The 65,975-nt window shown below is 65.1% G+C and overlaps 4 protein-coding genes across 8 annotated transcripts in view; 1 reads left to right on the forward strand and 3 right to left on the reverse strand.

Annotated features, from left to right (window-relative positions):
• Positions 1 to 2,601: 2,601 nt before the first annotated feature.
• Positions 2,602 to 31,907, reverse strand: LOC136099095 (SCO-spondin-like). Its single transcript, XM_065833053.2, has 92 exons — positions 31,837 to 31,907; positions 31,530 to 31,736; positions 31,348 to 31,430; positions 31,078 to 31,248; positions 30,779 to 30,990; positions 30,426 to 30,528; positions 30,153 to 30,311; positions 29,937 to 30,022; positions 29,707 to 29,829; positions 29,462 to 29,624; positions 28,718 to 28,958; positions 28,360 to 28,498; positions 28,130 to 28,256; positions 27,864 to 28,036; positions 27,520 to 27,741; positions 27,265 to 27,430; positions 26,357 to 26,609; positions 25,677 to 25,857; positions 25,327 to 25,421; positions 25,006 to 25,262; positions 24,783 to 24,917; positions 24,486 to 24,688; positions 24,226 to 24,353; positions 24,016 to 24,125; positions 23,615 to 23,764; positions 23,436 to 23,529; positions 22,931 to 23,331; positions 22,536 to 22,766; positions 22,280 to 22,453; positions 21,819 to 22,055; positions 21,580 to 21,702; positions 21,394 to 21,485; positions 21,068 to 21,293; positions 20,020 to 20,172; positions 19,811 to 19,951; positions 19,521 to 19,706; positions 19,286 to 19,436; positions 19,059 to 19,218; positions 18,919 to 18,973; positions 18,726 to 18,836; positions 18,403 to 18,621; positions 18,201 to 18,298; positions 17,841 to 17,982; positions 17,554 to 17,763; positions 17,301 to 17,466; positions 17,145 to 17,214; positions 17,010 to 17,067; positions 16,429 to 16,557; positions 16,145 to 16,315; positions 15,689 to 15,853; positions 15,242 to 15,421; positions 14,966 to 15,088; positions 14,719 to 14,845; positions 14,441 to 14,566; positions 14,267 to 14,358; positions 13,979 to 14,149; positions 13,650 to 13,902; positions 13,514 to 13,560; positions 12,642 to 12,806; positions 12,387 to 12,553; positions 11,719 to 11,876; positions 11,432 to 11,652; positions 11,183 to 11,224; positions 10,895 to 11,068; positions 10,610 to 10,819; positions 10,213 to 10,380; positions 9,838 to 9,969; positions 9,368 to 9,608; positions 8,729 to 8,881; positions 8,608 to 8,654; positions 8,236 to 8,412; positions 8,012 to 8,158; positions 7,502 to 7,632; positions 7,170 to 7,294; positions 7,035 to 7,081; positions 6,770 to 6,831; positions 6,535 to 6,706; positions 6,292 to 6,453; positions 6,078 to 6,194; positions 5,709 to 5,847; positions 5,405 to 5,607; positions 5,158 to 5,331; positions 4,908 to 5,035; positions 4,593 to 4,738; positions 4,414 to 4,460; positions 4,173 to 4,337; positions 3,798 to 4,006; positions 3,617 to 3,712; positions 3,320 to 3,380; positions 3,048 to 3,178; positions 2,794 to 2,944; positions 2,602 to 2,715 (listed from the first exon to the last, which is right to left on the reverse strand). The coding sequence occupies exons 1-92, from the start codon at positions 31,905 to 31,907 to the stop codon at positions 2,693 to 2,695; spliced, it is 13,731 nt and encodes a 4,576-aa protein (XP_065689125.1). The 3' UTR covers positions 2,602 to 2,692.
• A 3,515-nt stretch (positions 31,908 to 35,422) lies between these two features.
• On the forward strand, positions 35,423 to 51,329 carry LOC136099093 (uncharacterized). The gene is made up of 16 exons (XM_071805524.1): positions 35,423 to 35,896; positions 36,235 to 36,361; positions 36,662 to 36,769; positions 37,014 to 38,232; positions 40,454 to 40,557; positions 45,116 to 45,309; positions 45,779 to 45,969; positions 46,620 to 46,772; positions 47,047 to 47,152; positions 47,552 to 47,626; positions 47,769 to 48,080; positions 48,157 to 48,243; positions 48,289 to 48,494; positions 48,597 to 48,970; positions 49,241 to 49,348; positions 49,594 to 51,329. Exons 2-16 carry the CDS (start codon positions 36,235 to 36,237, stop codon positions 50,961 to 50,963), a joined length of 4,734 nt encoding a protein of 1,577 aa, XP_071661625.1. The 5' UTR covers positions 35,423 to 35,896; the 3' UTR covers positions 50,964 to 51,329.
• On the reverse strand, positions 43,126 to 46,559 carry LOC136098381 (uncharacterized). 2 transcript variants are annotated; one of them, XM_071805477.1, is made up of 4 exons: positions 46,449 to 46,559; positions 45,951 to 46,077; positions 45,565 to 45,672; positions 43,126 to 45,317 (listed from the first exon to the last, which is right to left on the reverse strand). In XM_071805477.1, the coding sequence occupies exons 2-4, from the start codon at positions 46,075 to 46,077 to the stop codon at positions 44,497 to 44,499; spliced, it is 1,056 nt and encodes a 351-aa protein (XP_071661578.1). In that variant the 5' UTR covers positions 46,449 to 46,559; the 3' UTR covers positions 43,126 to 44,496. The 2 variants fall into 2 exon arrangements, with proteins under 2 accessions (XP_071661578.1, XP_065687798.2); XM_065831726.2 differs by having other exon boundaries at positions 43,126 to 45,320.
• A 10,299-nt stretch (positions 51,330 to 61,628) lies between the features above and the next one.
• The window catches only part of LOC136098369 (uncharacterized), a 12,277-nt gene continuing 7,930 nt past the window's right edge, over positions 61,629 to 65,975 (reverse strand). For 3 of the 4 annotated variants that reach the window (XM_065831704.2, XM_071805468.1, XM_065831706.2), the window contains 2 exons: positions 64,976 to 65,062; positions 61,629 to 64,001 (listed from right to left, as the gene is read on the reverse strand). In XM_065831704.2, coding sequence (XP_065687776.1) covers positions 62,608 to 64,001; positions 64,976 to 65,062 — 1,481 coding nt within the window. In that variant the 3' untranslated portion in view covers positions 61,629 to 62,607. The remainder of the gene's footprint in view (positions 64,002 to 64,975; positions 65,063 to 65,975) is intronic. The other variant, XM_065831707.2, reaches the window with a different exon arrangement.

Below are 65,975 nucleotides of genomic sequence, written 5' to 3' on the forward strand. Positions count from 1 at the left end.
GCAACCATAAGTAGCTATAATACAAAACTGAAGAAGAATCCAACAGCAGAGCTTAAGATGATGTTACTCTGCTATGTTCAAAAGGAAAAGAGAGTAAGAGTGTGGTAGAGAGGGAAGGAAAACCAAGGAAGAAGAGAGTAAGATATCACACTTATGGAAGGAGAGACAGAAATAGGAATATAGAAAGAGGGAGAGAAGGCAAGTGCAGAGAGAAAGGAAGAAAGGAAAAGGGTGAGGGATCCAGCCCCTCTTACTGCTCCGCAGCGTGGGTGACGGGACTCGTATGATCATGTGTGTCCTCCGGTGTCCCACGACGAGGATGCTGGGATTTGTAGTTCAGGAGCGCAGCGTCCTCCGGTGTCTGGTCCGGTTCCCGCTGATACAGGGAATTAACAATTCATTAACTAACAATTAACTAACTAACACTTAAAGAACTAAGGAGCTAACACTTATATGGGCTAAGGGTTAGCTCTCTCACTATTGCCCAGCTTTGCTTAGCTCTTTGTAACTTCGTACGAGAAACAGGAGTTCGCTGACGCCTTGCGAAGATAAAAACCCCTTGGGTGCATCCTTGGGTGAACTAGAGAACAGAAACTTGGGCGCAGGACAGGAGATAGGCCGGTTTGAACCAGCTCAGCAGTCTGAGTCCCAAGCAACTCATCACACTGGACCAAAGGTGATCACGGACAGAGGAGGAGACCCAGGGTCACAATCACTGCGCAGCTGCAACCAGGAGGAGCCGGAGGTGGAGACTGTGGAAATGGTCTCCTGAACTCATTGTAGTGAGAACTGCCTTCTCGGGGACAGGTGATGAATATGTGTGGGCATTCCTAAAACTGCCATGAATATGTAACACTTTACTGCACTTAATCAAGCTCACAGCTACTGTAAATTTACACACGTATTAGGTGAAGTTATTCCCCGTGTGTCCAGCGCTGTAAATACATACCTTCTTTACAATCTTAAGGGTTGAACGGTCATTTCCGCGCCTCACCGCGGCGAGGCTGGTGGGTGGAGGGTCCCCAGGGTGGTGAGCTCCCTCCCAGTGCTGCTTTAGGTGAGCTTTTTTATAGCCCTGCGAGCAGAGGAAAGTCTGGGGAGAAGGGGCGGTTGCGAAAGATCGACGAGGCTGGGGCCATGCAGAAGGGTCTCAGCTTCCCCCCTTTGTGTGCCACGCTGGGCACGTCAGAAGATGGAGCTCTGTGCCCTCCGGCTCGTCCCCCACCTCCGGTGCCGCCAGCCGGCCGGCTGTGGCTCCTTAGCGCGTTGTTGATGTGTAAATCACGTTCGCCCTGTACTGAATGTGTCACCTCCTGCTGCGGTGTTCGAGGCGTGATTCCTTTCAGCCTTTGACAATCCTTGGGCTGGAGGAACTAGTTCTGCCACAATATTTCAGCCATGATCCTTATCAAAACACAGCAACAGGTCACTGGAGGAGCTCAGTTGCAGTTTCATATCAATAATTTAGCTTAAGTGAATGCCTACTAAATATAATGAATAATCTAGAATTATAAGGTTGTATGATTTTTAAGATACTCTCTGCTTCACGTTCCTCAGTAAGCTGAATGTGCTGAAACCTTGAGCTTATATTTACCAAAAGCAACTACAAAGTGCACTGAAGAGCTGCACGATCAGCTTTGGTTTGCAGTTTGCTGGGAAGAATGGAATCGAGTGGGGAAAAAATAATGACTTCAAGGGTACTGTGGAGACTTTACAGACAAACCAGCACCTGCAAGGCCATAGACTATAAAAAATATCTACAGCTGAACAAAACAAAGGCCCAGCTGAGATCAGCGAAAAAGGTCCAATGAGAAGCAGGAAGACCCCAAATTGAAAGATCGCTATTGGACTGAATCATGGTATGAATGGGTTGTGAAGATACAAAAATCCTGGTTGGAGCTCTGGTCCCAGACTGAGCCACCCCTCCTGCTATTCTGCTCCATTCATTTATTTTTAATGATTGCTGTGCATCCTGTTGCCTGAATGTTTGCTCTGTGAACGGTTCTACACTGGGGAGGGACAGAGGGACGGACAGAAGCTGCTGCATTTCCGTTGCTTTTGGATTTTTCTTCCCTAGAGCTCCCTGCTAAAGCCCTGGCAGCACCGTCCCCGTTTCTGCAGCGCTGAAGCGAACTGGAGCAGCGAGTCCCGCTCGGCCCGGGGTGTACCAGACCTCTCCGGGGTGCGGCGGGGGCACCAGAGCCCTGGGCCAGGTGGGTATTTGGGGGCTGCGGTGGGGGTGAGGGGTTCCAACAGAAAGCCCTTCCCGGTCCCTCCTGGTCTCCCTCGAGCTCTTCCCCCTCCACCCCGAGCCCCTTCTCATCCCTCCCGCTCCCCACCACGAGCCCTTCCCGGTCCCTCCCAGGTTGTCCCCGGCTCGTCCCGGTCCACGCAAGCCCTCCCCGGTCCCTCCTGGTGTCCCCCCGTTCCGTTCCGTCCCGTCCCGCCCCGGTCCCCTTCGGTCCGCTCCGAGTCCTTCTCGGTCACTCCCGGAGTATCTCTGGTGCCTCACAAGCTCTTCCCGGTCCCTCCCAAGGTTTCCCCACCACCCCGTAGCCCCCCAGTCCCTCCCGGTGCCGGACACGTGGGCTGCTCCCGCAGGTTTATTGCAGATCGGGACAGGGCCCGGGGAACCGGAGCAGGCCGGCGGGGCCGCCACCGGGGTTGGGGGGAGCGTCCAGCCGGGGGATGCTCAGCGCCGGGAGAAATCCCCGCCTGCAGGAGAAGGAGTGAGAGAGACTCGGGACTTTGCGCCCCTGGGCGGTCCTGCCCCCACCCCGGTCCCCCGCTCACCCTGGCAGCTGCTGCACTGGCAGCTGTGGATGACGGGCAGCACCACGGGCTCGGCCCGCCCGCCGGGGCAGGGCAGCTGCAGGACGCGGACGGGGCTGGCCGGGTCCAGGCGGTAGCTGCAGCACTCGCAGAGGCTCTGCAGGTACGGCTCCTGCCCGAGGAACGCGCGGCTGCTGGGGGGGCGACACCGGGCAGCCCCCCCGCTGCTGCGCCCCAGCCCCGAGCAAAGCCCGGCCGAGACCCCCGGTGCTGACCTCGGGGGTGACGCTGGTGCGGGAGCGGCAGCGCCCGGCGCAGTAGCTGACCTCGACGGCGGGCAGGGCGCAGGGCCCCTTGGCGATGGTGCGCAGCTCGGTGAGGCGCCGGCACATGGAGGACGGCTCCTCTGCCAGGGGAGGACACGGTGCTGGTGCTGCCCGTGCTGCCCGCGCTGCCCACGCCGCCTCAAACGCCTCCCCAGCAGCGCGGGGCCGAGGCCGCGGGTCCCGAGGGTGCCCAGCCCCGCCACGGGCCGCGGGGACCTTACCCGGCCACTCCTCCCGGCAGACGGGGCAGCAGCCGCCCGGCTCCCGAACCTTCACCGCGCCCTGCCGAGACGGTGCCCTCATTCCCCGCCCACATGTGCCCCCTGCCCATGGGAACCCCAGCCCGCACACGCCCCCTGCCCACATGTGCCCCTCCCCACGCGTGCCCCCCACAAGTGATCCCTCCCATAAGTGCCCCCTCCCCACAAATGTCCCCTGCTCACCAGTGTGCCCTCCTCATACGTGCTCCCTCCCCTCGCCCCCCCTCCCAAGCGTCCCCAACCCCAAGCCCCCCGCACCTCGGGGCAGGTGAGGGGGGCGCAGCCGGCGGTGCAGGCAGCCTGCCCGTCGATGCAGCGGCACGTCTCGCACTCCTCCTGCCACTCGCTGCCAGCCTGCCCGAGGGGGAGACACGGCTCAGCCCGGCGGGGGTGCAACGGGGCACCCCCGAGCACAAGGTGCACCCCTGGCGCCGCTCACCTGGTGCGGCTGCCCCCGGTGCCAGCATTCGCAGAGCGCGGCTGGGACGCAGTGGCCGGTGCTGTTGCGGTAGCGGCCGGGCTGGCAGGCACAGCCGGGGGACAGGGCCGCGCTGCAGTTGCGCGGCAGCTCATTGGAGATGTCCTGGCAGCTCTGCTCGCAGCTGGCCGGTGTGTTGGGTTCCTGCCAGCGCTCGCCCGTGGGACAGGCTGCACGGGGCACAGGGCATGGCACTGTCACCATCACCGGCGCTGGCACCACCGCGGTGCAGGACGCAAGGATTGTTGCCTCCCCCCTGGGCTAGCACCCTGCAGATGACAGTTCTGTCCCCTCCCTTGCCAGCTCCCGGGGTTGAGGGACTGCGGGGGGACTCACGGCAGTCGGGGAGGCTGCATGGGGTCCGGCGGGTGGGGGGGCCCAGGCACTCTGCCCCCTCATAGAGGCGCTGTCGGAGCGGGCGCCGGTGGGAGAGCCGCTCGCCCACCCCGCATGTCACCGAGCAGGGGGACCAGGGGGACCACGGGGACCACAGGCAGTCCACTGTGGGGGACACGGTGAGACCTGTTGGCTGTGGTGTAGGGACCACGGCACAGGGACAGAGACAAGGATCTCTCACCATCACAGTCGTCCTGTGAGCAGTTGAAGACGCCGCGGACGCAGACGCTGCAGAGAGAAGGGGGGGTCAGACCCCACCCAGCCCCCACTGAGCTCCCAGCACCCCGGCTCAGCCACCCGCATGGGGTGACCCGCATGGGGCGACCCGCATGGGGTGACGCCAGGGGCCACGGCACCCACCAGGTGTTGCAGCTGTGCTGGAGGCGGCTGCCCGGGGCATATTCCTGCTGCTGCTGCTCCTGCGAGAGGTTGTGGGCCCCGGGCAGAGTGGGGGGAAGCCGGCAGCGGCACAACTCGGGGGGGACACAGACCCCATCCTGCAGAACCTGTGGGGCACCCGGCGGTGACCAGCAATCTCCCCTCCCTGGGTGGCAGCGGCCTCCCCGGGTGGTGGGTGGCAGTGGGATCCCCAAGGTGGTGGGTGGCAGTGGTGTCCCCTGGCTGGCAGTGGGATCCCCGGGGGCTGCAGGGAGGGCTCGGGGAGCCCTGCCATACCTGGCCGAGCGGGCAGGCGCAGCCGGGCTGGCATGTCTCCGGCAGACACTGTGTCCCCCGGTGGAGGTGGGCGCAGACACGGGGACAGGCGTTGGCACAGTCCACGTAAACCTGCCCGCTGGGGCACTCTGCGGGGCGAGGAGGGTGTGACTGCAGCACGGAGCCCCCCCCGTCCTGCGGCACAGCCGGCAAAGCTGCAGCTCCCTGACACCCCAACGGCCAACCCGAGCCCGGCTGAGACCCCCCCTACCCGGTGAGCAGTTGCGGGCGTTGCAGACGCGATGCAGCAGCAGCGGCTGGAGGGGACACGGCTCCTCCTGTGTCCCCGGGCCCGGCAGCAGCTCCCGGCGCCGCTCGGAGGTACCCCCTCCGCAGCTGGCACTGCAGGGGCTCCACGGGGACCAGGGGCTCAGGCGGCAGCTGGCTGCGGGGGCAGCGCGGGCTCAGCATCGTGTCGCCGTCCCGCCGTCCCGCCGTCCCGCCGCGGTGGCACTCACCAGGGCAGGGCTCTGGGTTGCACTCAGCCGTCTCCTCCGTGCCGGCAGCACCGCAGGGCACCCCGCCGGCGCTCTCCAGGCAGCCACGGTGCCGGGACGTGTTACCGCCACCGCAGCTGCGGGAGCAGGGTCCCCACGGTGACCAGGGTCCGTAGGAGGGACACGCCAGGGGTGGGCAGGCGAAAGTCCCGTTCTCGCAGGTGCTGCACCAGGAGGGACGTTGGCATCAGCATCCCACTCCCGGGCTGTGCCACGGGGCGCGGCTGCCCCTGTCCCGCCAGCGCGTCCTCCCCACGGCACCCACCAGTTGTGACAGTCCAGCTCGGCCGCATGTCCCGGCCGGACCTGCCGGCTGCTGTTGGCAGCGGGCAGCCCGCAGCGGCATTCGGCAACGGGCACGCACGCCCCGTCCTGCAGCAGCTGCCCCGGGGGGCATTGGCACCCTACGGGGGCAGAGAGGAGCAGGTCTGCACCCATGGGTGCTGCGCGTGGTCCTGAGCCCCCGGTGGGCGGGGGGGCTCAGCCGCGGGGATGCACAGAGCAGGGTGTGGGTGCACCCGTGTGCCAAGATGCAGCAGGAGCTGTGGGGCAGGGAACGTCACGACTGTGATGGGGGTGTGGGGCAGGGGGCTGTCCTATATGGTGGGACATGTAGCGGCGGGGGGGCACGTACCCGGCTTGCAGGGCCCCTGCAGACACTGGACGTGGGGCCAGAGATCGGCGCAGGCGCGGGGGCAGCCGTCGGCGCAGGACGCGGTGAAGACGCGGCCCCGCTCCCCGCACGTCTCCCCTGGGCGCAGGGCGGGTGTCAGCGTGCACAGGGACACGGCACCCACCGCGGCCCCCCCACGGTGCACAGGGACGCGGGGGTGCCGGGTGGGAATTACCTGGGCAGACGTCGGTGTTGCAGCTCTCGGTCTGGGAGTGGGCACCGCGGCACCGCCGGCTGCCCGCCGGGTGCTGGGGCTGGCGCTGCCGCAGGCGGTAGCCCCCGCTGCAGGGGTCTCGGCAGGGCCCCCAGGGTCCCCAGGGGCTCCAGAGGCAGGGGTCTGCGGGACACGGGCGTCACCTGCCCCGCGGGGCACCCCTGTCCCGTCCCGGTGTCCACGGCACCCTGCAACCCCCGGTACCTCGGCAGACGTGGGGCTCCGGGCAGAGCCGGTCCTGCCGCAGTTGGGCCGAGCAGGCGGCCTTGTCTCCGGCCCAGGGCAGCCCGGTCTGGGGGTCCAGGCAGGTTCGGTAGCGATGCTGCACCGCGGCCAGGGCTGGAATCCCTGCCGGTGTCCCCCCCGCCAGCGTGCCCTCTGCTGGTGTCGCCTCCGCCGGCGGGGCCAGCAGCTGGGCAAGGGTGGTGGGACCGAGCGCGGGAAGGGGCAGGCAGGGGCCACAGGGTGACCACTCCGACCATGGGCTCAGCGGCAGCAGCCCTGGCGGGATAAAGAGCCTCTGGGGAACCCGCAGCCGGGGGGGCGGGGCGGGGGCAGCCCCCACCCGCGTGGGGCGGGCAGTGGGCAGAGAGGTGCCCACCCCGCGGGGGTGCCCTGAGCAGAGAGAAGCGGGGGGCTGGGGCCAGGCTGGGGAGCTGCTGCCGAGGGTGGGGGCTCTGCGGTGCGGGCGGCTCCGCACTCACCCTGGCAGCCCTCGCTGCTGCACCGCAGGGTCCCGTTCTGGCACACGCTGGAGGAGAACAGTGGGTGAGCACCCACCGCCGTGGTGTGCCCTCCGCCCCCCCGTCGTGTGGGGCTACCCCCCCGGCCCCGCTCACCACTCCTTGCAGCCCAGCAGGACCGTGTCGCCAGCAGCCAGGGCCTGGGGGCCGCCCGGCCCGCCGGGGTGCAGGCAGCCGCACTGCGCGGGGGACACGCAGCCCCCGGCGTGCTCCAGCAGCCCCTGCCGGGACAGGCGACCATGGCGGGGTTGGCAGGTGCCCCCCCTGCACCTCCCCCCTGCCTCTGCAGTGCCAACTGGACGGTAGCACCCAGGTCTTGCTCCCCGCCCCGTGGGACTGTCCCCGTCCCCATCCCATCCCCAGGGACGCCCCCTCCGGAGCCAGAGCCCCAGTGCCAGAGCCTCCTGCCCACCCCTGCCCGCTCTTGCCTGCGGGCAGGCGCAGCCAGGCAGGCAGGGAGGCGGCTGCGGGCAGAGCTCGGGGTGCTGCAGGCTGGAGCAGAGCCGCTCGCAGGGGGGGCCGCAGGGCTGGTACTGGAAGGGGGGGGCACAGCTGGTCTCTGCGGGGGAGACGGGTCAGGCAGGAGCCCCGACACGGGCAGGGGTATCCCAGGCAGTGCCTGGGACGGGGAGGGGACAGGCAGCACAGGAGACAAGTAGGGGCGGGCAGGGAGATCCCAGGTGTGCAGGGACAGGGCAGAGAGTAGCTAATGTACAGGACGGGCAGGGTGCAGGCAGGGGGGCGCAGGGGACGGGCAGGGTGCAGGCAGCGGGGCGCAGCGGACAGACAGGGTGCAGGCAGCGGGGTGCAGGCAGCGGGGCGCAGGGGACAGACAGGGTGCTGGCAGGGGGGCGCAGGGGACGGACAGGGTGCTGGCAGCGGGGCGCAGGGCACGGGCAAGGCGCAGGCAGCGGGGCCACCGCAGCCCTGTCGCTCACCAGAGCACCTCGAGGTGTTGCAGGGGCGGCTCTGCACGTCGAGCCCGGCGCAGCCGGCGGGTCCCTGCCGGTGCCGGTGCCGGTGCTGCCGCGGGGCCTGGCAGGAGCAGCGGCTCCAGGGGCTCCAGGGGCTCCAGGGGCAGGTGGCTGCGGGCAGGCAGGGGACAGGGTGACGGCTGCAGGGACCCCACTGATCCCCCAGTCTGGCCACCCCGGCCCCCTACCTGGGCAGGGGCGCAGGTAACAGGCCCCCAGCTCCCGGTGCGGGCTGTGGCTGTGGTTGCAGGCAGCACCGGGAGAACCGGGGGGCACGCAGGGGCAGGCAGCCTCCCGGGCGGCCAGGCCCGTGCCGCAGGAGCGGGAGCAGGGGCTCCAGGGGCCCCAGGTGCAGCCGCCCGACCCTGGGGACACAGCACACCAAAATCACCGCCGTGACATGGCGCGGTGCCCGGGGTCCCCTCCGTCCTGACCAGGGCCCGTTCACGAGGTTTGGGGGTCCCAGGGGATTTGCGTCAGCCTTCACGGGGGCCACAGGGTCCTGGCACCGCCCGGCACGGGGTGGATACCATGACGGGGGGACACGGGTGGGTACTCACTGTCACAGGGGATGTCCTGGCACTGAGTGCCCTCGGGGGTGCAGGTGCTGTGGGAAGGGCACAGGGTGGGTGGGTTTGGGGGTGCAGTTGGGCTCCGGGCTCCCCTGCCCCCGGCACTGACCATCGGCGGCACTCGCCCTGCAGCCAGCTGTCCCCCAGGCGCCTCTCGCTGCCCGCCTGCAGGCAGAGGGGCGGGCAGGGCCCCCCCGTGCAGCCCCGGCTCTGCTCCTGCGGCTCCTCGCACTCGCCATCCCCTGAGTCCGGGCTGGAGGTCCTGGGGGGGACACGGAGGGACACGGGGGGCTGGGAGGGCAAGGGTCTGGCTGGCACCCACCACAGCTCATCCCCGGTGCCGTGTCCCCTGAGGGCTGTGTCCCCTGGGTGTTGCGTGTCCCCTCCTGGGTGCCATGTTCCCCGGGTGCTGTGTGTTTCCCCCTCAGCCTGTCCCTGGGTGCTGTATCCCGTCCTGCAGCCCCTCACGGGTGCCGTGCCCTTTGGGTGCTCTGCAAGTTCCCTGAGTGCCATGTGTGTCCCCTGGGTGTCGTGTGCTTCCCCTGGGTGCCACGTTCCCTGGGTGCTCTGTCCCTCGTCCCCCCCCCAGCCTGTCCCTGCGTGCTGTGTGTGTCCCCCAGGTGCCATGTCCCCCCTGCAGCCTGTCCCTGGGTGCCCTGCAGCTATCTGTGGGTTCTGTGTCCCCGGGGTGCCATGTATGTCCCCTGGGTGCCGTGTCCCCCGCACAGCCCCCCAGGTGCCATGTCACCTGAAGCGGGTCTGCTGCCCGTCCCCGCAGGTGACACTGCAGGGTGCCCAGGGGCTCCAGCGGCTCCAGCTGCAGGGGGCCGGGGGGCAGCCCTGGCGGGTGCAGCGCAGGCGGCCCCCACTGCAGGTGCAGCTCTCGCAGCCGTCCTGGTGACGGCTCCCGGGCACCCAGCTGTGCCCCTCCGCGTCCGTGCACTCGCAGTGGGTGGGGGGCACGCAGCCCCCGTCCTGCTCCAGAGTGCCTGTGGGGACGGGGTGGGTTTGGTGACAGGGTGGGTTTGGTGACAGGGTGTGGGACAGGGACCACCACGGGGCACATGTGTGCGTGTGCATGGGTGTACGGACATGCACGCACATCTGCTCCCGCAGAACACACAGGCACCCCCAGCTCTGCCTGGGGAGGGATCGGACCCCCCCAGCACCTTGCCATTCGGGGGGGACACAGGGGTTGCAGGCACAGGCAGGACTCACCGTTGGGGCAGCGGCAGCCGGGCTGGCAGCGCTCGTCCTGCCCGCAGGCCAGACCCTCCTGCAGGTCCCGGCAGTGCCGCGGGCAGCGGTTGGCACAGCCCACCAGCGCCATGCCGGGCGGGCAGCCCCTCCCTGCAAAGCACGGCCACCAGCGTCCCGGTGACCTCCGATCCTCCCGCAGCTCCCCGTGGCACCCAAGCCCTCCGTGCCTTCCCGGGTCGCCCCACGCCCCCCCAGATCTCCTGCTGGCCCCGTGCCCTCCCAGGTCCCCCAAGGCCCCCGTGTCCCCTGTGCCCTTCCGAAGCCCTCATGCACCCCATGCCCTCCCAGGTTCCCCCATGCGCCCCCAAGCTCCCCGTGCCCCCCGTGCCGTACCGCAGGGCTGAGGGTTGCAGGGGCGCAGGTGGTGCCTCTCGCCGGGGCAGCGCTGCCCCCCGTTTTTCGGGGGGGGGCGGGTGCAGGAGCGGTTGCGGATGGAGCGACCCCCCCCGCACGTCCGATCACACCGCGACCAGGGGCTCCAGGCTGACCAGGCGCCGTCCACTGCCATGTGCCGAGAGGGCATCAAACGGGGGGCTCTGCCCCGACCGCCGCCCCGAGTTCCCCCCACTGACCCCCAGCCAACCCCCCAAGCTCCCCTCCTCAAACCCCCCAACCAGCTCCCCTGGGCCCCCCATGCTGTTCCCAGCCCCCCACGCTGCCCTCCCTAGGCCCCCCCAATGCCCCCAGCCAGCCCCACCAACCCCCCCATGCTGCCCCTCCCGGCCCCCACCCTTGCAGGCCTGGAGGTTGCAGACGCGGCTCTGGCTGTTGGCGCTGAGGATGTCGGGGCACCATTGCCCCCCCGGCCCGGGGGGGTTGTATGCGCGCAGGCGGAGCTGCTGCCCCCCCCCGCAGCTGCGGGAGCAGCCGCCCCACGGCCCCCACGGCGTCCACCAGCAGTCCTGGCCAGCGCAGCCCCCGTCCGGGCAGGTGACGACAGCTGTGGGGACAGCGGGGATGGCACCCGCAGCGTGGCAGCGCCCCCAGCGCGAGCAGGGGGACCCCCCAGCCCCACCTGCGCAGTGGGGCAGGTTGCAGACCCACTGCTGGGCGCTCTCCCCCCGGCAGCCGCCGGCCCCGCGGCAGGAGCGGCTGCGGCTCTTGGTGGCCGGCGCCTCGGGGAGGGTGCAGGTCTTGGAGCAGGGGGTCCAGGGGGACCAGGGGCCGAAACCCTCCTCTTCCTCGGCACCTGCGCCGGGATGAAGCCCCCCCCGTGAACCAAGAGCATGAGTCCCCCCGAAATCTTGGATCCCTCCGAGTCGGGGGTCCCAAGGGGCTGTCCCCCTCCCTGCACAGCCCTCACCTGGGACGGTGGGGCTGGGCTCCGGTGTGGGGACGGTCACCACTGCGGGGGGAGATCAAACATGGTGACACCCCCCTACCCTCCCGACCTCCACGCCTGGGGAGGATCCAGCCCCGCCGGGCTGGGGCAGTGGGACCCACGACCCCGTGGGACAGAGGGGACGAGGAGGAGGCTGTGACCCACAGCAGAGGCGATGGGGACAGCACTGCGACCCATAGCAGAAGGGACAGGGACAGGACTGTGACCCACCGGGGCAGTCGGGGCTCTGGCAGTACTTGTTGTCGGTGCGGGGTCCCACACAGTCCTGGCCCCCGTTGGTGGGCGGCGGGGCGGTGCAGCCGCGCTGGCGGATCGTCAGCCCTCGCCCCCCGCAGCTGGGGGAGCAGGGGCTCCAGGGTCCCCAGGGCCCGAATCCCCCATCCCGCCGGCACCCCGGCTCCGAGCAGCGCAGGCGGCCGTGCAGGCAGGTGCTGCGGGGGGGCGGCGTCAGGGAGGGGTTGGGTGACAGGGACAGGCAGCAGGTGCCGAGCACTCACCAGTTGGTGCAGCCCAAGAGGATGGTGCTGCCTGGGGGCAGCTCCTGGCCCGGTATGAGTGGGGGACTGTGAGTGCCCAAGCCAGGGGGAGTCGGGGGGCTGGCAGAACCGTTCTGCAGCTCCCGCAGGAGCTCCGCCGTCAGCATGCAGGGACACTCCTGCATTGCACCCAAAGTCCCAGAGAGCACCCATCACCTCAGGGACCACCCACCACCCTGAGGAACCCCTACCAACCTGGAGAACAGCCACGGCTCCATGGAGCCCCCATTACTCTGGGGAGCACCCATGGACCCGGGGAGCACCCAACATCCTGGGGACCACCCACCATCCCAAGGACCCCCCATCTCCCTGGGGAGCACCCATGGACCCGGGGAGCACCCAACATCCTGGGGACCACCCACCATCCCAAGGACCCCACATCTCCCTGGGGAGCACTCATGGACCCGGGATGTCCCCGCTACCCAGAGAACCACCAACCATCCCACACAGCTCCCACCATCCCAAGCAGCACCCACCACCCCAAGGAACACCCAGCATTCTGGGAACCTCCCATCTGGGCTCCCCCAGGTGAGCAGGGACGAGCATCCCCCCCAGCCCAGCGCAGGAGGAGGCAGCACCGGGGGGTCTCCTCACAGAGGGGGGTGTGGATTGGGGGCACAGGGGCTCACCGAGAGGCAGGCACCGTGGTGCAGGTAGGTGCCGGGGGGGCAGTGGCAGCCCTCCTGGCAGCCCCCCCAGACGCAGCCCACCTGGCCGGCCAGCTGGGCACAGCTGTAGGGGCAGCCCTCGCCGCGCTGGCACTCGCGGTACAGCCGTCCCGCCGGGCAGCCTGCCTCTGCGCCAGCACCAGGCTCAGCACCGCAGGGCTGGGGGGCTGCGCTGGGGGGCTGGGGTGTGGGGCAGGGAGGGGGGCCAGCACTCACCCCGGCACACCTGGCTGTTGCAGAGCTGGCTCTCCAGGCCCAGCCCTGGGCACACCGGCTGCTGGCACTGCCGTCGGCGCAGCCGCTCGCCCCCTCCGCACGAGACGCTGCAGGGCCCCCATGGGGACCACGCACCCCACAGGGACCGTGTGCCCCATGGCACCTCTGCGGGCACAGGGGGAGTGCGGGATGGCATGGCGTGCCTTGGCCTCCCCGGCAGTGAGGGCTTTAGCTGGTGTTGCACCAATGCCAACACCCAGAGCGCATGGGAAAAGGGGCCCTGGGGGATCTGCTCTTCCTCATGGCACTGCATGGCACTGCATGGCACTGCACTGCACCGCATGGCACCACGCTGTGCCAGACCGCACTGTATGGCACCACATCACACAGCACGGCGTCACGCTGTGCTGCACAGCATTGCCATCCTGTGCCACCCCATGCACCCTCTGCCAGCCTGTGCCCCCGCCCTGTGCCACCTGCTCCCCTTTCCCTGCCTGCTGCCCCCTGCCCCCTGCAGCCCCGTCTCCCCAGCCCACCTGGTTCCACCATGCCCCCACACTCCACCTCGGGGTCAGGCAGCTGCTGGGGGCACCCACCCTGGGGACACTCACCGCAGGGACACCCAAGGGTGCCAGCCTGAGGGTCCCCACTGCGTGTGCACTCAACCCCAGGGACACCGCCCCGTGGGCACCCCTCCCGGGGACACCCACACCAGGACCCTCCAGTCTGGGGCTGTCACTGCTGCAAGGCCAGGCAGGGTGGCTGCCCTGGGCGGGGGTCACAATGCACCCCGGTAGTGTGTGTCCCCTCCAGCACTGTGTGTCCCCCATCACCGCGCACACCCCAGGACCCCCACCCAATCCCGGCGGTACCTGGGCAGGGCTCTGTACCGCACACCATCAGCCCGGCCGTGCAGGTGCTGCGGGAGAGGAGGGTCAGTGCGGGGGGGCATCGGGTGGGGACCCCCGTCTGAGACCCCGGGCGGGGCAGCGGCGGCCGCATCCTCACCAGTTGTTGCAGGCGTCGAGGGCGACAGTGTCCCCGGGCTGGTAGAGGCGGCCGCGGTGGTGGCAGGGACAGCGGGCGGGGGGCACACAGCTCTGGTTGTGCAGCAGCAGCCCGGGGGGGCAGGCGCAGCCGTCCCGGCAGAGCGCGGCACATTCCACCCCCGCGGCCAGGTCCAGGCAGAGCCGCGGGCAGGGCCCCCCCCCGCGCCGGCACTGCTCCGCCGTCCGGTACCGCGTGTCCCCCGGGCACCGCGCTGTGGGGACAGCGGGCAGGGCTGGGCACCGGCCACCCCGGCACCGCCCGCCGCGCTCCCGGAGCGGGACACTCACCTGGGCAGGGCTGGGCGCTGCAGTCCCGTGTCTGGGCGTGGGGACCGGCGCAGTCGGGACCCCCCAGTGCCGTCGGGGCGCAGGTCCGGTGCCGCCGCTGCTCCCCGGGGCCGCAGGGAGCGGAGCACTCGGACCAGGGCGTCCAGGCGCTCCAGCCGCTGCCGGGCTCTGCTGGGGACGGACGGACCCGTGCACTGGAGGGGCCACTGCGACACCGGGGTCCCTGAGCCACCACCGGCACAGCCCCCGCTATCGCCGGTGCCGCCGCGGGGCCGGGTGGACACGTACCGGTGTCGCAGGGCTGGTGGCACTGTCGCACCTCTCGGGGCTCCCCGGCGCAGGGGGCTCCTCCGGCCGCTGCCGCGGGGTTGGAGGGTGACCTGCGGGAAGGTGCCGCGCTGTCATCCCGTCCGTGGGGCAGCGCCATCGCCGTGGGGCAGGGCCTTCCCCCCGGCCCCGCACCTGAACCTCTCCTGCGTCCCCGCGCCGCAGCTGCTGTCACAGCGGGTCCAGGGCGACCAGGCGGACCAGCCGCAGGACACAGCGCAGGACACGTCCTCGCATGTCACCACCCCGTCCTGGCACACACTGGGGACGGACACCGGGCTCAGCTGCGGGAACGGGCGAGGGACATCCCAGAACAGCCCGGGGGGCGCGTCTGGCGAGCCCCCCAGCAGCGCTCGCAGGCAGCGTCGGGGCACAGGCAGGGTGGGGGGCGGGGGCCGCGGGTCGCTGCTCACCACCGGCGACAGCCCTGCAGGAACAGCTCGCCGGGCCGCCGCCGCTCCCGGGGCAGGTGACACTGGCACCGGCTGGCGTTGACGCAGCCGCCGTCCTGCAGGTACAGCCCCGGCGGGCACCGGCAGCCTGCCCGGCGGTGTCCTCTCAGCGCCGCCCAGGGAACCGGTGTCCCCACCCTCTTCGGCCCCCCAGCTGTCACCGTGCAATCTCCTTCTCCCCCTATGTCCCCCCAGCCCCACCACTCACCCTCCTGGCACGGGCTCTGGCAGGTGCTGTTGGTGCTCAGGTCCCCGCAGGTCTGGGGACAGGGGGGCACCTGCCCCCCCTCGCAGTCCCCTGCCCGCACAAACACCATCTGGGGGCCGCAGGCTGAGGAGAAGGATAAGCAGGGATGCTCAGGGATGGGGCACCACGTGTGCCCCCGCCAGTCCCCCGGCCCCCTGTATGGGGCCTCTGTCCCCCCGCACCCCACCCCCTACCTCCCCTCTCGCCCTCGCGGGGGTCGCCATGTCCCCCCGGTACCTGGGGGGTCCCCGCAGGGCTGCAGGTTGCAGGGCTGGATCTGGAGGGGGCCCCCGGGGCAGGGCTGCCCCCCGTTCTTGGGGGGCGGGTCGCTGCAGCTCCGCAGCCGGCTCCGCACGCCCCCCCCGCACTCAACGTCGCAGAGGGACCAGGACCCCCAGGCTGCCCACGCGCCGGGCACTGGAGGGGAAGACAGAGGCAGGGGGCGTGCAGGCACCCCCTGCGCACCCACCCACCCGTGCTGACGCAGAGCTCGGCAAGGTCCCCTCCCCAGGACCCTCTGCCACCCCCTCAGTGGGCATGGGCCCCTGTGCCCCCCACCAACAAGGACCCCCCAGCTGTCGCAGGGTTGGTTGTCCCAGCTCATGAGAGTCCCAGTCCCAGATGATGGGAATCCCAGCCCACGAGGGTCCCAGTCCATGGGGGTCCCAGCCCAGGAGCAGGTACCTGGGCAGGCACGGAGGAAGCAGGCGCGGGTGTCGAGGCGAGGGTGGGTGCAGCCCCCCGCGGACAGGGCCCCCCGCAGCAGAGCCCGCCGGCGCAGGGTGACCCCCAGCCCGCAGGAGCGGCTGCAGGGGCCCCAGCCGCCCCATGGGGACAGGATGCAGTCGACTGGGGGGACAGAGATGGGTGTCAGGGCTGCCCCAGGGGGTCCCCATTCTCCGGTGGTCCCTGGATCCGACCCTTGGACCCCTCAACCTCGTTTCCCCCCAGCCTTAGTGCACCCCAACTTTGATCCCCCGGCATTGTTGCCCCCCAGCCCCGGTGCCCTTCGGGTCCCCAGAGCAGGGCAGGCAAGTGCACAAGTGGCTGGATGCTGTAGGGAGGGGGAGGCACCATTGGCCAGGAGCGGGACACTTTGGGATTGGGGGGCTCCCTCTCTCTGTCCCTCACCCCACGTACCACAGCCGTTCTCGTCGGAGCCGTCGGGGCAGTCGGGGTGCAGGTCGCAGCGCTTCCCAGGGGGCAGGCAGCCCCCGCTGCCGCAGGAGAACTGCTTGGGGGGGCAGGGAGTGGGGGGGCCGCCGGTGGGGGTGGGCCAGGCCAGGGGGCTGGTGGACGTGGCGGGGCTGCCTGAAGAGCGGGCAGAGAGCGGGGCTCACTACAGGCAGGCCCATGCGGGCAGGGCTGGGGGGCTCGGCCCCTCCAGGGACGGGGTCCCCGCAAGACGGGGGGGTCCGGCTCACCACAGCTGGCCTCATCAGAGCCGTCCAGGCAGTCGGGGCGCCCGTCGCAGACCAGGGCCGCATCCAGGCAGCCCAGCACCCCGCAGGTGAACTGGCCCCGCGGGCAGAGCAACCGGGGCAGGGCTGGTCCTGGGGGAGTCAAGAGGGGGGCACAGGGGGCACAGCCCCCTCCCGTGTGTGGGGTGAGCACAGCACCCAGCTCACAGCACCCCTGACCCCACAGCACCCCTGACCCCACAGCACCCCTGACCACACAGCACCCCTGACCACACAGCACCCCCAGCCACAAGCCAGGGTGCTGACTCCCCCTCTCACCCCAGGGACACCCACATCCCCATCCCGCTCCCAGGGGTGCCACATTAGCTGGGGGTCCACGCCTGTCCTCGATCCCCCCCGCCCCGGGATGTCCCTTACCTGGCGGGATCAGTGCCAGGGAGGGCAGTGCTGTGACCCAGGGGAACACCGTGGGGGCGTTCGGCAGAGGGCAGACCCCCGGGGGAGTGGTTCCCATTGGCAGGGTGTCAGGGGGTGTCAGGGGCCCCCAAAGTCCTGCCCCCCCCACCCTGCCCCACGGCCGATACCTGGGGAAGTGGGCTCAGCGCTTTTCGGAGACAACTGGGTGGCAGTCCCAAGGGACAGCTGTGTGGGGACAGACAGACGTGACTCGCTGCAGCCCCCTGTCCCTCCTCTGCCCCTCCAGCCCCTCCGGGACTCACTGCGGGCGGGGACACCGATGGTGGCTGGGTGCTTGGCCACAGGACACCGGCTACCACGGGGGCCACGGGGCTGCAAGCAGCAGAGCCAGCAATTAGGGGTGACCCACCCCGACCCCTTCGGCCCCCACGGGACCCCCGCCTTGCCGGCACCCGCACCTGGCGCTGCCAGGAGTCCCGCAGGTGGTCTCGTCGGTGCCATCGGGACAGTCGGCGACGCCGTCGCACCGCCGGGACGCCGGGAGGCAGCTGTTGGAGCCCGGGCAGGCGAAGTGGGACGTAGAACACTGCCCGTGTGCTGAGGGGGTCACCGCGGGGGGCAGCCCTGCGCGGGGCAGGCGGGGGGGAGTGTCAAGGGTAGCCCCACGTGGCACGAGATCCCTCAAGGCACCGACCCCCCCACCTGGCTCACCACAGGGCAGCTCGTCGGAGAAGTCCCCACAGTCGTCGATGCCATCGCACAGGGCACCGTGTGGACCCCCGGGGACGCAGCCCCCGTTTCTGCACTGGAACTCCCCCACACCGCAGGGGCGCTGGCTCGGTGTCACCGGCATCGTCACCGTCACCGCCGGCATCGTCATTGTCATCGGCACTGTCACGACCCCGAGCTGGGCAGGGGGCACTTTGGGGAGAGGGCAGAGGTGGGTAGGGAATGGCTCCCACGGCAGGGGGGTGAAGGGTCTCCCCGGCCCCCTGTACCTGGGGGGCAGCCCAGCAGCTCGGCGCGCAGGACGATGCGGTTGTGGAAGTCCTGGGGGAGGATGCGGACGTGCCGCGCCTGCACCATGCGGCCCAGCAGCCGCACCGCTGGTGTGCCGGCATCCCAGTTACCCTGGAAGAGCTGCGGGGAGCAGGGGGACAGGCAGGGGGTGCAGGCAGGAACGGGCAGAGAGGTGTGCACACATGTGCGTGAGCATCCATGTGCACGGCCCCTGTGTGCACCCACAGCTGCACGTGCAGCTGGTGCCGGCCCCTGCACCCCCCGGACGCCTCCCCCCACCCGCAGTCCCATCCCAGCGCCGGCAGCACCTTGGCCTTGGGTTGGCCACCGGCGGCGACCTCGCGGTAGCCGTGCCAGTGGGAGCCGTCGGTGCTGAACTGTAGCAGGAAGGCGGTGACGAAAGCGTCAGAGGAGCCGGCTCCCTGCACCACCACCCCTGCCAGGGGACACAGCGACATGTGTGGGCACTGCCACCCGCCCCGTCACCCACCCCGTCACCGCTACCGCCGGCAACACCCGGGGGTCCGGACGGGTACCCACCGGTGACGTTGGTGGGTTCCTGTAGGTCCAGCTGCAGGAAGGGGGGATCGGAGAGCAGCGCCGGGTAGGCGTCGTCCGGGGGGGCCCAGCCCCGCAGCTCCTGCCCCGGGTGGCCGCCGTGCAGGCGGGCAGCGTGTGCGGGGGTCCCCGCCTGCGCCGAGGAGGCGGCGAAGCTGCTGTCCGGCAGGGAGGGGGTGCCCAGCGGGCGGTAGCAGGGATCTGCCGGGATGGAGGGTACGGGCTGGGGGAAATGGGGGGGCACAGCCCCGGGCTCTGCCTGCACCCTGCCCGCAGCCCCGCGGGGAGGGGGGGGTCTCGCTTACCGCCGAGGGGAGGCAGCGGGAAGGTGAGGAGGGGGCTGTCGGGAGGCTCTGCCGGCGTAGCGGAGGGGGGCTGCGTCATCAGCGTGGGGGGGATGGCCGTCCCGTTGTCACCTGCAGCGGGGACAGCCACCGTGCAGCCGCTGCCTGGGTAGGGCACTCATCACCCCCCCAGCCCCCGTGCCCCCAAACTCACCCGCCGGAGCGCAGTAGCAGCAGGAATCCCCGCGGCCCTCCACCAGCACTTGGCCCTGGGGGGATGTCACTGTCACCACCACCGGCACGGAGGGTCCCCCCGTGCCCCGTCGGGGGCTGCCCCAGCCCCCCCGCCCTCACCTGGGGGCAGCCGGCGGTGCGGTGGGGGCAGTAGGGCGAGCAGCGCACGACCAGGCTGGGCAGGCACTGGCAGACGCGACACGGCCCCCCCTGCCAGCGCTCCCCCGGGACGCGCCGACGGCCCTGCTGCTGGCACTGCCGGCACGGAGCCGTCTGGCACCTGCGGGACAGGGGGTCAGCGGGGAGCCCACCCCTCTCTCCGCCCCCCCCTCCGCCCCCCGCCCCACCTGCGGGCTTTGCGGTAGATGCCGCGGCAGCTCCGGCCGCCGCCGCGCCGGGGGGGGTTGGTGGGGCTGCGGAACGACCACTGCACGCTCTGGACGCCGCAGGGTCCCGGGCACTCGCCCCACGATGACCACGCCGACCAGCCGCAGTGCACTGCAGCACGGGGGGCACCCGGTCAGCGGGGGCACCGGGCCAGAGGGGTTCCCGGCACCCCCCTCCCGCCGCCGCGGGACCCACCGGCGCAGGCAGGGTTGGGGCGGCAGTGCCGCAGCTGCCCGTCCAGGCAGGTGCAGAGGCGACAGTTCAGCTTCACCGGCTGCCCAGGCCGGTACCGGAGCCCCCCCGCCTGGCACGGGCACTCCCGGGGGAACACGCACCGGCCGCCGCTGCCGTCCAGCACCAGCCCCGCCGCGCACCAGCACCCTGCGGTGGGGGGGAGAGTGGGTTGGGGTGCGCCACGGCCGGCCCCTCGCCCACCCCAAGGCAGGGGCTGCCTCGGGGTCTCCGCAGCCACCCGGTCCCCTCACCTGGGCTGCAGGGCCGGTCCTGCCGGCACTTGGCGCCGGCGGCGAGGTCGGCGCAGGACGCGGGGCAGGGGGCGCAGGGCCGGGGCTGCAGCCCCCCCGGGCAGGCGGAGGTGTTGGTGCAGCCCCCGGGCTCGCAGGCGCCTGGGGAGGGAGGAGCGGGGTTACCCCCGGAGCCCACCCGGCCCGCGGAGCCCCCCGACAGCACCCACCCATTTCGAGGCTGGCGGGGGACGCTCCGGGCAGCTCGGCGCAGTGGCGGCCGCCGTTCTGGGGGGGCCGGCAGTCCCGGCGCCGCAGCCGCACCCCCCCGCAGCCCCCCGTGCAGTTGGACCAGGTCGCCCACTCGCTCCAGGAGCCGTCAACTGCGGGCAGGAGGGAGACGGGTGATGGGGGGGCAGCCCCTGCCTGCGCCACCTGCCTACACCTCCCTGCCTGCACCGCCCCGCCCTACCCGTGCTCCCCCCGGAACCCCTGGACCCACAGCGAGCCCTGCGCTGCCCGGGGGGCCCCTGCTCCTGCCCCAGCAGCCCTGGCAATGGGACCCCCCAGGTCACCCCAAGCCCCTGCACAGCCCCGGCTGTGGGACTCCCCGAGGCCCCCGGGTCCTGTTGGCCAAGGGACACCCCAAATCCCCCCAGCAGCCCTGGAGGGGGGAACACCGAATTCCCCAAATCACCCCAGCCATGGGAATCCCCTGGAGCCCTTGGGCAGCCCATTGGGGTGATCTAGGGGAATATTGGGGAGGTCTGAAGAGACATTCGAGTTCTCCAGGGGATATTGGGGTCCGGGGCGGGGGGGGATAATGGTGGCCTAGATGGGGTATTGAGGTGCCTGGGGGGGAGGTATTGGAGTGTCCCAAATTGTATTGGAGCGATCTAGGGAGGCATCAGTATGCTATAGAGAAGTACTGGGGTATCCCTAGAGGGACTGGGAACCCACATCGGAACATCCCACCCACCTGGGCAGCCTCAGCCACGGGAACACCCAAACCCTCCAGGCAGCCCCAACCATGGGAACCCCTAAACTCTCCAGGTAGCCTCAGCCATGGAGTCCCCAAGTCATCCAAAGCGATAAGGGCCACCAAATCTGTCAGGCACCCCAACCATGGGAACCCCCTGGCAGCACTGGTGGTGGGAACCCCCAAATACCTCAGGCAGCCCCAGCTGTGGGAACCCCCAAACACCCCGGCACCCCACCCACGGGAACCCCCTGACCCTCCTGGGCACCCCAGCAGTGGGACCCCCGCACCCCGCTCACCGGGGCAGGCGAGGCGGAAGCACTGCCGCTCCTGCGCGGCCGGCCCGCGGCAGCGGTGCAGGACACCGGGGCGGCGCTGGTGGCAGCCCCGCGCACGCCACTGCAGGCCGGGGCCGCAGGAGAGGGTGCAGGCGCTCCAGGGCCCCCAGGGCCCCCACGCCCCGCAGTCCTGCTCATCCTGGGGGGGGCCCGCTCCAGCCCCGCAGTCTGGCACCCCGTCACACACCTGCGGCACCGGGGTGATGCTGAGCTGGGGAGGGGGCACAGCGCAGCATGGACTCCCAAGTGGCACTGGGAGAGGGGGGGGTTTCCCATGCCCCCCATACCTGCTGGAAGGTGACACAGTCGCCCCCACCACAGGTGTATTCAGCACAGGGACCCCCAGTCTGGTTGCTCCTGTCGGCGGGGATGCTGCTCTCTGTGGAGGTGACACAGGGTGGCCATGGTGGGGTGGCTGTTCCCAGCTGCAGGCCACCAACACCTCCTCCCTCCCTCGCTGGGGAACCCCTCACCACAGGCCAGCTCGTCCTCGCCCTGGGGACAGTCGGTGGCACCATCGCAGACCCTTGACATGTTGAGGCACACACCGTCATCGCAGGCAAAGTGCCCCGGGCACGGCGGGATGGCGGTGGAGCCTGTGCCAGGGCCAGAGCAGCGTCAAGGCGTGACGCGGGAAGGGGACACCCGAGAGCATCCCACCACCCTGGCTGCTGCAGGGGGGGACACCAGAGGGACCCCCTCAGGGGCTCACCACAGTGGTCGGTGCTCTCGTCAGAGCGGTCGTGGCAGTGGGGGACACCGTCGCAGAGGTGGCCGTAGGGAACGCAGCCGGTGCCGTGGGCGCAGGGGAAGTGGCCGGGCTCGCAGCCGCCGGCGCAGCCCAGCTCGTCGCTGCCGTCGCGGCAGTCGGCCTCGCCGTCGCAGAGCCAGCCCCGCGGCGCGCACTCCCCGCTCCCGCACGTGAAGGCGTAGGGGCCACATGCTGGCACTGGGGGTGGCGGGTCACCGTGGGGTGGCAGGTCACCGGGTGGTGCCTACCCCAGCGTCCCCATCGCACCCCCATCCCCGCCAGGTGCCACCCTGGCGCAGAGCACGGGGCTCCCGGCAAGTCCCCCATGCTGGCACCGGGGCTGTGGGGAGCTGTGGGGGAGCTTGGGGTCCCTGGAGGACTATGAGGGGGTCTGTCTGCCCCACGGCACCGCTGCCCCTCACCTGCCGAGCCGTTGGTGGGTGCGGTGGGCACGGCAGCGGGCAGAGCTGCCGCACACCCCGCCGGGCTCTCGTCCCAGCCGTCCCTGCAGTCGTGGATGCCGTCACAGACCGCGGATTCACCAATGCAGGAACCATCGGGGCAGGGGAGCTCCCCGGGGCCGCAGGTCACCCGGTCTGGCGGGGACACAGTCCCATGGGGCAATGATGCTGCAGGCAGGGGATGTGCAGGGGGTGGCCCGGCCCCACAGCCCCTCACCTGGGCAGAAAGCTTCATCGGTGCCATTGGTGCAGTCGCGGTGGCCGTCACAGACAGCGGATGGGGACAGGCACTGGGTGTCGGGGCACTGGAAGTGGCCGGGGGGGCAGCCACAGCCGCGCTCGTCACTGGAGTCGCCACAGTCGTCGCGGCCGTCGCAGCGGTGAGGGTACGGCACGCACCGGCCCACCGCGCAGCGGAACTCCCCCGCCCCACAGCTCGGGCTGCAGCCTGCGGTGGCAGCGGTCAGAGACCCTCACCGTGGAGCAGAAACCCCCACGGATGGGGGCTCAGACCCCCTTGCCATGGGGCACAGCTGGCCTGCAGCTCGCTCCTGCACCCTGCTGCTCTGGGACCCCTGGGCACAGCAGTGGGGTGGCCACAGGGTCACTCACCTGCCTCGTCCGAGTCGTCAGCGAAGCCACAGTCCAGCTCCCCATCGCAGACCCGTTCGGGGGGCAGGCAGCGCCCGCTGGCACAGCCAAACTCGGGGGGCACGCAGGTTGGGGGGGCGCAGTCGCTCTCGTCGGAGCCGTCGCTGCAGTCGCGGACGCCGTCGCAGCGGGCGCCCCAGGCCAGGCACTGCCCGCCGGCGCAGCGCGGCTGGTGCGGGGCGCAGCGCGGGGCGCACACCTCGTCCGAGCCGTCCCCGCAGTCCTCCTCGTTGTCGCAGACCCAGGCACCCGGCACGCAGCGCCCGTCGGCGCGGCAGGAGAACTCCCACTCGGCGCAGGACGGCGCGGCTGGGCAGGGCTCCGGCGAGGACGGGCAGCGCCACTGACCCGCTGCACACGTGCTGTGGGGATGGGGACGGCTCAGCCCTGGCGTGTTCTCCGCCGGTGTGGCTTCACCGTACTGGTGGGTGCCGGATGGTTGGGCCAGCGTCGTGCTGGGACTCACCAGTTCTTGCAGCCCTGCTGCACCGCGGCACCGGCCGGGAAGGCGAAGCCGTCCCAGAAACACGGGCACTCGATGGGCTTGATGCAGCTGCCATCTGCAGCAGAGATGGGAGGAGGCGTCAGCCCCACAAGAGCCCCACGCCAGCCCCACGCCAGCCCCACGCCGTCACCAGGGCTCACCGTGCAGCACAGTCCCCGGGGGGCAGAAGCAGCCCTCCAGGCACAGCAGGCCCTGGCAGTGCTCGGGAGGCTCCCGGCCGAGGCTGCGGCAGCTGGGGGGGCAGGGGGGGCCACAGGCGCTGTACTCCAGCCCCCGGTCGCACTGCAGGGCTGGAGATGGGGGATGAGGCCAGGCGGGGACCCTCCACCCCACAGTTGCCTGGCCCCACTCCCTCCCCAAGGCCCCATGGCAGCTCCTGCACCCCCCAGCATCCCAGACCCCCCAGCCCCATCACTTGTCTGGATCAGCCATGGGACAAAACTCAGAGTCCAGCACAGCCCGTGGGGCGCAGCTCAGCCCCCAGCCCAGACGCCCTTGGGACAGGGATGGGGACAGGGACGGGGAGGGGGCGGTGGCTCACGGCACAGCTCCTGGCTCCGCCATCGGATGTGGATGCCGCGCCGGCCGCACTCCTCGGCGTAGGCGGCGATGGCCGTGCACAGGCACTCGCAGTCTCCCCCGGAGTCGCAGCTGTGCGGAGCAGGGTGGTGGCACCGGGCGCAGTGGGACGGCAGTGGAACCCCCCAGCTGCGGGACCCCGGCACAGCCCCTAGTGGGGGCCAGCACTTACCCACAGGCGTCGAAGACGCACCAGTCGTAGAAATGCTGGCACGGCACCGCGTCGTGGCACGGTGCGAAGAGCCGCTGCCAGAGCACGCTGCAGCGCCTGCGGGCCCACGGCGCCCGGTGGGGGCTTTCCTGGGGGGCCAGCGCTGCCATCAGATGCCACCTACTGGCCAGCCAGGCGCCAGGGCTGTCCCCTCACCTGCCACCCCCCAGCTCCAAACAGCCACCCTGGTTCCCCCTCTACGTCCTCGTCCCCATGCTTACGGTGCAGGGGTGCCGGGTGTCGGCACTGTTGACCTCAGGGCAGAGCAGGCTGAGGCGCCAGGAGTTGCCAAAGAGCTGGGGCGTGGGCTCCAGCACCCCTTGCCGGCTGGTGAAATCGTTCTCGGCATCGCCGTCGAAGTTCCCGCAGAGCCCCGCCACACGGCCCCGGTGCTGCGGCTCCAGCTGCACGTACACCCGCGTGCCTGGGACAGCATGGCGCTCAGCACCAGTGTCCCACCGCAGCACGGCCAGCCCAGGGAACCCCCGGAGAACCCCGAGCCCCCGCATGGGTCTCACCTCCGTCCCATAGCACCGCCAGCCCCAGGCGGGAGAGCAGGAGGAGGAAGAGGCCAGCGCGCTCCAGCGTCAGCCCGGACCCGCTGTAGACTTTGGGGGGTCGGACCGAGACCCCGTTCACTGTCACGTCCCTCCCTGCCAGGACAGGGCTGTCAGGGGTGGGGACCCGCGGCACGTCCCCATCCCCATAGGGGACCCACCCTGGGCCCCGCCAGCCCCTCACCCCGCAGCATGTGCACGATGGTGTTGCCCATCACCACCACCACCGACTTGGTGCAGGTGACGCCGCTGGTGCCGCAGGGGACATTCTCAGCAGTGACAGCAAAGAGGCCGGTGACCTCGCGTGCCAGCAGGTACTCGCAGTCCCCCAGGAAGGAGAAGGCTCGCCCGTCGAAGGTGATGTAGTGGGGGTCCCCAGTGGCGATGCAGGTCCCTGCACACTCCTCGTGGCCGCAATGCCAGCGCTGCCCCCGGCACACGCTGCGGGGACAGAGCTGAGCGCTGGCACAGCCATGGCACCCCCGGGGTCTGGGGGGAGTCTCACCAGGTGTTGCAGTCCCGGACAATGGTGTCATTGGGCTGGTACAGCCGCCCGCCGTGGTGGCAGGGACACTCCTCTGGGGACACACAGTCCCCATCCTGCTGGCACAAGACCCCCCGAGTGAGCTGTGGGGCACAGGAGACTCTGGGCAGGAACCAGCAGAAGGGCTGGGACCCCCCAGTGCCCCTTACCAACCCTCCACACCCACATCCCTGATGCTCCATGGTCCATGGACCCCTGCCACCAATGCCCGTGTCCCCTGGCCACTCAGTCCCCAGAGCCCCATGCCCAGCTCCCCCAGCCTGCCGCTTGCCCAGCCCCCAGCCCTGCCTCCCTGGAAGGGGGTCACTCACCAGGAAGAGGGTCCCTGGGGGGCACACGCAGCCGTCAGCGATGCCGGCACAGGTGCCGTTGGGCTCGGTGCTGTCGCAGCGGCGCAGGCAGGACCCCGGGACGTGAACCAGCCCCCGGGGGCAGACGGCGGCCACGGGACAGGGGGCTTCAGCACAGCGCCAGGAGCCCCCAGTGCAGGTGCTGTGGGGAGGGGATGCAGTGAGGGCAGCCCCCCAGCACCCCCCAGCCTGGGGAGCCCACAGCCCAACTAGTCCCACATCGAAGTTCCTGTATCCCCAGTGCCCATCCCATCCCACCCTATCCCATCCCTACCCCTCCCCATCCCATCCCATCCCATCCCATCCCATCCCATCCCATCCCATCCCAAGCCCCCTCCCCAGGCGAGGTGCTCCATGCTCTTTTGGGCTCCACACTGTTGCCCAGAGCAGGGTACACCCCGCCAGCTGCTCCGGGGGTCTGGGCTCTCCAGCGGTGACACTGAAGCTTCATGGCAGGGACATTCAATGAAAGCCACCTATCCCGTGGTGCCGTCCCAAACGGGCCATAGGGGGATTTCATCAGACGTCACCCACCATTGCCACATCCCGCAGCTCCAGACCAGCATCTCCCGTCCTGCCTGGCCCCTGCCACCCACCGTGTCCCCTGCCCGGTCCCTGCCGTGCCCCTGGGCACCACGCACCAGGCGTTGCAGCCGCGGCGGATCCGGCTGCCGGGAGGGTGGAGCTGGGCGCCGTGTTGGCAGGGGCAGGCGCCGGGCAGGACGCACTGCCCGTCCTCGGCCAGCACCAGCCCCGCGGGGCAGCGGCAGCCGGGGACGCAGAGCCCGGCCAGGTCGGGGCAGGAGCCGCCCCCCGGCAGGCGCAGCTCCGCGCAGCTCCGGCCGCAGGGACGGCCGCACTCCTGGTACAGCTGCCCCCCGGCGCACGGCCCGGCTGCAGGCACAGACGTGGGGGTGTCACCAAAGCTGGGCCCCTGCCGCGGCCCACTGTCTGACCCCAGCACCCGGCCCTCCCTGCTGTCCCCAGGCATGTGGTGGCAACATCCCCATCCCAATGCATCCCATCTATCCTGTCCCACCACATTCATCCTGTCCCATCCTTCCCTGTCCCACCATATCCATCCCACCCCATCCCATATATCCTATCTGACCCCATCCTGTCCCACCCCATTTCATCCACCCATTCTAATCCATCCAGCCCATCTGTCTCATCCATCTCATCCCATTCTACTCCATCCCACCCTAATCCATCCCATCCCATATATCCCATCCGACCCCATCCTTTCCCACCCCATTTCATCCACCCATCCTCATCCATCCATCCCATCTGTCTCATCCATCTCATCCCATTCTACTCCATCCCATCCTAATCCATCCCATTCCATCTACCCCATCTGACCCCATCCTGTCCCACCCCATTTCATCCACCCATCCTAATCCATCCATCCCATCTGTCTCATCCATCTCATCCCATTCTACTTCATCCCATCCCATCCCATCCTATCCTAATGCATCCCATCCCATCCCATCCCATCCCATCCCATCCCATCCCATCCCATCCCATCCCATCCCATCATCCTGCCCAGCACCGCAGAAGCTCTGGTTCCTCCAGGCGAGCGCGGCTCCCTCCTGGGCGCACCGCCGGGCGTAGGCAGCCAGTGCGGGGCAGAGGCAGCGCTGCCCGTCCCGGCAGGTGCAGGCATCGCGCAGGCAGAGCTGGAGGAAGGGCTCCAGCTCCACGACCTGGTGGCAGGGCTGGGGGCAGGACGGGCAGGTTGGACCATGGCACTGGCACCGGGCGCCAGGTGCGTGGCTGCCCAGCCAGGGCAGGGCCCCCGCGGCACCTGGAAGGCAGGGCCATGCAGGACGGCGCAGGCGGCCTCAGCCAGCTCCCGCTGCCCGGCAAAGGCACCGCAGGGCTCCAGGGGGAAGGGGCTGAGCTCGGGGCAGCTGCTGGACACTCGGTACTTGTTGGCAAAGGCGGTTATGCTGGTCTCCACGTCACCCATCGGGGTGGTGAACTCATCCTGCTGGTTCCAGTTGTAGGTGCCACAGAGCCCCCGCACCTGCCGTGTCAGTGGGGTGTGACTCATGATGGACCCCCCTGGGCCTGCACAGCCGCATCCCAGCCTGGATCTGCCACCAGGCACCACCACGGCAGCGTGGCACAGCCAGGGACCAGGCTCACCCTGTTGGCGAAGGCAGGCTGGAGGGTGATGTAGGCAGTGGGTGTCTCCAGGCCCCATAGGACGTGGGCCCCGAAGGTCTGGAGCAGCAGGAAGGAGGAGGATGCCTGGCGAACATTCAGGTCCGCGCTAGTGAAGGGCAGCGTCACCTCCCGCTCGTCCACCATCACCTCGCCTGCACCAGGAGAGCAGGGGGACATCAGGGCATGACCACCAGGCTGGCACCCACCACCACCCCCTGGGGCGCAGGGACAGTCCCTCGGGTCACCTGTGCCACGGAGGCGGGCGGAGGTCTGGCGGGTGCTGACGGAGAGGGACCGGAGGCAGCCAAGGGGCTGGTGGCCATCACAAGCCTCGTGCTCCATTGTGATCAGCAGCTGCCCCTCCACAAAGTCCTGTGGGGCAGAGACCCCGCTGACCCCCTGCACTGGGGTCCACCAGGGCAGAGTCCCCCCAGGACGGGTCCCCACTGTCCTGGTCTCTGCAGCTGCCACCCACCTGCACCAGGGTGTAGGCACAGGCGCCCAGGAAGGAGAAGCGCCGGTGGTCGAAGGTGATGTAGTGGCGGCCCCCCAGCACCGTGCACTCCCCCGGGCACCGGTCCTGGCTGCAGAGCCAGTGCCCGCCCTGGCACGTGCTGTGGGCACAGGAGGGGACCCTGGGCTCACCGAGCAGGGGACACCACAGCCACTGCTCCTCCCAGCATGCCAGGCGCGGATCCACAGGCACTTGCCCCCCACCCCAAAACCCAGGACATGATGGATGTCATGCCCATCTGTAGGGTTCAGCCCTGGTGGGCGCAGGGACCCCAGTCCAGCGGCACAGGATCAGGCCCCCGCACGCTGGCGCCGCTCACCACTGGTTGCAGCGCTGGCGGATGGTCTGGCCCGGAGCGTAGCGCTGGTGATGGTGGTGGCAAGGGCAGGCGCTTGGGGGGACACAGAGCCCCCCATCCTCATAGAGCCCCGGCGCACACTCGCAGCCACCGGCGCAGTCCTGGTGGCACGGCCCGTCCTCGGCGCTGCCCACGGCCGCGCAGCTGGCGGGGCAGGAGGACACGCAGTCCGAGAACCGCTGTCCCACGCCGCACGCCCGCTCTGCCAGGACAGAAGCCGCACTCAGCACCGGTGGGCACAGCACCCGCTGAGGGGTGCACACCCAGGCCTTTGGGGTGCACGTGACCAAGGGGCGCAAGCAGAAATCCTTGGGGTGCACACAGCCAACAGATGCATGCAGAAGCACGTGGGGTGCACCTAAGTGAGGGGCGTATGAGACTGAGGGTCTATGTACAAACCTTTGGGGTGCACATGACAAAAAGGTGCACACAGAAAACTTTGGGGTGCACAGGACTGATGAGTGCACACACAGGGGTGTGCACAACTGAGGGTGCACCCAAAAGCCTTCGGGGTGCACAGGAGTGATGGGCGCATGCACAAGTAAATGAGGGGTGCAGGCACAAACCATTGGGGCGCACAACGCAGCGGGAGCTGCCAGCACCGAGGGGACATGGAGCAGCAGTTGGGGGGGACAGGGAACAGCGGCTGGGGGGGACAGGGAGTAGCAGTAAGGGGCTCTGTGCTGGAGCCCCCCAGGTCCCTACCGCAGAAGCCCGGCCGGCGCCAGTCAATGTAGGTTTGGTGCTGGGCACAGTCCCGTGCGTAGGCAGCGAAGGTGTCGCATGCAGCAGGGGGTGGCGCCAGCCCGGTGTCACCGTCCCGGCACAGCAGCTCCAGGCACGCAGCGTAAAAGCCACTGGGGTCGACCTGGCACAGGGGCGGTGGGTGAGGGCAGCGGGACCGGCACCCCCGGCACCCCGAGCCCCACATGGCACCGGCTGCCCCTCACCTCGCCGTGGCACTGCCGGAATGGCTCGGCCAGCAGCTCCCTACACACGGTCTCGGCCACCTGCCGTGCCGGATCGCCCATGGTGCAGCTGGGGCCCAGTTCTGCCGCGTCCCTGCAGGGGGGCTGAGACCAGGAGGGACCCTTAGAGCCAGGGCACCCCCAGAGGGACCCCCAACGGGACAGGGGGGTTGGCAGCCCTGGCCCCTCAGTGCCTGGCTCTACCCTTGTACCTCAGAGCCGCCATCCAGGATCTTCCAGGAGTTGCCAAAGCTGGCGGCAAAGGCAGCCACGTCCCCAGTCGGCTGCAGGAGATCATCTGGAGGCACAGGGAGGGCTGGGACAGGTGAGGGGACACAGCACCCCCCGCACGGCCACCCCTGCACTGCGCCTGCCCGACTCCCCAAGTGCGGGGATGGCAGGGACGCCACTGGTGAGGTGACACTCACCAGTAGGATCGTCGTTGTAGGGGCCGCAGAGCCCCCGTGTGCTGCCCCACAGCTCGGCGTCAACCGTCACGGTGACAGCCTGGTGCCCGTCCGAGGTCACCCGCACGCCCAGCCCGCTCACCACGGCCACCCCGCCTCCCGGCCACGCCACGCTGATCCCTGTCGGCACCACAGCCGGCTCAGCATGGCACGGGGACAAGGACAGGGATGGGATGGGGACCCAGAACCCCAGGGTTGGTGGCAGTGGAGGACGGAGCATCCCGCCACGCTCACCGTTGTGCAGGTACGGCTGTCCCTCCAGCACCGCCATGCCGTTCACCGAGAGGTTTCGGCCCCTGGCCACCACTGTGTCCATCCCGAAGGTCATGTGCAGTGCCTGTGACAGCACGGTGTCAGCCGGAGACAGCAGCCTGTGGTGTGTCCCAGCGCCACCGGCACCTCTCTGGCCACTCACAGCCATGGACGCCATGGCCATGCCAACCCACACCGTGGGGCTGTGACATGCCATGGGGATGGACCAGTGGCCCCTGTGCCCCTAGAGCCGCTGTCCATGGGCTCAGCAGAGTCCTCAGACAGGCTCCCCTCATCCCCCCATGAGCAGCCCCCAGTGCGGGGGAAGCTGGTACCCGGGGATCGCCGGCGGCAATGGAGACAACCCAGGTGCCATCAGCAGCAGCGGCCAGGCTGTAGGTGCACTCTCCAGAGAAGTGGAAGTGCGTCCCGTCGAAGCTGCGGTAGCGGGACCCAGCCCAGGTGAGGCAGCCGGCCCGGGGGCCGCGGTGCCGGGCGGCCGCTCCCTGCAGGGACGCAGCAGGTGACAGCCGTGGGGACACCCCTCCTGCGGTGGGGAGGCGATGTCACTCAGTACGCGCTCCGGAGAACCACCCAGGGCCTCCCCACAGCCCCCAAGGAGCCCCGGACCCACCGGTGAGGGGCAGGTGGGTGCAGGCGAGGCAGGACGCGGTGGAGCCGTTCCTCCAGCTGTGGCCCCAGGGGTGCCGGCAGCACTCAGCCAAGCTCATGGCGGAGAGGTTGCGGCTGCTGGCAGTGTCCTGGCACTGCCATGTGCCATAGCAGCGCCCCAATGAGCCTTCACCTGCGGCAGAGAGACATTAATCATCTCCACTGGAGAGCACCGGCTGCCCCGCCGGCTCAGTGCCCGGCGGTGCCACCGCGCCCCAGTGCCCGTCCCTACCTTCCGTGCAGTGGGGGCCGGTCCAGCCGCGGCAGCAGGCGCGCACCGTGCGGTTCCACACCACCGGCTGCATCTCCGGGGGCCTGCAGGGCCGGGGGAGCCCTGGCATCAGGTGGGTGCCGGAGGGGTGCACGGCACAGCTGGGGGTGCCCCTGGTGTCACCACATCCCCCTGACACTCACTTGTAGATGTAGCAGAGCGGGGTGCTGGAGCCGGCGTCACGGGGGGGCTCACCATGGTCCCCGCCGTAAGCCTGGCGCATGCGGTCCCGGTCGATTCGCCAGCCCGCCAGGCTGTAGTGGTAGAGGCTGGCGCAGGGCACCGCGTCCTCACGCCGTGGTGTCACCTCCTCCTCCGCCGTCACCTGCACCGTCCGCTCGCACCACCGCCTGCCACAGGGTCCGTCACCCGCGGCACCGATACCCCCTCAGCGTCCTCGCACCGTGTCCCATCCCCGGTGCCAGCACAGTGATGCCACACAGGACTCACCCGGTGGCCGCTTCCACCGCGGCCGTCCAGAGCAGCAGGGACACCAGGACCCTGCCTGGCATCCACGGCATCCCGGCCATGCCACACGGTCCCCTGGCCACGCCAAGCTGGGACAATCACGTTGGCAGAGGGTGGTCTGTGTCACCGGCAGAGCAGCCACACAGCCCTGGGGGCGTCCCCGCGATCGGGGAGTCCCCGCACCCCTCCGGTGCTGCGGGGACTCCCCGATCGCGGGGACGCCAGACACATGATGGGGACAGGGGGACACAGGCATGGACTGTCCCCAGACCCCATGGCAAGTCCCCAGGACAGGTGTCACCCCAACACAGGGCTTGCACCCCACTCTGGCACCTCTTACCTGGCACTGCCGCTCCCCCAGCCCTCTCCTCACTCACCCGCAAGAGCTGCGGGTTTTATGGGGTGGGACTGGACACCCAGGGCCATCTGTGGGGCTGGTGATTGGGCACAGCTGGGGCGGGGGGAGATGCTGGGGGTCCCCCCCACTGTCCCGTCTCCAGGGCAAAGCCATCAGGACTGTGCTGGGGGGAGGACCTGGGGTCCCCCAGGCAGCTCTGCCCAGCGGGGCCACATCCTGCATCCGGCACATCTTGGGATTAGGGATTAGTGCTCTGCCCCTCTGGCCCCCCGGCACACATGGACCAGGATACAGCCCGGCTGTGCCCCCAGCCAACATGGATGTGTCGTGACCCCCACGTCCTGGCCCCGTTCATCCCCTCAAGGAATGCCCGGGGGACCTGGTCCTCCAGTTGATGCATCAACAGCACCAGTTGCCATTTATTGTTTTTTGCAGCCCGTACCCCCATTCTCACGCCCAGCGCACAGTTCCTGGGACTGAACCCGTGCAGGAGCTGGGCTGTGACGTCGACCCCAGTGCCACGGGTGGCAAAACAACAGCGGCGGCTTCGCTGTGCGTTGGGTTATAGGAACAAGTGACCAGATACCACCAGAACTCAATTCCCTCCCATGTTCTGCTGCATTTTCCCAGGTTCTCTTCAGAATCACCCTGGGCAAGGTGCTGCCTTCTCCTCTCCCAACAGTGCCACCGGAGCTCATACACACGGCTGAGCCCAAACACAACTGGGGCAGGAGAGACGGGAGCTGGGGCTGCACCGGGTGCCTTCGCAATTAGCTGGTGTCCTTTTCATTAACGCTTCCCGCTGGGGAAACAGATCAGACCAGAGCCGTTGGTGAGCTCCCAGTGCCGAGAGCGGGGATTGCCATGGCTGTTCTCATTTGTGTGCATTACTTGTGCCTGAGCTTATTTGATTTGCTACAACTCCAGCGTCCATGCTGTTTAACACCCCCAGTCCCGTTCTTAAGACATCGGTCACCCCTCGATTGTTTTGGGTGAGGGTCTGTCCGCACATCCAGCCGTGCTGCACGGACCTACTTAGGAGCGGGGAGCAGGGAGGTGTGATTGCAGAGATATTAATTTGCACCTATAGATCTACTCATTTAAGAGAAAATGGTGCAGCTGTTGGGTGGCCGTGGTGGAATCAGGGAAACGTTAAATTGCAGCTGTCCGGAACAGGATACTCGGCACCACACACGCTCCTCAGCTGTGGGGGCAGAACGTGCTATCGTTCCCAAACTGACCAGCACAAACACAGGCAGTGAGGGTCTGCACCCCATGCACCGCGCTTACCGGCGTGTGGGCTGCATTGGTTCATTGCAGTGATGACTGCATTGGTTCATTGTGGTGATGACTGCATCGGTTCATTCTGGCGATGGCTGCATTGGTTCATTCTGGTGATGGCTGCATTGGTTCATTCCCGATGACTGCATTGGTTCATTGTGGCTATGACTGCATTGGTTCATTGTGGCGATGACTGCATTGGTTCATTGCGGCGATGGCTGCATTGATTCATTCTGGCGATGACTGCATTGGTTCATTCCCGATGACTGCATTGGATCATTCCAGCGATGACTGCACTGGTTCATTCCTGATGACTGCATTGGTTCATTGTGGTGATGACTGCATCGGTTCATTCAGGCGATGACTGCATTGGTTCATTCCTGATGACTGCATTGGATCATTCCGGTGATGACTGCACTGGTTGATTCCCGATGGCTGCATTGGTTCATTGAGGCAATGACTGCATTGGTTCATAGCGGTGATGGCTGCATCGGTTCATTCTGGCGATAGCTGCATTGGTTCATTCTGGTGATGGCTGCATTGGTTCATTCCCGATGACTGCATTGGTTCATTGCGGCGATGACTGCATTGGCTTATTCTCGATGGCTGCATTGGTTCATTCCCGATGACTGCATTGGTTCATTGCGGCGATGGCTGCATTGGTTCATTCTGGCGATGACTGCATTGGTTCAATCCCGATGGCTGCATTGGTTCATTCCAGCAATGACTACATTGGTTCATTGTGGCGATGACTGCATTGGTTCATTCCCGATGACTGTATTGGTTCATTCCCAATGGCTGCATTGGTTCATTCCGGCGATGACTGCATTGGATCATTCCCGATGACTGCATTGGTTCATTCCGGCGATGACTGCATTGGATCATTCCCGATGGCTGCATTGGTTCATTCTGGTGATGGCTGCATTGGTTCATTCCCGATGGCTGCATTGGTTCATTCCTGATGACTGCATTGGTTCATTCCCGATGACTGCATTGGTTCATTGCAGCGATGACTGCATTGGTTCATTCCCGATGGCTGCATTGGTTCATTGCAGCGATGACTGCATTGGTTCATTCCCGATGACTGCATTGGTTCATTGCAGCAGTGACTGCATTGGTTCATTCCCGATGGCTGCATTGGCTCATTCCCAATGACTGCATTGGTTCATTCTGGTGGTGGCTGCATTGGTTCATTCCCAATGACTACATTGGTTCATTGCGGCGATGGCTGCATTGGTTCATTCTGGCAATGGCTGCTGAGCAGCGATGCTTTGGCGCTGAGCCTGCTCTGCAGGAGCTGTGCTGGTGTCGTTCCTGGTGACAGAACTGGAAAGGGAAAACAACCCAAGTCTTGGTGGGGTTTTCCAGCCTAGTTCCCCCTTAGTGGCTCGACTTGTTTGACTGCTTGGACTAAAGACAAAAATCCCTTGTCCCACTCAGAAAACCTCTGTTCTATCATTTTGAAAAGCTGATGTAAGTATTAAAGGCCTTTCTGGACCGCTTGGCCAGTCTGGCTAGACGGCAATTGGTTTCCTGTTCTGCAGATCCCCGTTTGGCTATAACGGGGCCGGGGGGGCTGCACTGGTCCGTGATGGGTGTGTCTTTAATCCCTATCTTAGCGCTTTGACCAGCTCTTCATGGTCCCGATTCCATTTCATGCTTTTCCGTTTTGCAACAGTGAGCACAGCAGGCGAGCAATGACAGAACATCCTGGTCCATTTCCGTCAGTATCCTGAATTTCCCATCAGTTATTGTAACCCTTCCCTAGATTAGGGCACTTGCAGCTGCTTACTTTTACTTCAAGCGCCCGGAGGAACCGCTGGACCCCCCGCGAACCCCGAGTACCCAGACCCGCCCCTTCCCCGCTGGCTCCCTGACGTTTTCGGGCGGAACTTGAACTTGCGCTTCCCGCGCAGAGCCCGTCCCACCGCCCCGCCCCGAGCAGCGGCGGAACTACGGCTCCGCGCCGCCCCGGCCCCGCGGCCGCCCCCGCGGAGCCCGCAGCCCGGCCCGGCCGGCGGGGGGACGGCGGCTCCGGGCACGGGGCGGGCGCTGCCCGGTGCTCGGCCCTGCCCGGCCTGTCCCTGTGTGGCCGGCGCGGACACGCTGCTCCGGGTCCCACCCGCCGTGCCGCCCCGGATCGGGCCCTGCTGACAGCGCTGCGGGGACGCGCCGGGCTCACCCCGGGCCGGGCGCTCAGACCTCGGGACAGCCCTGCGCATCTTCCCGCTCTGCTCGGGTACCGGAGCCTGATTTGGGTATCAGGAGCTGCCACGAATCTTCCCTTGATTGCTACATCTCTCCTCGGCCCCGAGCCGGCCGGCCGCGGGGGCGGCGCTGGCTGGGCCGGTGCTTTCCCCGGGGCTGGGGAGGCTCTGGCTGGAGGGAGCGCAGGTGCTGCAGGTGAGGGACCTGCTGCCCTGCGGCTTCATGCCAACGTTGTTCTTGGCAGGGCCCGGCTGTCCCCGCTGCTCGGCCGGTGCGGCTGCTCAGGGCCCAGGCGTCTCCTGCGCAATCCGGAGCATGCCAGCTGCATCTTCCCGCGTCGAGATTTGTGCCTCCGTGTCTGCGGCGAGAGCCAGCGCCGGGCTCCAGGCTGCTCCGCCAAGGTGGGGCTGAGGCAGAGGCTCAACCCGTCTGCTGGCCCCACTGTGCCCTTGCCCAGGTTGTGCAGAGCGGCAGCCGTGGCAGCCAACACGCTGCCCATGCACCCGCTGAGCCGGGTGTGCTTGTGGCTGCAGATGGCGGTGACGTTCGAGGACGTGGCCCTCTACTTCTCCCCCGAGGAGTGGGCAGAGCTGGCGGGCTGGCAGCGGCGGCTCTACCGGGAGGTGATGCTGGACAACTACGAGATGGTGGCCTCGCTGGGTGAGGACTCTCTCTGGCGCTGTGGGGCTGGGCTGGCGGTGGAATTCAGCTCTTGAGCTGAGCCGGAGCCCTTGGAAGGGCAAATGCAGCTGTTGCGGTTGCTGCCCGAGCGCTGGTGTGGCGGTTGGGCTGGCAGGGGTGACCCTGCCAGGCAGCGTCCTGGAGAGCAGTGCTGGGAGAGGGGATGGGATGGGATGGGATGGGCCAGGATGGGATGGGATGGGATGGGATGGGATGGGCCAGGATGGAGTATTTGAGTGGCAGTGCGGGAGAGGGGGCTTCTGCGTGTGCCCTGCACAGGCTGGGCCGCCGTGAAGCCAGAGCTCATCTGCAAGCTGGAGCGAGAAGAGACGCCGTGCGTGCCAGACCCCCCCGGGGTGCGGCGGGGGCACCAGAGCCCTGGGCCAGGTGGGTATTTGGGGGCTGCGGTGGGGGTGGGGGGTTCCAACAGCACCGTCCCCTGGGCCCCAGGTGCCCGGTGCTGCCGGTGAGGTCTGTCTGCCGTGCCACGGTGCAGGGAGCTGCTGCCCCGTCAGCTGTGTCCTGCAGCCAGGAAGGGTGGGGGGCTGGCGGGTGCCTGTGCCATTGCCCATGGGGAGGGGTCCCACGTGCCTGTCCCGGCCCCAGCACCAACCCGGCCTTTACTCCTCAGCAGCCGCTGACCCTGGGACACAGATGGAGGCCGATGTGATCCCCGAGGGGCTGCCGGCACCCCCCGCCCTGCTCCTGGGGGTGCACAAACCAGACGGGATGCAGCAAGGGAGCTCGGCCCAAAGCCCATTTGGCCTTATCCAGGAGTTTCTATTTGGCCACCCCCACCTCCACCCGCTCCTGACACCCGTGCCGCTGGAGAGGAGCCCCTTCCCATGCCCCGAGTGTGACAAGAGCTTCAAGCACCAGGCGTCTCTGGCCATGCACATGCGGAGCCACCGGGGCGAGCGGCCCTTCAGCTGCACCGACTGCAGCAAGAGCTTTGTCCACAAGCACCACCTGCTGAGCCACCAGCGTGTGCACACCGGGGAGAAGCCCTTTGCCTGCAGCCACTGCGGCCACCGCTTCAGGGAGAAGAACCACCTGGTCAAGCACCAGCGCAGCCACACCGGGGAGCGCCCCTTCACCTGTGCCGACTGCGGCAAGAGCTTCAACCGCAAGGGCACGCTCATCACCCACCAGCGCATCCACACCGGGGAGCGCCCCTTCTCCTGCCTGTACTGCAGCAAGAGCTTCAGCCAGAAGGGCGACCTGATCAATCACCAGCGCAGCCACACCGGGGAGAAGCCCTTCACCTGCGCTCAGTGCAGCAAGAGCTTCAGCCAGAAGGGCAACCTGATCACCCACCAGCGCATCCACACTGGGGAGTGTCCCTTCCACTGCCCCGAGTGCGGTAAGAGCTTCATCCACACCGGTGACCTGACCAAGCACCAGCGCAGCCACACTGGGGAGAAACCCTTCGCCTGCCCTGAGTGTGGCAAGAGCTTCAGCCAGAAGGGCAACCTGATCGCCCACCTGCGCATCCACACCGGGGAGCGCCCCTTTACCTGCCCTGAGTGCGGCAAGAGCTTCAGGGACAAGATGACCCTCACCGTCCACCAGCGGGTCCACACCGGTGAGAGGCCCTACAAGTGTGGGGAGTGCGGCAAGACCTGCAGCCGGTTACAGAACCTGAAGAGCCACCAGCGGGTGCACCGGGGCCCATCGGCGCTGCCAGAGGGCGACCAGCAAGACAGGAGGAGGCTGTTCCCGGTGGGCGGACGGGCAGAGGCCAAGCCCTTCCAGTTCAGCGGCTGCGAGAAGCAGTTTCCGTCCGAGGCGCTCATGCTGGGCCACCGGTGCCCCCACGGCACTGTCACGGCCCATTCGGTGATGGACTCGTGATGCTTCGTTTACCTTGATCTCGAAGCACAAAATTAAGGCAACCAAAATGCCAAGGGGTTATAATTCAATCAAACAGTGTTACTTTATTATTTTGCCCGTAAAGCAGCATGCTCTGAAGTAGAGAGAAAAGGAAAGAAAAAGAAAAGGGGGAAAGCGTGTTGGTTACCACCATGGGTCCAAAGGCGTCCCGATGGTCCCACGTCCCAAGCAGCATCCTGCTGGTCCTCCATCATGATCCGTGATCGATCTCCACGATGTCCAGTCAGGATCCATCTTTATGCTGCTTCACCCCCTCGCCCCCATGGGTTGAGGCCAATCTCCGCCTTTGTTTCGCAATCCGGGCTGAACTGCGCAGGCTCGAAGAATCTCCGCTTTGCTTCCAGAACCCGTCTGCGCTTGCGTGGCCTCACGTCCAGGGGTCTCTTCCTTTGGGTGACCTCAGGACCTTCGGCGAGCCTCTGCGCACGCTCTTCTTCATTGGCCTTAGTAAGAGGAGGCAAGTTTGGTGGGGGGCAAGTTGGGCTGAAGCAGCAGATAAGAATCCATCTGGACAGTGGCTGTCGTCCCCAGGTCAGAGAGCCGTAAAACACAGTTCCTCTCAGGCCTCTCTCCAAGTCACTGTCCGTCTGTTCTTGATGGTGATGTTCAGGCAGACACTGTTCTTTGGACCCAGCTGCATCCTTGTGGGGACAAGATAACGGGAGTCTTCAGCACAGGGGGAGCACAGTCCGGTTACAGGCAGCTCAGCAGTCTGAGCCTCGGCCAGCTCAGCATTCCAGGCCAAAGGCAAAAAGTGCACAGCGAGGTAGACTACGAGCCTTCATCCCAAACACCCTGGCCCGTGGCCACCAGGAGACACTGCCCAGGCAAAACAGGGAGGAGCTGGAAGTAGAGACTACGGAAATGATTTCTTGGAACTCATTTTAATAAGAACGACCTTTTCGGGGAAAGGTTCTGAATATGTACAGGCGTTCCTGGGATTACCATGAACATGTAATACTTCATTTTTAACCAGGCTTGCTGCTGCGGGGGGTGTGCACGTCTGTGGTGCAGTGATCCCCGTGCGCCCAGCGCGGAGTAAAGTTACCTTCTTTCTAACCGTACGGGTTGTAAGGGTCTTTCCCACGTGTCACGGGAGGACGGCGCAGGGCTGACCTGGATCTGACCACCCATCCCAAGGAGCCCGGCCCTTCCCAACGAGGGACCTACACCTGGAATCGGCAGCTGAATCAACACCAGCAGGTGCACCAGGGCCCATCGGCGCTGCCAGAGGGTGATGGCAGGAGAGGGGGGTACATCCCGGGCATCATGGCTGATGGTCCATCCCATCAGCCTCGCTGGTCCGGCAGTCATCGCCAAAAGCCCATCACCCGTCCTTCAGGTCCAGAATCACTGAGGTTGTAAAAGCCCCTTGAGATCATGGAATCCAACCGTTAACCTCACCCTGTCCCTGCCCCATGTCCTGAGAACCTCATGTCCGTCTGTCCAGCCCTCCAGGGATGGTGACTCCAGCACTGCCCTGGGCAGCCTGTTCCAATGCCCCACAGCCCTTTGGGGAAGAAATTGTTCCCAGATCCAACCTCAACCTCCCCTGGTGCAACTTGAGGCCGTTTCCTCTGCTCCTGGCGCTTGTTCCTGGGGAGCAGAGCCCGATCCCCCGGCTCCAAGCTCCTTTCAGGCAGTTCAGAGAACAAGATGCTTGGAGAGAGCAACACGTTTTGTATGGGAACCACAAGGATTTATTTGTGTAACACAATTAAGGGCCAAGTCGTTTGTCTTGATACTGAATAAAATGTTTGTCATTTGAAATACATATATTGCAAATAGATGTGTTTGTATGTGGTTATTATTACTAACCCTTGTGGTTGCATTTGTACAGACTGTAGAGCAGCCTGGCAGCAATACGGGCAGCAACTGAAACCTTTTGTGTGTCTCCCAGCCCTGGGGAGAAGGGTCGGGGGATTCCCTCCAGCTCTGCCTCCTCCTCCTGTTCTGGTCATGGCCCTGCTTCATCATCACCCCTCACTAAGAGAGCCGGGGTTTTGGGGGTATTTTTCCATCTGGGTGACTGGCACGGGGTACTGAGCGGGGTACTGAGCAGACACAAGCCAGGCACAGCACAATGCAGCACGTTGTGCCTCCTCAGAGCAAACACAGCGTTTTCCTTGTAAATACGCTCTCACTTCATCAGGGTCCTGCAGTTGTTCCGGAGTGAAGCCCCAAACCGCTGGAGGTGACAAGTTCTCTAGATACAGCTTACGGTCTCCACACGCCGTGCCACCCGCGACCACCCTGCGTGGGCCAGGACTCGGGTGATGTTCGTGAGAGATCTTTTTGGAACCCTGCACACAACCTGCAGCACATTCAGGGGTCACGGCAGTAGGAGCGTGCGAGCTTGACCAGCGCCAGGCTGCTCGGAGTTCTCAGAAGTGATTTACCTGGCCGGAAGGGGAAGGAGGTGAAAGATCGGGGGGAAATACCCACACCCCATTTCCCCATAGATGGGTTGTGATTAATAATCAGCTCCGAGAGACGGCACCTGAGGAACAGAAATGACAACACTGCCTAAATATAACAACCTAGGTGCATTGCAAAATACGTTATTGTATCATAAACTGAAAACACACAGGACAGCAATGTGATAACCCGCATCCTTCTCCCAGAGGTGATGAGCAGCATTGCAGGGAATGCAATATAAATGCTGGTTTGGCTGGGGTAGAGTTAATTCTCCTCCCAGCAGCTGGTACAGTGCTGTAGTTTGGATTTGGTATCATCAGAGTGCTGATAACGTATGAATGTTCTGGTTGTCGCTGAGCAATGTTCACCCCAAATCAAGGATTCTTCAGCAAGGAGACTGGAGAGGCACAAGAACCTGGGAAGGAGGGGAGAGGAGTGGAAGGCACATCATTCAAAGAGAGAAGCAGCAATATGTTTTGTGGAGATAAAGCGATAATTGGAGAGAGATCAATGAAATCAAAGGAATTTAATAAAGTTTAACAGCAGTACGACAAAGTTATTGAGTTTCATGGCAAGGTTCACCTTATTATTTACTGCATAGAAGAATTGTACAAGGGAAAAATTAAGATTGATTTGATTAAGAACGATTCACACACAGACCAGAGACCCAAAGGTTAAAGAAGACAAAGGTTATAACAATTGATATGCAGTGGCTACATGGCTTAGTAATGTTTATTAGTACCAATGAGTACCAATTCCCATGGGAACCAGGGCATGTGATCATGAGGCCACTTCCAGCTGTCTGTAGGAAGCCTGGTCAGCTTCCTCCTCCTGACCAGGTGGCCTGTGGTCAACACCCACAGCAGGGCCCCCTTGCTAGCTTGTCCCCTGATTGTCACTTGGGGCAGGTGAAGGTTTCTCACAGCTCTGGATGCACTGGTGCTGGATCAGGCCGCCCTTCTGTCTGAAACTCTTGCCACAGTGGCTGCAGAGAAAGGGCTTCTGCCCAGTGTGGATGCGCTGGTGACCGACCAGGCAGCTCTTCTGGCTGAAGCTCTTGCCACACTCAGTGCAGGCAAAGGGCTTCTCCCCGGTGTGGATGCGCTGGTGACAAACCAGAAGCCTCTTCCGGTCAAGGCTCTTGCCACAGTGGCTGCAGGCAAAGGGCTTCTCCCCAGTGTGGATGCGCTGGTACCTCAGCAGATCATTGCTGTAACTGAAGCTCTTGCCGCAGTCAGTGCAGGCAAAAGGATTCTCCCCGGTGTGGATGCGCTGGTGGCTGATCAGGATGCTCTTATCCCTGATACCCGGCAGCCCCTCGGGGATCGCATCGGCCTCCATCTGTGTCCCAGGGTCAGCGGCTGCTGAGGAGTAAAGGCCGGGTCAGTGCTGGGCCGGGACAGGCACGTGGGACCCCTCCCCATGGGCAATGGCACAGGCACCCGCCAGCCCCCCACCCTTCCTGGCTGCAGGACACAGCTGACGGGGCAGCAGCTCCCTGCACCGTGGCACGGCAGACAGACCTCACCGGGCAGCACCGGGCACCTGGGGCCAAGGGGACGGTGCTGCTGGAACCCCCCACCCCCACCGCAGCCCCCAAATACCCACCTGGCCCAGGGCTCTGGTGCCCCCGCCGCACCCGGGGGGGTCTGGCACGCACGGCGTCTCTTCTCGCTCCAGCTTGCAGATGAGCTCTGGCTTCACGGCGGCCCAGCCTGTGCGGGGCACACGCAGAAGCCCCCTCTCCCGCACTGCCACTCAAATACTCCATCCTGGCCCATCCCATCCCATCCCATCCCATCCCATCCCATCCCATCCCATCCCCTCTCCCAGCCCCGCTCTCCAGGACGCTGCCTGGCAGGGTCACCCCTGCCAGCCCAACCGCCACACCAGCGCTCGGGCAGCAACCGCAACAGCTGCATTTGCCCTTCCAAGGGCTCCGGCTCAGCTCAAGAGCTGAATTCCACCGCCAGCCCAGCCCCACAGCGCCAGAGAGAGTCCTCACCCAGCGAGGCCCTTTCCCGCCCTTGCACTGGCGGAGCAGAGGCGGCTGAGCAGTGCCCTCGCTTGCTGGTGGAGAAAGAAAAGCAACGCCCTTTCTGCAACCCGTTCCTACCGGTGCCTTAGGAGCAGCTCTAAACATCGAGCATGATCAGTTCCAGGAGCAGACACTGCCTGACAAAATGTGGCCAAGTTCAGAACGGGTAGTTTTGAAGAAGAAACGTAACTGACAGGAACATTCACTGAAAGGAGAATGGGTTCTGTCCCAGCCTAAACCAGCACGGGCACACAGCGCATTCCCCATCCTGCTGCGTCACCCTCCAATTATTAAGTTTCATGGCAGGTTCAACTTATTATTGACTGTACAGAAGAACTGTACAAAGGAAGAGTGGAAGACTTGAGAATGACACAGAGACCAGAGAACCAAAGAGTAAAGAAGACAAAAGCTATAATAATTATTATAATAACTAACATGGAACCATGTAGCCACATGGCTTAGTAATGTTTCATTAGTACCCATTGTTTGCTCCCTAAGAAATGAGTCTTGGAGAAGTGGCCCACTCCTCACGCATTGATGGCGTGATCCGAGTCTCGAGCTCAGGCATCGGTGCTCAACATCGGATGGAGCATCCAATTCCAAGCTCCTGTTGCTGTGGGGCCCATCCAGAAGGAGTTTCCCACCAGTGACGTTCTCCATCCTTTTCCACGGCCTCCAGGACACGCTCTATCTTCTCTGCACCGTGCTGCGCGATCACCAGGGCTCTTGGTCCACTGTGCCCAATTCGTTTCAGCAACTGACTCGGGTCATGGTGTTGCAACACTTTTCTCACCTCTGTGGGTTCATTCCAGCAGGGGTTGGGAATAAATCTGGATACAATGGGTAGTTGGATTGTAGGAGCTGGTGGGTTGTGACAGCACCTGAATAGTTGAAATCACATCCCGCAGGCTCAGTAAAATTCCAGATGCAGATAACAGAGGTTATGTGTCTCTGCAGTGGTGTTGTCTGTAAATCTACAACCACAAAGGGTTCTCACACAAACACACCCAACACACACAAGTACAGTCCCAGGGGATTCATCAGGACGAACTGCAAAATGTCCCGTTTTGCTCGGCTGGAGGAAGTGCTGTTGGAACATCAGCCAGCTCTCTTGGACCCCCTGCCTTCTGGAGCCCTGTCCCATGCATTCTTCAAGCAGGACCTTGGAGAGGCCAAAGTTCACCCAGCTGTTGTCCGTGGGTTTAGTCCCGCTCATTGTCCTGCTTCCTCCACGCAGGATGCTGAACTCCAGCATCCCACGGTCGCTGCAGCCGAGGCTGCTCCCAACCTCGCTGCTGAACTGAGGAGGTGTGCGCTGGATGGTCGGGTTCTGAGGTGACTGTGAACCGGCTGAAGGGAAGAAGCCAGAGAGTCCTGGTCAATGGGGCAGAGTCCAGTTGAGGCCTGGACCTAGTGCAGTGCCCCAGGGGTCAGTGCTGGGACCAGTGTTATTCAATATATTCATCAATATTCTCTAACACCTCCAAGCAGCTCTTCTTGGTTTGTAAGGCCAAGGTCCAGCAGCATCCCTCTCCCCGTTGGCTCCTCCACCATCTGTACCAAATGTTGTCACCTGTAGGAACCTCCTGGGCTGTGCGTGCTCAGATGTGTTGCCCACCCAGCAGATGTCAGGGGGATTGGAGTCTCCCATGGGAACCAGGGCATGTGATCATGAGGCCACTTCCAGCTGTCTGTAGGAAGCCTGGTCAGCTTCCTCCTCCTGACCAGGTGGCCTGTGGTCAACACCCACAGCAGGGCCCCCTTGCTAGCTTGTCCACTGATTGTCACTCGGGGCAGGTGAAGGTTTCTCACGGCTGTGGATGCGCTGGTGCTTCTTCAGGTTCCTCTTATCCCTGAAGCTCTTGCCACACTCCGGGCAGACAAAGGGGCGCTCCCCAGTATGGATGCGCTGGTGCCTCAGCAGATCGTTTTTATAACCGAAGCTCTTGCCACACTCAGTGCAGGCAAAGGGCTTCTCCCCGGTGTGGATGAACTGGTGGCTGATCAAGTTCCTTTTATCCCTGAAGCGATTGCCACAGTGGCTGCAGGCAAAGGGCTTCTCCCCGGTGTGGATGCGCTGGTGCCTCAGCAGATCATTGTTGTAACTGAAGATCTTGCCGCAGTCGGTACAGGAAAAAGGATTCTCCCCGGTGTGGATGTTCTGGTGGCTGATCAGGCTCCTCTTCTCCCTGAAGCTCTTGCCACAGTGGGTGCAGGCAAAGGGCTTCTCCCCGGTGTGCAGGCGCTGGTGACTGACCAGGTAGCACTTCCGGCTGAAGTTCTTGCCACACTCAGTACAGGCAAAGGGCTTCTCCCCGGTGTGGGTGCGCTGATGGCAGATTAAGAGGAACTTACGGCTGAAGCTTTTGCCGCACTCACTGCAGGTGAAGGGCTTCTCCTTGCTGTGGACACACCGCTGGACAATGAGTTTCCTCTTGGCCCTGAAGCCCTTCGGACAGTGGGCACAAGCAAAGGGGCGCTCCCTAGTGTGGATGCGCTGGTGGCTGATCAGGATGCTCTTATCCCTGATACCCGGCAGCCCCTCGGGGATCGCACCGGCCTCCATTTGTGTCCCAGGGTCAGCGGCTGCTGAGGAATAAAGGCCGGGTCAGTGCTGGGCTGGGACAGGCACGTGGGACCCCTCCCCATGGGCAATGGCACAGGCACCCGCCAGCCCCCCACCCTTCCTGGCTGCAGGACACAGCTGACGGGGCAGCAGCTCCCTGCACCGTGGCACGGCAGACAGACCTCACCGGGCACCACCGAGCACCTGGGGCCAAGGGGACGGTGCTGCTGGAACCCCCCACCCCCACCGCAGCCCCCAAATACCCACCTGGCCCAGGGCTCTGGTGCCCCCTCCGCACCCCGGGGGGGTCTGGCACGCACGGCGTCTCTTCTCGCTCCAGCTTGCAGATGAGCTCTGGCTTCACGGCGGCCCAGCCTGTGGGGCACACATAGAAGCCCCCTCTCCCGCACTGCCACTCAAATACTCCATCCTGGCCCATCCCATCCCATCCCATCCCATCCCATCCCATCCCATCTCCCAGCACCGCTCTCCAGGACGCTGCCTGGCAGGGTCACCCCTGCCAGCCCAACCGCCACACCAGCGCTCGGGCAGCAACCGCAACAGCTGCATTTGCCCTTCCAAGGGCTCCGGCTCAGCTCAAGAGCTGAATTCCACCGCCAGCCCAGCCCCACAGCGCCAGAGAGAGTCCTCACCCAGCGAGGCCACCATCTCGTAGTTGTCCAGCATCACCTCCCGGTAGAGCCGCCGCTGCCAGCCCGCCAGCTCTGCCCACTCCTCGGGGGAGAAGTAGAGGGCCACGTCCTCGAACGTCACCGCCATCTGCAGCCACAAGCACACCAGGCTCAGGCAGGACTGGGGGGCGCTGCCTGGCCCGGCACCGGCAGCGCCAGCAGCACGGCGGGGCTCTCCCCGCTTGCCCCCCTCTCTCCTCGCCGCCTCAGCGCCAGCGCCGCAGCTTGGGGACAGCCCCGAGCTGGCGCCCACGCCAACGGGCTCCCCCCGGGGGCCTCGCTCTGCTCCCCGGGGCCCGGCGGGCTCCCGCTCCTCATTGGGCTCTGCCGCGGTTCAGCCCCCGCCGCCAAAGGAGTCGAGAAACAGCAGCGCTGCTGAGGGGACAAGCGCGGGACAAGCGCGGGACAAGCGCGGGACAAGCGCGGGACAAGCGCGGGACACCCCCGGCCAACACTCACCGCCCCCGAGCCCGCTCCGGCCGCACCGCAGCCTCAGCCCCGCGGGCCCCTGCCCGCCCTCTTCTACTCGGCGTGACGTCACCGGCCACCGAGGCCCCCTTTGGCCAGGGCGGGTCACGTGTCCTCACCGGGGCTCCTCCCACCGCGCTCCGCCCATTGCCTCCGGTCCAGCCCCGCCCCGCCCGTCACCCGCCCCCTGTTCCCAGCCGCGCTGCTCGTGCCCGGACCCGGCAGCCTCCGCTCGGTCCCCGCCGCTCCCGGGGCGGCTGCGCTCGACCCCCCAGCCAAAGCAGCAGCGGCACAGCAGCTGAAGCCCCAGCGGTGGTGGGGCTCTCAGACTTGAAGCACCGGTCAAGTCCGGGGCCGACTTTGGATCCAGCCACACCCGGACTCGTCTCTGAGAAGCTGAGGAAGCAAGAGGGTCCCTTCTGAAGCCCGTGGCCCGACGGGAGGGCCTCTCTCTGCCCGTGTGCAGCCCCGTTCCCACAGAAACCACCTGGAACAGCCCTCACCGCGTTCCCTCGGTCCGTGGCCGTCCCTCTAAAATGTCCCTGAGTTCCTTGCGTCCATGACTTTCGGCTCTGATCTGTCACAACAGTCTCCGGGCCAGGAGAGATGCTGCTGGGGTGGGACTGTTCGCGCTGCACCACAAGGCCGTGGCTGGGGTAGCTGGCTGGCCCGTGCCCAGGCTCTGCGGGCTCAAGGTGCTGATGTCCAGGACGTGACAAATGTCTTAGCATGCTCTGGTCAGCCTCTGCAACAGCTGTGCACATCTGCATGGAGGGCACGGGCATCCCCAGGGCTTCCCCAGCCCCGCGCACACGGGGTTGCTGGTGTCCCTTCTACAACTGGCTCTGAGATCTCCCCCGGCACCCCCGCACGCAAACCTGCCCACGGCGGCCGTGCTCAGCGAGAGGTGCTGGCACGGGCAGCCTGCGGGGACATGGGACACGAGACGTGGGCGTGTGCTGGGGAGCCACAGGGACGGGCTCTCTGAACAACGCGGAGACACTGACTGCAAAGCGTGACAAGGCTGAGAGGCTCTGAGACAGAGACGTCGGGAACGGGGATGGGGGTGTAGGAAGCGACCGTCTTGCCAATAGAACAGGCTCAGGCAGGACCTCCCAGCAAAGCAGAGTTTCTTCATGATTTTGCCAAAGCGGGTGTTCAACCTCAGGGTAAGCACACACTGAACAGGGCAAAAGCGGCTGTTGATATTCCCCCAGTCCCAGCCGCAAGTTCCCTCCCCTGCACGAGACCCCCTGCACCCACCACTGATGGGGGCTCGGCTGCTGTGCCGCTGCCCTGGGGGTCTCCTAGCAGGAGTTCTCGGCCCGGCTGCAGCTCAGGCCGTTCCCTCCTGTGGACTCTGCAGCAAAGCGCTGCTGGTTTGGCCGGGGGGGCCGAGCGCAGCCGCCCCAGGAGCGGAACAGCCCGTGGTGCGTGCGGTGCGAGCGCTGCCCGGCGGGACCGAGCGCCGCCCTGTGGGACCGACGCGGTTTGCAGCCCAAAGCCAAAGCGCAGCCCCAGCCCAGCTGGGCTGGAGCCTTGAGCTGCATCCCAGCCAGGAGCGGGACATCAGCCTGTCCCGGGCTGGGCTGGGCCAGCGGGAATGGCCGACAAGCCAGCCGGGTGACTCCTGCTCGGCAAAGACAAAGCACCCGTGGCATCGCCTTTGCTCAGGGACCTGCGGGCCCTTTCCCGCCAGCAAGCGAGGGCACCGCTCAGCCGCCTCCGCTGCGCCAGCGCAAGGGCGGGCAAGGGCCGCGCCTGCGAGGCGGAGCGGACAGCACAGGTGACCCCTCAGTGCCCAATGAGCGTCCCACGCCACGCACGTTAGACTCAGTTTAAAGCTGGGAAGCGCGGGGCCGCGCTCTCTTTGTTGGCGGCCGAGGTCCCCGGAGGCCTCTGGCCGTTCTTGGCCCTGCGCTCCCGATCCGCGCGTCGGGGAATCCGGTCCGGGAGCTGCCGGCGGCTGCGCTGGAGCGTGAGCGCTGCGACCCCCGGGGCTGAGGCTGCGGTGCGGCCGGAGCGGGCTCGGGGGCGGTGAGTGTTGGCCGGGGGTGTCCTGCGCTTGTCCCGTTCTTGTCCCGTTCTTGTCCCCTCAGCAGCGCTGCTGTTTCTCGGCTCCTTTGGCGGCGGGGGCTGAACCGCGGCAGAACCCAATGAGGAGCGGGAGCTCTCCGGGCCCCGGGGAGCAGAGCGAGGTCCCCGGGGGGAGCCCGTTGGCGTGGGCGCCAGCTCGGGGCTGTCCCCAAGCTGCGGCGCTGGCGCTGAGGCGGCGAGGGGAGAGGGGCGCAAGCGGGGAGAGCCCCGCCGTGCTGCTGGCGCTGCCGGTGCCGGGCCAGGCAGCGCCCCCCAGTCCTGCCTGAGCCGGGTGTGCTTGTGGCTGCAGATGGCGGTGACGTTCGAGGACGTGGCCCTCTACTTCTCCCCCGAGGAGTGGGCAGAGCTGGCGGGCTGGCAGCGGCGGCTCTACCGGGAGGTGATGCTGGACAACTACGAGATGGTGGCCTCGCTGGGTGAGGACTCTCTCTGGCGCTGCGGGGCTGGGCTGGCGGTGGAATTCAGCTCTTGAGCTGAGCCGGAGCCCTTGGAAGGGCAAATGCAGCTGTTGCGGTTGCTGCCCGAGCGCTGGTGTGGCGGTTGGGCTGGCAGGGGTGACCCTGCCAGGCAGCGTCCTGGAGAGCGGTGCTGGGAGAGGGGATGGGATGGGATGGGATGGGATGGGCCAGGATGGAGTATTTGAGTGGCAGTGCGGGAGAGGGGGCTTCTGCGTGTGCCCCGCACAGGCTGGGCCGCCGTGAAGCCAGAGCTCATCTGCAAGCTGGAGCGAGAAGAGACGCCGTGCGTGCCAGACCCCCCCGGGGTGCGGCGGGGGCACCAGAGCCCAGGGCCAGGTGGGTATTTGGGGGCTGCAGTGGGGGTGGGGGGTTCCAGCAGCACCGTCCCCTTGGCCCCAGGTGCCCGGTGCTGCCCGGTGAGGTCTGTCTGCCGTGCCACGGTGCAGGGAGCTGCTGCCCCGTCAGCTGTGTCCTGCAGCCAGGAAGGGTGGGGGGCTGGCGGGTGCCTGTGCCATTGCCCATGGGGAGGGGTCCCACGTGCCTGTCCCGGCCCCAGCACTGACCCAGCCTCTCCTCCCCAGCAGCTGATGATGTCCAGGCGCAGCAGGAGGCCGAGTCTGTCCGTGAGGAGATTCCGGTCCCCGCTGCCCTGCTCCCGGGGGTGCCCAAAACGGGTGGGATGCAGGGAAGCCCATCAGGGCAGCCCCTCCTGGAACCCTCGCCACTGGAGCAGAATTCCACCACCTGCCCTGAGTGCAACAAGAGCTTCAAGAATCAGGCGCTGCTGACCTTGCACATGCGGAGCCACAGGGGCGAGCGGCCCTTCAGCTGCACCGACTGCGGAAAGAGCTTCAACCGCAAAGATGTCCTGCTGAACCACCAGCGCATCCACACTGGGGAGAAGCCCTTTGCCTGCACTGAGTGTGGCAAGAGATTCAGCCGGAAGAGCTGCCTGTTCATTCACCAGCGCATCCACACTGGAGAGAAGCCATTAGCCTGCAGCCACTGTGGCAAGAGCTTCAGCCAGAAGAGCAACCTGGTCATTCACCAGCGCACCCACACTGGGGAGCACCCCTATGTCTGCAATGAGTGTGGCAAGAGCTTCAGCCAGAAGAGCTGCCTGGTCAGTCACCAGCGCATCCACACCAGGGAGAAGCCCTTTCCCTGCAGCCACTGTGGCAAGAGCTTCAGCCGTAAGAGCTGCCTGGTCAGTCACCAGCGCATCCACACCGGGGAGAAGCCCTTTGCCTGCAGCCACTGTGGCAAGAGCTTCAGCCAGAAGAACCACCTGGTCCATCACCAGCGCATCCACACTGGGGAGACGCCCTTTGCCTGCACTGAGTGTGGCAAGAGCTTCAGATGGAAGAACCACTTCGTCTATCACCAGCGCACCCACACTGGGGAGAAGCCCTTTGCCTGCAGCCACTGTGACAAGAGCTTCAGCTTGAAGAGGCACCTGGTCATTCACCAGCGCATCCACACTGGGGAGAAGCCCTTTGCCTGCAGCCACTGTGGCAAGAGCTTCAGCCTCAAGATGCACCTGGTCCATCACCAGCGCATCCACACTGGGGAGAAGCCCTTTGCCTGCACTGCGTGTGGCAAGAGCTTCAGCCAGAAGAGCCACCTGGTCAGACACCAGCGCATCCACACGGGGGAGAAACCCTTTGCCTGCACTGAGTGTGGCAAGAGCTTCAGACAGAAGAAGCACTTCGTCTGTCACCAGCGCACCCACACTGGGGAGAAGCCCTTTGACTGCACTGAGTGTGGCAAGAGCTTCAGACAGAAGAGCTGCCTGGTCAGACACCAGGACACTCACACCAGGGAGAAACCCTTTGCCTGCACTGAGTGTGGCAAGAGCTTCAGACAGAATAGAAACCTCTACAGGCACCAGCGCATCCAGGGCCATAAGAGACCTTCACCTGCCCCGAGTGACAATCAGGGGACAAGCTAGCAAGGGGGCCCTGCTGTGGGTGTTGACCACAGGCCACCTGGTCAGGAGGAGGAAGCTGACCAGGCTTCCTACAGACAGCTGGAAGTGGCCTCATGATCACATGCCCTGGTTCCCATGGGAACTGGTACTAATTGGTACTAATGAAACATTACTAAGCCATGTAGCCACTGCATATTAATTGTTATAACCTTTGTCTTCTTTAACCTTTGGGTCTCTGGTCTGTGTGTGAATCGTTCTTAATCAAATCAATCTTAATTTTTCCCTTGTATAATTCTTCTATGCAGCAAATAATAAGGTGAACCTTGCCATGAAACTCAATAACTTTGTTGTACCGCTGTTAAACTTTATTATATTCCTTTGATTTCATTGATCTCTCTCCAATTATTGCTTTATCTCCACAAAACATATTGCTGCTTCTCTCTTTGAATGATGTGCCTTCCACTCCTCTCCCCTCCTTCCCAGGTTCTTGTGCCTCTCCAGTCTCCTCGCTGAAGAATCCTTATTTGGGGTGAACATTGCTCAGCGACAACCAGAACATTCATACGTTATCAGCACTCTGATGATACCAAATCCAAACTACAGCACTGTACCAGCTGCTGGGAGGAGAATTAACTCTACCCCAGCCAAACCAGCATTTCTGTTTCCCCATTCCCCCCACCCCGCAGAGCCTCCAACCGCTTGTCTTGCTGACTGCAGCGCGTGTCACACCCATGGACAACCTGTGCAACGGTGCCCGTGGGCAAGTCCGCCCCCGGGCCACGAGCCCATCCTGGGTGGCATCCCTTCCTTGGTGGCCTGAGCACCATGGGCCCACTGGGCTACAAATAATTCACCCTTGTGTTGCCAGTGCAGGCACAGCTGAGCCACTTGAGTCTCAGCAGCCTGATGCACCTGCTGGTCGATGTTCTTCAGTGGCCACCTCTTGGGTCCAGGAGCATCTGTGTGATGCACTTTTCCAGCCGGGATCTCCAGCCGGGCAGCAATATCTTGCTGCGCTGCAGCAGCCCGGGTGGCTTTGTCCCTGCGCTGCCAGTTGCTCCGATCCGTTGCTGTACCCACCCCCACAGGGCCCCTGCCACCATCCGTGAGTCAGGAGAGAGGCAGAGCCCTGGCCACTGCTCTGGGCCAGCAGTGGCCAAAGCCAGCTGGGCGCCTCTCAGCTCTGCAAACCGGCTCCTTTCACCTTCTCCAGCAGCTGCTGCCGCTTGGGGCTCCAGAGAGTGACTCTGTGACTGCTGCTTTCCAACAACAGGACAGGACCCATCAGTGAACAGGGCGTATCGCTTCTCATTTTCTGGCAATTGATTGTACAACGGGGCCTCTTCATCACCCGTCACCTCCTCCTCTGGCGATATCCAAAACCTTGGCCTTCTGGCCGGTCCATGATCACTCCCAAGGCTCCCGGTGACTGGGGTTTCCCATTCACGCCTGTTCTGTGCTCAGCGCCACCCACCTGCTCCACGCAGCATCAGTCACAGGATGTGTAGAGGGACCCTCCCTTTGCCCACCCAGCCCAGCACCGGGGGTCGGGGTGCCAGAGGAGCCGTGCTTCTGTACCAGCTGCTTCCGAAGCAGCTCCAACCCCTTCATATGCTGCCAATGTCTCTTTTCCAGCTGGAGCACAGCGAGCCTTGGATCCTCTGCATCCCCCCCTTGGATCCTCTGCATCCCCGCCTCCCAAGCCCCAGCTCCTGGGAGGAAAATTAACACGATCCTAGCCAAACCAGGATTTATATTTCACCATTCCCTCCACACCGCAGCGCTGCCGTCTGCAGTCCATGGTGCTGAGGCAGCAGCGTGCGCACAGGACCGAGAAGCCCTTCGCCCGCCCCGACTGCGGCCAGCGCTGCAGGGAGAGCTGCGGGCTGTTCAGCCACCGGCACTGCCGCGCCGGGGAGCGCCCGTTTGCCTGTGCCCGCGGCCCCGAGAGCCTCACCGAGGAGCGCGGGGGACCACGCGGGTCCGTACATCCCCTGACTGAGGGTGTGGAGACAGGAACTGACCTTGAAGATAGTAAGGTGTACCCTTGAGAAAGAAGGAAGCAAAGAACATCTGGAGAAGTAAACGACTTTAAGGAACCCGCTGACCGCAGAATAGGGGATTGGTAAGATAAATAGTAGCTTTGATGATAGCAAAATTAACCAATGATGTGTTGTTATTGCAGTCTGTAACCAACAGCAGTGGCTGTGAGAAGTGGTTCCAGTCCGAGGGCTCATGCTGGGTCACCAGTGCCCCCACGGCGCCCCCAAGGCTGTCGGTACAATTGTACCTTAGTGCCACCTGTTCTCACACCGTGCATCCAGGCTCACAGGGACGTGGGACGATCACTGTATTCACAACAGGCGTCACTCAGCCCAGCACAGCACCATCCACTGCTCCTCACGTCACATCTGTCCCGGCTGTAGAACACAAGGAACTCTTCATCCTCGCACAGGTCGGCAATTGGACTGTTTGTGATCAGAGCACAGGCCAGCAGTGAATGTTATTTAATCCATCTTGCTCCCTCAAACGGGTGGAATCACAGAATCACATTACATTTTCCCCCGCCCAGCTCCCCAGCCTGTCCGGGTCTCTGATGGCAGCACAGCTTCCAGTGTCACCACTGCTCCCACTTGGTGTCACCGGCAAACTTGCTGACAGTCACTCTATTCCCTCATCCAAATCATTGATGAATATATTGAATAATCCCAGCCCCAGCACTGACCCCTGAGGCTCTGCACTGGATCCAGACCTCAACTGGACTCTGCCCCATTGACCACGACTCTCTGGCTTCTTCCCTTCAGCCAGTTCGCAGCCACCTCACTGCCCGCTCATCCAGACCGCACTCCTCAGTTCAGCTGTGAGGATGCTGTGGGACACTGTGCCAAATGCCTCACTCAAGTCAAGGGAGATCACGTCCACCACTCTGCCATCATCCATCCATCTTGTTATGTCCTCATCAAAGTCAATGAGTTTGGTCAAGCACAACTTCCCCTTGGTGAAGCCATGCTGACTGCCCCTAAAGACCCTCTTATCCCTGCTATGCCTTGAGATGGCACCAAGGAGAAGTCGTTCCATCAGTTTCCCAGGGATGGAGGTGATGCTGACTGGTCTATAGTCACCTGGGTCCTCCCTCTTGTCCTTTTTGAAGACTGCAGTGACATTTGCTTTCCTCCAGTCCCCAGGCACCTCTCCCATTTCCCACAGCTTAGCAAAGATGATGGAGAGCGGTCCAGCAATGACATCAGCCAGCTCCCTCAGCACAGGAGCAGCAATATGTTTTGTGGAGATAAAACAATAATTGGATAGAGTTCAATGAAACCAAAGAAATTTAATAAAGCTTAACAGCGGTACGACAAAGTTATTAAGTTTCATGGCAGGTTCAACTTATTATTGACTGTACAGAAGAACTGTACAAAGGAAGAGTGGAAGACTTGAGAATGACACAGAGACCAGAAAACCAAAGAGTAAAGAAGACAAAAGCTATAATAACTATTATAATAATTAACATGGAACCATGTAGCCACATGGCTTAGTAATGTTTCATTAGTACCCATTGTTTGCTCCCTAAGAAATGAGTCTTGGAGAAGCGGCCCACTGCTTTAGCACGGAGCTCTAGGGAGGAGAAACCCCAAAACAACGGAAATGCAGCAGCTTCTGTCCGTCCCTCTGCCCTCCCCAGCGTTTCCCAGCAGCGCAGGGCAGGCTCTGGGCTGGGGCCGCGTCCCCTGCACTCCCTGCAGCCTCGCTCGGGCCGAGGGGCCTTGGGGTTGGGCCAGCTCCAGCCTCTGCAACAGCTGTGCACATCTGCATGGACGGCACGGACATCCCCAGGGCTGTGCTGGTTTGACTGAAAATGAGTTAATTTTCTTCATGCAGTTAGAAACCTTTCCTTTTCATAGGTCACACACTCGTTATTTGGACTCAGTTTGAGAACAAGGGATCACACATGTAAGAGCCGCTCCGAAGATGGAACAGTGCTGTCCAGAAGGCGGATTCTCACCTGCTGCCTCAGTCACACCTGCCCCCTGAAACAATGGCCAGTGAAGAAGAGCATGGCCAGGAGCTCGCCAAGGGGCCTGAGAGACCCCTGAGTGTGAGGCCACGCTGGCGCAGGTGGGTCCCGGCGAGCAAAGCGGGGACTTTTCGAGCCTGCGCAGTTAAGCCTGGATTGCAAAACAAAGGTGGAGACTGGCCTCAAACCATGGGAGCGAGGGGGTGAAGAAGCATAAAAGATGACTCCCCACTGGACACCATTGAGATCTCCCTACCAGAGGATCCCAGATCATGCTGCAGGACCAGCAGGACTCTGCGGGACCGGACACCAGGGGGACATCTTTGGGACTCTGGTGGTAATAAAATCTTCTTTCCCACTTCTTTCCTTTTTCTTTCCCTTTTCTTTTGCTCTCTTTCTCTACTATATCGCGTGCCACTTTACAGGCAAATTAATGAAGTAACACTGTTTGATTGAATTATAACCCCTTGGCATTTTGTTTGCCTTAATTTTGCGCTTCGAGATCAAGGTAGATGAAGCATCACGAGTCCATCACCGACCGGACCATGACAACACCCAGCACAGAGTTAATGTGTTTAATTGCTCTGGTCTGAGAGCCAAGGACACTGAGCTCTGCCCACAGGTGTGGGGCAGCAGGGAAGGGGATGGACGGACAGAGCTGGACTGACACCCAGACCGAGCAATCAGTGTTCCATTAGCGTCATGTTTCGTATCTGAGGAGAGTCAGGAGCTTGTGGACCCTCTCGCGCTCTCCCTCGCTCTGTCAGAGTGGGCAGCTCTGGTGGGTTCTGTTTGGCTTCTGCTGTCCTGCAGAGGCCTCTGGGATTTTCTGCTGGTTTTCATTCTCTCTTCGGGCTCAACTGTTTGGGACCAGGCGCTGGGACTGGGACCGGCTGCTCGGTGTGCACGGACTTCATGAGGAATTGCATTGACTTCTTTTATAGTCTTCTATCTTATCTATTTACTAGTAGCGTATTAGTATTTTGCTATTTTATTAAACTGTGTTTATCTCAATCCAAGTTTCTCCCTTCCCTTTCATTCTCTTCCTTGTTTGGGGGTGACGAGGGGGCGAGTGACCGGCTGTTGTGGTTGTACTGCTGGCTCAGGTTAAACCACGACAAGCCCCAGCTCCCATCTCTCCTGCTCCAGTTGTGTTCGGGCTCAGCCGTGGGTACGAGCTCCTGTGGCACCTTTAGAAGAGGAGAAGGCAGCACCTTCCCCACAGCGATTCTGAAGAGAACCCGCGAAAACGCAGCAGAACGTGGGAGGGAATTGAGTCCTGGTGGCACCTGGTCACTTGTTCCTATAACCCAACGCACAGCGAAGCCGCTGCTGTTGTTCTGCCATCCGCGGTGCTGGGATCAACATCTGTCCCAGTTTACTGCAGGGCGACCATAAACCGCGGCAGGTGCTTTCCGGTAACCCCCACCCTCCCCACGAGGAAAAGGGACAGAGACTTTCAAGTTGGAAAAGTTAAAAATGCTTTACTAATGCTACCAATAAATAGAGAAAATAATGCAGTGTGTACAAAAGCCTCTTGAATTGCCAGGGGTGGCAGGGCTGCGCCAGCAGCTGCAGGGCAGGCACCCCGACATCCTGGGCTGGACTCTGCAGTAAACCGGATTGGGACTCGGGGATGCAGGGTCTGGAATCAGGCCTGGGATCACAGGGTCCTCTTCAGGTGCGGCCATGGTTGAAGAGAGCGAGACCCTCGTGATCTCCCACTTCTATAGGGTGTGTGATGGGTATGGGATGGAACACCCGGTGAATTTCAGGCCCCTGTTCTGTCGCCTCTCCTTGCTAACGCGCCCCTCTCACTGATGGGACACGCAAAATTGATCAGTAACCTTGGCTGCCAGAGCAATAAGTGTAACCCTGGGCCTCTTCTGCATACCAGTGCGAGCGCTATCAGCTCGGGAGCGGAGAGCATCTGAAAACACGCGGCCAAAGTCAGAAAAAGTGCTATTACTTAGAAGAGCTTAGCTGAGGGATAATTCACTAAAGAGAACTGGTCTTGTTACCAACACAACCAGGACAACATCACAGTCCAGCTCCTGCACAGGCTTCGGTCACCAGGAACGGTGCTCCGGGCTGACAACGGGATACAGGCCCTGCCACGAGCGGTAAATGACAACTGTCGCAGTTGATGCGTGTGTTGTATGGGAAGCACAAAGCCATGTTTGTGTCACTAACACCATTAAGGGTGGAGACATTTGTCTTGACGTTGAACAGCTGCTCAGCTTCCCCGCCCTCCCAGTGCAGCTCCTGGCCCTGTGCTCCCAGCACCGGAGCAGCAGGTGACAATGTGCTCGCCTGGACGATGGCTGAAACCACCTTGCATGTCTCGCAGCTCCTTCAGGGATGGGGATCCAGTGGTTACTGCCTCCTCTTCCTCTTCTCATGATGCTCCTGCTTTTATATCACCCCTTACCAAGAGAGGTGACTTTCACTTGCAAGTATTTTCCTATTTTGCAGGATTCAGGTGAAGTTCCAGAGCACGGGAGGTACCCACTGGCCCAGTGCTTGCCCAGAGGCTCCGGCACACTCTGCCACTCATAACTGTCCAGCACGAGGCAGAGCTCAGGCTGATATCTTTAAACAGTGGTCTTGCAGCCACCCCACGGGAAGGGCTGGGTCTGCGCCTGCCCCACGTTGTCCCACTGGCCACCCTGGGGAGCCACTGGTGGGTCCTGGTGCATGCGCTGGTGTCTCTTCAGGTGATGGTTCATGCTGTAGGTGTTGCCACAATCACGGCACACATAGGGCTTCTCCCCGGTGTGCACCCTCTGGTGGATGGTGAGGCCGGCCTTGACCCTGAAGGTCTTGGGGCAGTGGGCGCAGGCGAAGGGGCGCTCCCCGGTGTGGATGCGCTGATGGGTCACCAGGTGGTTCTTCTGGCTGAAGCGGTGGCCGCAGTGGCCACAGGCGAAGGGCCTCTCCCCGGTGTGCACGCGCCGGTGGCTCACCAGGACGCGCCTGTTGCCGAAGGTCTTGCCGCAGTCGGCGCAGGCGAAGGGGCGCTCCGTGCTGTGGGTGAGCTGGTGGCTCACCAGGTTGTGCTTCTGCCTGAAGCTCCGGCCGCAGTTGTCACAAACGAAGGGCTTGTCACCCGAGTGCATGAGCCGGTGGCTCACCAGGTGGTGCTTGTGGACGAAGTCCTTGCCGCAGTCGGTGCAGACGAAGGGCCGCTCGCCCGAGTGGCTCCGCATGTGCGTGGTCAGTGTGGTCCGGCTCTTGAAGCTCTTGTTGCACTCAGGGCACGTGGCGGGGGCTTTGCCCAGTGACCGTGGGGCTTGGATGCGATGGAGGCGGGGGAGCCCCAACAGGCCCCCCCGGTTACCACCCAGCCGGCTTTCGGCTGAACATCCCCGCTGCCTCCTGCCTGGCTTGTGCACCCCCAGGAGCAGGGCAGGGGGTGCCGGCAGCCCCTCGGGGATCGCATCGGCCTCCATCTTTGTCCCAGGGTCAGCGGCTGCTGAGGAGTAAAGGCCGGGTCAGTGCTGGGGCTGGGACAGGCACGTGGGACCCCTCCCCATGGGCAATGGCACAGGCACCCGCCAGCCCCCCACCCTTCCTGGCTGCAGGACACAGCTGACGGGGCAGCAGCTCCCTGCACCGTGGCACGGCAGACAGACCTCACCGGGCAGCACCGGGCACCTGGGGCCAAGGGGACGGTGCTGCTGGAACCCCCCACCCCCACCGCAGCCCCCAAATACCCACCTGGCCCAGGGCTCTGGTGCCCCCGCCGCACCCCGGGGGGGTCTGACACGCACGGCGTCTCTTCTCGCTCCAGCTTGCAGATGAGCTCTGGCTTCACGGCGGCCCAGCCTGTGCGGGGCACACGCAGAAGCCCCCTCTCCCGCACTGCCACTCAAATACTCCATCCTGGCCCATCCCATTCCATCCCATCCCATCCCATCCCATTCCATCCCATCCCATCCCCTCCCCTCTCCCAGCACCGCTCTCCAGGACGCTGCCTGGCAGGGTCACTCCTGCCAGCCCAACCGCCACACCAGCGCTCGGGCAGCAACCGCAACAGCTGCATTTGCCCTTCCAAGGGCTCCGGCTCAGCTCAAGAGCTGAATTCCACCGCCAGCCCAGCCCCGCAGCGCCAGAGAGAGTCCTCACCCAGCGAGGCCACCATCTCGTAGTTGTCCAGCATCACCTCCCGGTAGAGCCGCCGCTGCCAGCCCGCCAGCTCTGCCCACTCCTCGGGGGAGAAGTAGAGGGCCACGTCCTCGAACGTCACCGCCATCTGCAGCCACAAGCACACCCGGCTCAGCGGGTGCATGGGCAGCGTGTTGGCTGCCACGGCTGCTGATCTGTACAACCTGGGCAAGGGCACAGCAGGGCCAGCAGACGGGTTGAGCCTCTGCCTCAGCCCCACCTTGCCGGAGGGACGGACATGAAGCCGCAGGGCAGCAGGTCCCTCACCTGCAGCACCTGCGTTCCCTCCAGCCAGAGCCTCCCCAGCCCCGGGGAAAGCACCGGCCCAGCCAGCGCCGCCCCCGCGGCCGGCCGGCTCGGGGCCGAGGAGAGATGTAGCAATCAAGGGAAGATTCGTGGCAGCTCCTGATACCCAAATCAGGCTCCGGTACCCGAGCAGAGCGGGAAGATGCGCAGGGCTGTCCCGAGGTCTGAGCGCCCGGCCCGGGGTGAGCCCGGCGCGTCCCCGCAGCGCTGTCAGCAGGGCCCGATCCGGGGCGGCACGGCGGGTGGGACCCGGAGCAGCGTGTCCGCGCCGGCCACACAGGGACAGGCCGGGCAGGGCCGAGCACCGGGCAGCGCCCGCCCCGTGCCCGGAGCCGCCGTCCCCCCGCCAGCCGGGCCGGGCTGCGGGCTCCGCGGGGGCGGCCGCGGGGCCGGGGCGGCGCGGAGCCGTAGTTCCGCCGCTGCTCGGGGCGGGGCGGTGGGACGGGCTCTGCGCGGGAAGCGCAAGTTCAAGTTCCGCCCGAAAACGTCAGGGAGCCAGCGGGGAAGAGGCGGGTCTGGGTACTCGGGGCTCCAGCGGTTCCTCCAGGCGCTTGAAGTAAAATTGAACGGCTGCAAGTGCCCTAATCTAGGGAAGGGTTACAATAACTGATGGGAAATTCAGGATACTGACGGAAATGGACCAGGATGTTCTGTCCTTGCTCGCCTGCTGTGCTCACTGTTGCAAAAAGGAAAAGCGTGAAATGGAATCGGGACCATGAAGAGCTGGTCAAAGCGCTAAGATAGGGATTAAAGACACACCCATCACGGACCAGTGCAGCCCCCTCGACCCCGTTATAGCCAAATGGGGATCTGCAGAACAGGGAACCGATTGCCAGCACCTGCGCTCCCTCCAGCCAGAGCCTCCCCAGCCCCGGGGAAAGCACCGGCCCAGCCAGCGCCGCCCCCGCGGCCGGCCGGCTCGGGGCCGAGCCAGCGATCGCCAGCACAGAAGCACTTGGGGCAGCTCCTGCCCGAGCCCGCAGCTCCGTGCACCGCAGCTCCGTGCACCGCAGCGGCGGGAGAGCCCGGGAAGCGGCGGGAGAGCCCGGGAAGCGGCTGCGCCGGCCGCGCCGGGGCCGCTCGGGGCAGACAAAGCCCCCGCTCCCCCGGCGGCGGCCGCTGCGGGGCCCGGCCCAAGCGCAGCCCCAGCGGGACCGCCCGAGGCCGCCGCCAGCGGCTGCAAAGCCCCCGGCCCCGCTCACCTGAGCCCGCTCCGGCCGCCGGGCCCCGCCGCCCCCACGGGCCCCGCGGAGCCGCCGCTCGCGGCCCGAGCGCTCCCGGGAACGCGGAGCCGAATGGCGGCGGGGGCGGGGGCGGGGCCGGGAGATCCCGGCGCAGTTTTAAGGTCGTTTTGTCAGTCCCAGCGCATCACCGGAATCAGACACGTCGGGTCGTTCCGAAGCACCTGGCCCTGCCGAGCCCGGGCCGAGCGCGGCTCACCAAACAAGCCAGCGACGGCACAGAATTCCCTGACAAACGCGTCGGTGCTTTAACAAGATTCGATCGCTTGATTCGATCCACTTGATTATTTCCTTCAGAGAGGACAGAACTGTCAGGGGGACCGTCCCCCTAGGCCATGAGGTTGAGAAAGGATCCCCCTGTATTCTAAACTCCTTCTCTAAGGCGGAGTCTTGGTGTGGCTGGTTCTGGACTTAGTCTCAGACTTGGTCGATGGTTTATGTAAAGGATTGTATATGCACTACCAGTGATTTATTTATTTCATGTCGCTAAGATTCCCAAGTCCCAGCAGGCTGTTCCCAGGTCACTTACGCAGTGTGTGACGCAGTGAGGATTCTCTCAGCCCGGAGGGGTCACCTCGAGCAGTGTCCCTGCCCCGGGGCACCTCGTGGGCTGCAAAGCTCCGAGGGCTCCTGCCACCCTCCGTGGAGCAAGATGATTGAGTCACAGTGAGGGCCGGCGAGCCAGGGCCAGCAGGAGTAACAAAGACCCGACTGTACCAGCCCAACGGGCTCCCTTGTGTTTGCTTTTCACTTTTTATTAGTTTCTAGATTAGAAAAGAATGGAGCTATAAATACACGTGGCCCTCACCTGCTGCATCACAAGGGCTCACTGGAGGGATTCTCACATGTCACTGAAGCCACCCCTGGTCCCCAGCGGTGGTACCAGCCCCCCCCCCGCCCAGCACTTGCCACCCCCGGGGCTCCACACAGTCAGGAAGGGGTTAACCCGCCCCCCACCCTGGCAGGCAGCTTTGGCAAGTGGCTTTACCCCCTCCTTCACACATGGGGAAACTGAGGCAAGGAAGCCATGAGCGCTGCATTGAGCTGCGCAGCAAGCCGGAGAAGACTGGGGGGCCACAGTGCCCCCAGGGCCTCTCACCTCCGCAGCCCCTCCAAAACACCCCTGGCAGAAACCCCGGCTGCAGGAACGAACCCAGGGACGCAGCAGGCGCCGGCAAGGGAAGGATCCCACAAACGTGGCTCAGTGATGGTGCTGGAGGCTGGGGGGAACAGGGGGTACTGAGCCTCCCCACAGCGGGGTCAGCCACCCCACAGGGAGCACCGCGGCACCGGCTGTGCCCACGGCGGGATGGGCTGCGCGGTGCCGGGGGAGCTGTCGGCGCTTCTCCGAGTCCAGCATCCCTTGTGGGACAGGGAGAAATGACAACGCTCGGCTTCAGAATGGCCCCTTTCCACCCAGCAGCTGAACGGGGCTCCCTCGGCACAGACAAGGGGTTCCGTGTCCGCCGCGGCAGGGAGGGTGGCACCGGGGTCGGGGAGCAGACTGGGGGCAGAAATCCCGCTGAGGGGACAGCCCAGTGCTGTCGAGGGACAAGGTGACCCCGATCTTCACATCTACCCATTGCAATTCACTTTTAAAAGGTTTTGAAAGCACATATGAGACAGCAGAGCCTCGGGTGGGGGGACGATGAGTCCCCCTGTGAGCTGGGATGGGAACGGTGCCAGAGCTCAGCCCCAAGTCCCAGCCTGACCGCGTGTCCCCACAAGCAGCGGGTGGCTCCTCCAGCGCCACCACAAGCATTCCCGCTCCCACCCCGGCCAGTGCCCCCTCCCCGGGGACTGGGGCTGAACCACCGCATCTGACAGCCAGGGAACCACCGGCCCCGGCAGGCCCGGGTCTCCAGTGATGGAACTGTTCCTCGTGCCGCGGCTCCAGCTGCGGGATGTGCCACGGGCGGGATGCCGGGCTCTGCCTCTACTTGCACTGGGACAAGGCTTCCAGCGGCAGCTGTGTGCGGGACACGAGCAGCGGGTGCACGGGGAGGAAGGGGCTGAAGGACTCTCCCTCCCGGTAGCAGGAGAGGATCCTCTCCTCGGTGTGCGCGCCCTGGTGCACCAGCAGCTCCTTCTTGTGCCGGAAGACCTCTCCGCACTCGGTGCAGGGGTAGACCCGCTCCACCGTGTGCGTGAGGTGGTGGGTCCGGAGGTTGCCCTTGTACTTGAAGCTCTTGCCGCACTCCAGACAGGTGAAGGGCCGCTCGCCCGTGTGGATGCGCTTGTGCTTCATCAGCGTGGTCTTCAGGTTGAAGGTCTTGCCGCACTCGGGGCAGACGAAGGGGCGCTCGCCGGTGTGGATGCGCTGGTGGGTGATGAGGGTGCCCTTGCGGTTGAAGCTCTTGCCACACTCGGTGCAGGTGAAGGGCTTCTCGCCGGTGTGGATGCGCTGGTGCTTGATCAGCTCGCCGTTGTGGCTGAAGCTCTTACCGCAGTCGGCGCAGGCGAAGGGGCGCTCCCCGGTGTGGATGCGCTGGTGCCGCGTCAGGTCACCGTTGCGGCTGAAGCTCTTGCCGCACTCGGAGCAGCCGAAGGGCCGATCGCCGATGTGGATCTTCTGGTGGAGGATGAAAGTCTTCTTGGCGCAGAAGCCCTTACCGCACTCGGCGCAGACGAAGGGGCGTTCGCCACGGTGGATCTTCTGGTGGGTGATGAAGTTGGCCTTGCGGTTGAAGCTCTTGCCGCACTCGGTGCAGGTGAAGGGCTTCTCGCCGGTGTGGATGCGCTGGTGCAGGATGAAGGTTTGCTTGGAGCAGAAGCTCTTGCCGCAGACGGTGCACTCGAAGGGCTTCTCGCCGGTGTGGATGCGCTGGTGCCGCATCAGGTCGCCCTTCTGGCTGAAGCTCTTGCCGCAGACAGTGCAGGCGAAGGGGCGCTCGCCCGTGTGCACCCGCAGGTGGGTGATGAGGTTCCCCCGGTGCTGGAAGCTCTTCCCGCACTCGCTGCAGGTGAATGGCCGCTCGGCCGCGGAGCCACGGTGCCGCCGTGCCGGCTCAGCTCCAGGGGCTGCGGTGCCGCCCGCTCCGTGTGCAGAGGGGGGGTTCTGCCCGGTGCTGCCCGCCGGCACGGCCGGAGCTGTGCCCGTCTGCAGGCAGAGCCCTCGGGGTTCACTGATGGCCGGCAGACCCCCGGGCGCTGCCGGGCTGTACTGGAGCTCAACCACGGTGCCCTGGGGCTGCCGCACCGTCCACTGGCTGAGGTGGGGCTGGGGCCTGTGGGACCCCCCCAGAGCATCCCCCGGCCCCTGCGCCAGCTCAGCCGCCTCTGGTTTCAGCTCCTCTGGCTCCTCCTTGGGACACTGCGCACCATCCCCATCTGCCAAGGGAAGGGGAGCCCTGCGTCACCTGCCGCAGCTCCAGAGCCCTCAGGGACACCCCCAGAGCCCGTGCACCCCCTCATAGCTGCAATCACCCCCTCATAGCTGCGTGCACCCCCTCATAGCTGCATTCGCCCCCACATTGCTGCGATCACCCCCTCATAGCTGCGATCACCCCCTCATAGCTGCGTGCACCCCCTCATAGCTGCGATCACCCCCTCATAGCTGCATTCGCCCCCACATTGCTGCGATCACCCCCTCATAGCTGCGTGCACCCCCTCATAGCTGCAATCGCCCCCTCATAGCTGCGTGCGCCCCCTCATAGCTGCGTGCACCCCCACATTGCTGCAATCACCCCCTCATAGCTGCGATCACCCCCTCATAGCTGCGCTCGCCCCCGCAGCCCCGCTCCCCTCTCGGGACGCTGTCAGCACAGTTCCCAGGCACTGGGCCCATGGACACGGTGCAGACCCCCAACCCATTCCGCCGCAGGACCAGCGCCACGGCTGGGTTAACGTGTTCCAGCGTGTTGGGTGATGGAGGAGCTGGGTGAAGCCACCCTGTCCACAGCACCCAGCTGGGTCCCACCTCTCCCTCCCACCCAGCGCCAGGTCCCTGCACACCCAAAGGTGCCCCGTGCAATCCCTCCTCCCAGGTCAGAACTGCAGAGACTCCCTCAGTCCAGCCCAACAGTCCCTTTGCTGCCACTGGAGGCATCTCCACAGCCCCTGGGCCGGGTGGCACCAGCACAGGGGGAGCGGGAGCTGTGGTGCTGGGATTCCCTGGGGAGGAGGAGGACGACGGACATGGAGACCTGGGGGATTTGCTGCCGGGAGGTCTGTTTTGGAGCTGGTGGCAAGGGACCGCAGGGGATGGCATCGCCACCGGGGACCCCCGGAGGTGCTCAGAGCCTTCGTGCAAACGGTGCAATGATTTCTGGCTGCTGGGGCCGCCTCACAAGCAGCTGACCCACCTGTGCCAACGTGGTGACCTTGGGGACACCCAATGGACGATTCCTCCTCCGGCTCCACCTTCACGATGAGCTCGGGTTTGGTGTCACCTGTGGGCACAGAGCATGGGGCTGGGGGCAGGCAGGGCCGGGGGGTCCCACAGAGTGTCACCATCCCCGGGTGGCAGAAGACAGCGTCATAGAATCACAGAATCATTTTGGTTGGAAAAGCCTCTCAAGATGATGGAGTCCAAATGTTACCCACCCCATCCCTGCCCCATGTCCTGAGAACCTCCTGTCCGTCTGTCCAGCCCTCCAGGGATGGTGACTCCAGCACTGCCCTGGGCAGCCTGTTCCAATGCCCCACAGCCCTTTGGGGAAGAAATTGTTCCCACATCCAACCTCAACCTCCCCTGGGCAACTTGAGGCCGTTTCTTTGTGTCCCTGTCTCCCCTCAGCTCCTGTTCTCCAGCTGAACCCCCGGGTCCCTCAGCCCCCCAGCAGTGTGGGTGCCCAGGGACGGGGGTGCCCACGCAGGGGTCAGGGGGGCGCTCTGCCACATCCCCCCCCGGCCAGTGCCCTCTGCCGGGGCAGCATCCCACCCCACACCAGCACCCCCACATCCAGCTCCCCGACTGCGCCACCGCTCCCCTCTCGGTCCCCAGCCGCACTCATGGGGTGCTGGGGCACGTCCCCCTGCCAGGAGCCAGGGCTGGCACCGCCGCACGCCCCGTCTTCGGGCTCACATTTAACCCCGACCTCAGCCTTGGTGCCTGCGAGAGGGAAGGGACAGCCCGTGTGTCCGGCCGGATGGACCGGGCTCGGGGACGTCCCCAGCTCTGCCCATGCTGACACCGGCACCAGCGCCAGCTCCACTCGCTGCTCCTGACCCCGGGTCCAGGAGCTCCTGCAGCCCCTGGGCAGGGTCCCCAGTCCCCAAGGGAACACGGGGGTGTCCCCACCCCAGAGCTGGGGACTCTGAAACACCCACAGTTATTAAACACATTATGTGAGGAAAGGAATG

The sequence above is a fragment of the Patagioenas fasciata genome, chromosome 2 (assembly GCF_037038585.1).
Source record: "Patagioenas fasciata isolate bPatFas1 chromosome 2, bPatFas1.hap1, whole genome shotgun sequence".
NCBI lineage: Eukaryota > Metazoa > Chordata > Aves > Columbiformes > Columbidae > Patagioenas > Patagioenas fasciata.

Excerpts from the sequence above, each read along its gene's own strand:
- LOC136099095 (XM_065833053.2), bottom strand. The coding sequence starts at position 31,907 with ATGCCGTGGATGCCAGGCAGGGTCCTGGTGTCCCTGCTGCTCTGGACG. Across the intron at positions 28,959-29,461 it reads GCGCCGGCCGGGCTTCTGCG|AGCGGGCGTGCGGCGTGGGA; the intron begins GTAGGGACCTGG and ends CTGTCCTGGCAG. Across the intron at positions 6,707-6,769 it reads GCCCCTGCCTGCCCCTTCCC|GGCACGCTGGCGGGGGGGAC; the intron begins GCGCTCGGTCCC and ends ACACCAGCAGAG.
- LOC136099093 (XM_071805524.1), top strand. The coding sequence starts at position 36,235 with ATGGCGGTGACGTTCGAGGACGTGGCCCTCTACTTCTCCCCCGAGGAG. Across the intron at positions 45,310-45,778 it reads GCCTCCATTTGTGTCCCAGG|CACCGCTCTCCAGGACGCTG; the intron begins GTCAGCGGCTGC and ends CCCATCTCCCAG. Across the intron at positions 48,971-49,240 it reads CGAGATGGTGGCCTCGCTGG|GCTGGGCCGCCGTGAAGCCA; the intron begins GTGAGGACTCTC and ends TGCCCCGCACAG.
- LOC136098381 (XM_065831726.2), bottom strand. The coding sequence starts at position 46,077 with ATGGCGGTGACGTTCGAGGACGTGGCCCTCTACTTCTCCCCCGAGGAG. Across the intron at positions 45,673-45,950 it reads CGAGATGGTGGCCTCGCTGG|GCTGGGCCGCCGTGAAGCCA; the intron begins GTGAGGACTCTC and ends TGTGCCCCACAG. Across the intron at positions 45,321-45,564 it reads GCACCAGAGCCCTGGGCCAG|CAGCCGCTGACCCTGGGACA; the intron begins GTGGGTATTTGG and ends TTTATTCCTCAG.